This window comes from Pinus tabuliformis, chromosome 3_2, assembly GCF_031772625.1.
Source record: "Pinus tabuliformis cultivar Carrire ecotype Pingquan chromosome 3_2, CPIR1, whole genome shotgun sequence".
In the NCBI taxonomy this organism is placed as follows: Eukaryota; Viridiplantae; Streptophyta; class Pinopsida; order Pinales; family Pinaceae; genus Pinus; species Pinus tabuliformis.
In genome coordinates, this window is record NC_142302.1 from 28,576,861 (window position 1) to 28,648,949 (window position 72,089).

Genomic DNA, 72,089 nt, shown 5'->3' on the forward strand with positions numbered 1-72,089 from the left:
TGGCTCGGATGGATTCAATGTGGACTCCTTCAAGGCATGCTGGAAAACAGTCAAACAGGACATCCCTAACGTAGTGGAAGACTCCAGAAAATCCAGAATGGTTATGAAGGTGCTCAATGCCTCTTTCATAGATTTGATTCCAAAGCAGGATAAAGCTATGACACTGGACAGATTCAGACCCATAGCTTTATGTAATGTGGTGTACAAGATTATTTCCAAAGTGATCGCTAACAGACTCAAGCCACTTCTTCCAGATCTTGTCTCAGAGGAGCAAATGGGTTATGTGGAGGGTAGACAGATTCTCAATAACATCATATAAACTCATGAGATGGTACACTCTCTTAAAAGCAACAAGCAAGCTCGTATGATTATACAACTTGATTTAGCGAAAGATTATGACAAGCTAAGCTAGTCTTACATCAGGGCAATTCTAAGAGCTTTTAGTTTCAACCACAACTAGATTAGATGGGTTATGGCCCTGGTATCCATGGCTAGCTTTTCAAACTTGCTTAATGGCTCACCCTCCAGAACCTTTTCGCCTTGTAGGGGTCTCAGACAAGGAGATCCGCTTTCCCCCTTCCTCTTTGTGCTCATGATGGAAGGTCTAAGAAGAGTGATAAGAAGTGCTAATGCTGAAGGAAGAATCCAGGGACAAAAACTAACCATAGATGGATCTGCTTCAACTCACCAACAATTTCTAGATGACACTATGCTGCAGGGCATTCCCACGGTCAAGGAAGCCCAATCTTTTAAACAAATCTTGAATGACTTTGCTATGGCCGCGGGCACAGAGGTAAGCCTTGACAAATCAAAAGTTTTATTTTTAACACTAACATTTCTATTCAGAGAAACCTGACCAGAATTCTAGGGTTTCAAAGGGATCAGTTACCTTCTAAGTACCTTGGAATCCCTCTAACAGAAAAACCTCTAAGCAGGGGAGTGTGACAGCCGGTAATTAACAAACTTCGAGATAGGATCAAGAAATGGACTTGCAGATCTTTGAATTTGGCAGGGCACCTTGTGCTTACAAGGGCTATCCTGCAGGCCATACCCATTTTTATGATGTCAGCTCTTCCTGCTCCAAAAGGAGTTATGCATCAAATCAAGAAAATTCAAAGAGATTTTCTTTGGAGCAAAGGGGAAGAGAAAAAGAAATGGGCTTTGGTAGCTTAGGAAAAGATCTGCAAACCCAAGGTCCATGGTGGTCTGGGGCTTCATGACCCCGAAACCCTCAGCAAAGTTTCAGGTGTGAAACTTAGGTGGAGGTGGCTTAAGGAATCGACAACCCCTTGGGCGAAGCTTTGGAAACAAAAATATGCAAATAATTGGTAGGAGAGGGATCATATTTGAATGTCTAGGCTTATCAAGGGCTCCCACATTTGGAATCTGGCATGGGAAAATAGAGCCATTGTCCAGCAACACAACTTCTAGGAGATCCGAGCTGGAAACCTGGCAAGATTCTAGGAGGACAACTGGCAGCAGGAACCAAATTTGTTTAAGGTAGAACTAACCACTCTCAAGAATGACACTGACAGCAAAGGATTATGCATGGTAAGTGACTTCTGGGATCGGGCAAGGAACAATGGTAAATGGAGAATATGGAAGGATCTGGGCTACAATGAATACAACCCTTTGAAAGCTCAAGCAGGCTCTCTTGCTCAGGACTTGGAACAGAGGAAGATTTTGGTATCATCATCGTCTGACCAACTGATATGGGGAAGAAATACAGAAGGTAACTTTAACCTAAAAGAAAATAAACAAATAGCCCAAGGGTTTGATCATCAAAACCCTGATAAGGTATGGAAGAACCTTTGGTAGCACCAACATTGGATGAAAATAAAGTTGTTTATGTGGTTGGTTCAACAAAAGAAAATTCTAACTTGGGAAAATCTTCTAGAAAGAGCTTTTGTTGGCCCATCCAAATGCCATCTATGTGGTTCACAAGAAGAGACGATGGAACACTTACTCAACCTCTGCCCTTTTACCTCCTCCTTATGGGATTGGGTGGCCTCAATCTTCAGGCAGACTGACAGGGACAGACTCAATATTACCAACACCTTCAAGAATTGGAGAAAATACTTCTCAGGCAATGAAATCATCAACAAAGCTTGGACTCTGGTTCCAGGCCTCTTAATCTAGGATGTCTAGAAAGAATGCAATGGTAGGATATTCAAGAACAAAACCGGTTCAACCCATAACATTATTGCACAAATATTAAGACATCTCAAAGACATTGTTGGAGCCCTTTTAGGAAAACCTCCTGAGGACCCCACTCTACCCTAGGAGGCTCGTATATTGCTGTATTTGGGTCTTAATTTGTTAGTTCAATAGAGCATAAATAAGGGGGTGAGACAAATAAATGCTAGTAAAGACATCTCGCAACCTCCTGCTCATGGTTTCTTGAAATTCAATATAGATGGATCCTCTAAAGGTAACACAGGGATGGTTGGTTTTGGAGGGGTCATCAGCGATAAGCAAGAGTGAGTTAAGGTTATATTTCACAGTCATTTGGGGACTGCCACTAATAACATGGTGGAGCTCATGGCCTTAGAGCAATGGCTGGAATTATTAATCGAGTCAAATTTACATAATGCTATCATTGAGGCAGACTCTAAATTAATTATTAATGCGGTCAAGAAGATTTGTAATGGAAAAGCACCGACAAAAGTTTCATAACATAGGCGGCTTTTGCAGGTCTTTCAATGCAATCATACCCACTTAAGAACCCTGAGAATGGTCAACTTCGTTCATGTGCGAAGGAATGCCAATATGCTAGCTGATCGTCTGGCGAATGAAGGAGTGTTATGCAAAGAAAGCTACAGCAGGTATGCTTGGGACTCAACACCCTCTGGAAAATTACGTGAGGATTGTCAAACACAGGCAGCCAAAGACATGAAGAACTTCCAGACTATCAGGAATGAATAGGAAAGAAGACCAGTGGAAGCAAGAGTGAGCGAAAATGAAAGTCTTTCTTAACCATTGATCCCTCAAAATGGGTAAAACAGAGCTTCATACAGGGAAGGGGCACTTGGTAAACAACAGGCTGCTTAGCAGGTCACCAAACATAGATCTTAAGAGCCTTCGCCTTCGTCTGAATATTTGGTGGGAAAGTGATCGAAGGTTAACTAATCAAATGGACCCAAAAATTTTAGATCAGCAGTTCATAATCTTCATCGGGTCCGAAGATGGGGGTAAAGACCATGCAAGTTCTGACCCGATATCGCAAAGGACCATCACATAAACTGGGACCTAATCGTGTGGATTTCGGGTTCTAAAAGTAATCGAAGGTTAATTCTCAGATTGGACCCAAAAATTTATAAACCATTGGCTTATAATCCTTTTCGGGTCCAGGAACCGTGTAAAGGGGTGCTTGCTGCCAAGGCGATAATGTTTGTGATTGTAGGATCTTGCAGGATTTGGATCAAAGGGACATTAGGTCTCGACATGGGAGGAGGTTAAGGACAAGAACGGATCTGAAGCTTTATACTTTGACAGTTTATTTACCTATCGGATCCATAAAGAGGGTAAAGGTCGCGCATATCTCCAAAACGATTTCTTTAAAGACCATTGGATCATGGGTGGTCCTATTTAATGGCCACCGGGTTGGACAATAGGCGGAGATTTAGATGTAAGACTAAGGCATAAGGTTACTGGTTTGTATGGGGTTTTCTTTCAGGTTGTTTCAAGTTAATCTTCATCGGGTTAGCCCTTGCTGTTCTTTACACTTGTAGAGACTTGTAATATAATTGAAGGCTCCACTCTTACTTGACCAAAAAAACATTATACCATAAGATTTTCAATATTAAATATATATTTATAATTTTGTTTTAAAATTTAATTAATTATATATATATATATATATATATATATATATATATATATATATATACATTGTTAGAATACATTTGAAAATGAAAGAGATAGATAGATAAGTCAATAATACAATTCATTATTAAATGATATACATATAAATACAATGTTTTTACTTTTAGATTCATTTTTGAAGAGGTTTTTTTTACTTCTGACACCTATTTATATTCTTTTGAGCCTTTTCATATTTCTTCTCAAGTGAATATTAAAAATTACCATAACCCTTCCAGGATTAGGTTTCCAACATTCTCACACTTAACCCAGATTAGGGTATGTGAGTCCAAGAAGAGAGATAAAATCTTGAAGTGAATAGTAGTAAATGTTTGAATATGTTACGTGAATTTGGTGGTTTAAGGAAGACCACAATTCAAATGGGTAGCAAAAGTCAAAGTCTTCTACTAAATGGTGATTTAAATATGATGGCCTACTTTGGAACTTGGTTCGAAGCAATTCCCATAAAAATTATGAATCTAGCTAGAAGTTGTTGTCTTCTACAAAATGAAAGTTCCCTTTGATGGTCATTTAAAACTAACCATAAAGTCTTGTCTCACAAAATATATAAGTCGTCTACTAAATGGTAGTTTAAGGAAAACCATAAACATATGGTGGTTTTGGGATGACCACAAACCATATTCTACTCATTGAACATTGTCTCTCTGTGGCTATAGTTCTACCTCTATCTATGGTCAACTCTAGCTAAGCTTTGGTTATTGGATTTGGTTCTAGGTGTGGCTCAGGGGCATTTCATAAGACTTTTAAACTTGAAGTTGACTCTGAATTTCCCCATTTTTAGATACAAGGTGAGAAGATAAAAATCTCTTTGCTACAAGATGTTTGAATACTCAAGAATGGATCATAAAATATGACCAATATATCTTTTTGGTTGTTGATGATCGTCGCCAAGATATGATCCACCCAAGGTGAATGTTTGCTCCTGTAGGGTTCTTATGACTAGAACCTCTATCTTAAGGATAATTATGTTTTCGATAATTCTCACAATGATGAAGATTAAAATATTTATCATTCAAATGGCCAACTTGATAACAGTGTTGAAAATTGGGAATCTAATGTGGAAGTGGTGCACATAAAGATGAACTTTCTTTAAGAAACCCAACACTATAGAATTTTGATCAAGTATTTTTGGATCCTTTGAAAATTTTAAGTCGACATTTCAAGCCAGCAAGTGTGGCACATCCTCATGATAGAGATACAAAATTTGATCAAGCATTAAGAGAATAAATGAGAGATTCCAAGTCAGAAATGGAGAAGAGTAATTAGGTTAATTGACGTTAGGAGGTAAAAAATGAGACAATTGATAAAAATTAAAACGTTCACAATAATTAATGAAGGAAGTCAAAAAAAACATTAAAAATATTTTAAATGTTAATAACACTATGTAGGAAAAATAAATAAATAATTATTAAATAATAAGAAGGCTAAGAACAATATGTTTTATAGTCTTCTTAGTATTTAATAATTATTTATTTATTTTTCCTCCTTAGTCTTATTAACATTTAAAATATTTTTAATGATTTTTTTACTTCATTAATTATTGTGAATGTTTTAACCTTGTTTATCCTTTTTGCAATTGTCTCATATTTGACCTCTTGATGTTCAATTAACCTAGCATCTCTTCTCCATTCTTGACCCCTCATCTCTCACATATTTATTTCTCGATGCTTGATTAGATTTCATATCTATGTCTTGAGGATGATCCACACTTGCTAGCTCGAAATGTAGACTTCAAAATTTCAATGTGATGGATCTAGAAATACCTTATCAAAATTGCTCTACTCACATAAGCCTTAAATTTGAAACTCTAGAATTTGACTGGTTTGGATTAGTCTAGAATGTGAAAGATCACTTCTTTTTCATATCAAATACATGTTCTCCACTTGTTGTTTATGATTCCATCCCATGGTTTCATGACGGGACATAAGCATTAACTTTGAAACTCTAGAATTTGACGGGTTTGGAACAGTCTTGAATGTGAAAGATCACTTCTTTTTCATATCGAAGACATGTTCTTCACCTTCTATTTATGATTCCATCCCATGGTTTCATGATGGGCTTGGGAAGTGGAAGTGGAACTTCTTCATCTTCATTCAAATATGCTTCTAAAATGACATCATTGATATAATGGTGTGCTAGCACCTATGAGGACTATTTCCCAAAATCAGAAAGAGAATACTTATGAACAAGGAATAATTCACAAAGATGACTCTTTTATTGTAATTCATCTCATTCTTAAGTCAAATCAAGCTAGAAAAATTCAATTTTGTCTTGTAATTTTTGTAAACAAGTTTAAAAATCAATAAAAACAATTTTGTTAATTTTCATTGTATCTTCAATAATAAAATATTCATTAATGCTAATACTTCATCCATTCACACTATTTTTCAACGATTCAAGCTCAAGAAATGAATAGTATCAACTTCTACCTAAAATGCACTTATTTACCATACCAAAAAAAAAACTAAAACTAAAAAACTAAACTATTTATAAATCACAATTATTCAAAAGGTCTGAAGTTGAATTCATAGCAAGATTGAATTTAATTGCAAAATATTTATACAGTACAATTTACAGCATACAAATTTTACGAATGGTTAGCAACATGTTTTTAAAAATGCAAATACCCTTAAATGGAGTATCCAAGCAACAAAAGTAATAAAACTAACCCTTCGAAATATAGAGAATTCTTGCCTGAATGAAAATAGCCATACAAATGGAGTAATAAAACGCCATATACCTATGTCGGGCTCTTGTCTTAGAAAGTATGGTATTATCAATCGAACTAGTATACACTGTACAGATTCCAGAAATTCTCCCTTCAAAGACTAAACCTACACTATCGTTTTTAAAAGAGGCATAGTCTACAACACATTCGGCACTGGTTAAATACTTCATTCATCATTTTCTTCGAATCCTTGTGCCATGCTTTGCTCAAAGAAACGTTTCATATTTTAAAACTCGCAACTTGTGTGGGATAGCTATGTTGTAAAAATTGAAGCGAATATTGTGAAGTGAGGTTTTAAACCTTAGTAGATTCATAGTCGCATATTCCTCTCCTCGATTCTGTGGATACTCATTCATCTCTCATTGTTGCCCCAATCTTTGTTGCTTGTCTTTCAACGAGGATTAAACATGGTGAGATATCCTTGGGTTTCTTATCCATGAGAAATTTAATTTCATTGCAAACCATATATTTTTATGCTTAAATATTTTTAAAGAAAGCTTTTCTCCTGACCCTGTCAACCATCGCAAAACCAGTCAACCATTACTTCCTATTACCCACCCTCTCTGTCACGGGTAGTCACCTCTCGCATCGATCGCGGAAAAATTAGAAATCGAGGCCAGCGGCGGATATCAATGAGCACGAGCGCGTGCTGTGGGTACATTAATTTAGGTTGATCGCGTCATCCCACGTACTCATCGTTATGACACAATAATCACGCGTCGTACGGACTTCAATTGCATGTTGCAAATCTGCCACTCGTATGAAGTAAATTAACACCTTAAATCACGGGATGTCCGAGCTGAGTGAGATGCATATGACGCAAAAACTCCGTTTATTTTGGGGTTGCATGTGAGGCACACCATACTATAACCCTGCTGATTGCAACCCTGCTTATAGCAAGTTTATAATCATGTGTTTTAAGTATGGTTTGACGCAGTGGAAGTTGTGTTTTTAATTAATATATTGAAGAGTATTACGTCCAAGGACCTACTGGTTTAGGTAAATACTTTATGCGTTCTCCGACTGGAGAAATTATCTTTGGAGGGGAAATGATGCATTTTTGGGATCTCTGTGCTTCATTCATTATTCCATGTTTTGAGATCCAACAATACGAAACCTGACAAACTAGTGAATCGGGCACTAATATGGCTAAGGGGATGTAATAGTGAATGAGATTATTGGCCAATCCCCAATTTCATAGTTTAATGCCTCTTTTTAAATTGAAATGTTGTCCTCCATAAAGTTGCTGAGAAGATGAAGTGTGCCTTAGGCATGCAATAAGATGGTTTAATTGAATTTATCGTGTTCCCTAACGTTTTTCACACATGGCATCTTGATTCAAGGGTTAGTTCAAAAGGTTGCATTCATGAGGATACAATGTCCCCTCATGTCTATCCAGGCTACTAGTGCCCTGACTCAAGGGGGAATCCATTGCCATGCTCTCATATGAATTATTTAGGCATGGAATGACGTGATTCTATTGTTTGTTCCTACGTTGATGATGGCATAAGGTATTCGAGGTGGATTGCTTGCAATGAGTTGAGGCATGTTGAATTATTATGGCTTGGAATCGCTACTAGGATGCTTATTTAATAATGAAATGTATCATCTAAGGCACAAGACATCTCCATCAAAGCACATTGTTAGGTCCTTTGGGAGAGGTCTACTTTCCCCCCAGTTTCTAAAATTTTATTGTAAATTTGGGTTGGGTTTGTTTTGTGGGAACAATTGGCACTGTTTGTGCTTGCTTTTGGGTGGATCAAATTCTTTTGTCTCTAAGGACCGTCTGGGGGGTTTGAACTGTTCGAGAGGATTGTTAAGTGTTGGTCTAATGGGAATTTTCAACATGGTGGCATTCAGTGGGATATCTTTCGCTTATCTATTTTGTTCAAAAAGGTATTCATAGTCACATTTATTTCGCTCTTTTGCTTAGTATTTTGTTTCTATATTGGAAATCAAGGTTGGTTTTCTATGAAGAAAACAGAGAGTGGATTTTTTCAAGCAAACAACTTTTGGGAGGTAGAGTGTATCTCAACTTGGAGTTACACTCTTAATATCATGTTGAGTGTTTATAATGTCCCAAGAAAGGATAAAAAATAACTTTGTTTTGGTAAATTAACTGTAAATTTTATTGGATATTGGGTGTTTAATGTATAGGTTAGAATATTTTTTAATAGGCATAATCTGGTGAAAGTAGAATGGTAGAGGAAGTCTTATTTTGTCCTGCTATTGAAATTTTATATCAGATTGTCATATTTATATATCAAGTAAAATAGCTTAACCCCCACAAAGTATTTTAATATAATAGAAATTCATTGTTACTATTTATTTATTAATTTCTAAAAGAACAAATTTTATTTATTTATTAATCTTTCAATTTTTGTCTATTTTTTTTTTCCTTTTACAAATTTCTAATTAATAATCATTAAAACAAAAACATCCCCAAACTTAAGCATATTCATTTTTGACATATTCATTCTCCTTACAATTTTTACAATATAATTATTTTCTTCTTTGAAAAAACAAAAATATTTTATTTGAAAAAAAAAAATTTATTAGAAAAAAACAATTTATTAAAAAATTAAATTTGATATTTACCATATATTGATTTTCTTCCTAACAAAACAATTAAATTTGATTAGAAAATTAAATTATTTAATTTATTATTAAATAATATAATTTGAAATTATCTTTCATATGTAAAATTTAAATTAGAATGATTGACCATCAAACATTTAATCAATCTAAAGCTTCATGTTTGTTAATGTCCTTATGGTTTCGACCTTTCAAATAAATAACTAAACACTAGCTTTATAAATAAATTCCACAGTTCTACGAAAAGGAAAAAACAACTTTATAAAATTTGATAATAATAGTCTAAACTCAATTAGGAAAGCAATGATGCTTACTTATATACTTTTGCCATATATTTCTCCTTGTCTTTTTCCTTCTACCTGATTTAGTTGCCTCTCATAATTAAGATGTCAACATCTTGCGTTTCCCTCATCATTGAATCATTGTCCTTCTTAAAATGCTGATTACGATGACGCCGAGTTTCTAATGAATTATATTTCAGCTAATGAATCTGAAACCACTTTTCTAAAGCCCTGTTGCTGTTATCATCATCAACTTGTTTCAAGTTTCTATTTTTGTCTGAATTTTTCAGAAAGGGAATCGTTGTATTATATTTCGATGTACACCATTAGGTTTATTAGATAATGAAAATACAGAAGTGTCTTTCTTAATCACAATGGTGCCTGTGGAGACCCACCAGTAATATACCAGGGACATTATTTTCAACCTAAATTTATTCTCTCCAAATCAGAGAGGAGATAGTAAAGCTCCTCTTGAATCTCTGTAACCTGCCACACAGAAGGCGATTATTTAAAATTTCCCATATTCTACTTTCCATAGCAGGAATGTGTATTGACATGGAGTGATCCTTTTTCAAGGAAAATACATCTTATATTACATTATATCAAAGAGAATATACTGCAATCTACGTCAATCCCTGGAACTACAATATACATCATAAGGTCAACCCTTTGATAAACAAATTGCCCTTCCCTTTATTACCATGGGAAGAAAGTATATTCCCTTGGGCACCAACACTAATGGCTTTCTATATGCATTATTTTAAAATGGTCTGCAAACTTCATTCTAGTTTAAGCAAAAAAATTAGAGGGATATAGTTCCAGGTCATTTAGGTTTTAGATTGATTCAGAGACCTTCAAAACCTCTACAGGCATGAAGGAATTATATTACTGAAATTTCCACCCATGGAACTATGGTAGGGTGGAACTATGGTAGGCAGCCTTCCTACAAGATTTACTACTTGGAATTTTACCAAAAATGGGACAGTTTGGATAACTTCTATCTGACACTTTAACAATAGTTGAAATTGTTGGGGTTTTCCATTACAACAAAACTTGCAGGTATTGGTAAAGTTTCAAACCATTCTCATTACCTTTATGAGTGGTCCCAGGGTGGATCCCAGAGTGGCAGTTAGTCCAGTTGATTGATTCTCAATGAAGTGAGTGTGAAAATCCAACAGAAATCTGAATCCCATAATCTGATTTGAATATTTTATTTGAATATTTTCCTGAAAAAGAAAATTAAATGAAAGCATCAAGGTTATATCAGAAGATCATTGAAATACATCATCTTGAAAGTGCTTTTCTGCAAACATGTTGGCTTAGCTATTTCTTTTGTGAGATGGTGGATATCTCTATGAGAGGTGGTGATGCGGCGCAGACTCCTAATGTTGAAATTACATCTCTGACTCTTGCTATACGCGCCCAATACAAACGACTTATTTACTAAGAATTCCCTCATATTACAAAGAATAACATACCATACTTTGGTCTCATACGATTCAGCCCCTGAAATTAGTATATCATATATCCTTGGCCGAAACCCAAACTGCAAACCTTTTAGCACTTACAGGCGCATTTGCAAGCATACTTCATCTTATGTGGGGCATGTACTAATTATTGTTTATTTTCTCTCTGTCGCTCTCTTTTAGATAGTCGACGGTCAATGGGCTTTTGTGAGTGTGAGAGCTTCCATATGAGGTTGTCAACTTGGGATTCCACTGTGGATCCGACTTTAAGGCTCATATGAGGTTGTCAACTTGGGATTCCACTGTGGATCCGACTGTAAGGCTCAGATCCGTGGGCATTTTTGTTGTGTGACTATGGCCGGCCACAATAGGCACCGATCAAAGGGTCGATCTGCATCCAGAGGTCATTCTCCTACTCAATTTGATGGATAGGTGATTGCAATATGCAAGTATGTGCTTCTTGATTGTCACGATTTGGAAGGATCCCATAAAATTGTCATGTCCCTTGTGAAAAATTCACTGCAATTGACGTTCCACAACTTGGTAATGCAAAAGAATGGCTGCCACTGCCCCATCTCAATCCTTCGGGATCTGTCGTGATTTCTTCAAATCGACAACCAGAGATTGAAATTATTGATGCTCAGCTTGGCTCTATTAGAATTGATGGGAAGCTGTTGATCGAAAATGATGAGGTGCATGCTTCGAATCAACCCGTTTCTTCCATCCTAGCCTCTGCAAAGTCAAGATCGGACCTGGGTGAAGGAGATTTCAATGTTTTTTAGCCAGTAACAATGAGTATGTAGAGGGACGTCAATATCTAAAAACCCCAGGTATACACCATTTACAACCATGTGAACCGGAAGCATAATTCTAGTATAGATAATAATAAGATAGACTCCTCTAAATACCTAAATACATTCTTAAGCTTATATTACATGTCTTCAATCATAGTTATATACTCTATATATACCTATCCACACATTGCCTATGTGGCCCATTTATTGCTAGGTCGACCCTATAACATATACTTTTACATATTACATGTACATTTAATCTCATATATCTCCCATTTGTGATCATACCATATACATTTAACCCAATATATGTCCCTTTTGGCATCATAACATAATATCGTTCTTTGAAAAACTTTGTATTTGAGGGTGTTACATGTCATGAAACTGAATAATAGGGTTACGTTATATTCCTACATTTTTCTTTCCATTGATTATGATCTATCCATACAAACTCAACTATTTCTAGTCTTAAGCTTTGATGATAATTTGTTGCATAGTTTTCTTTTCTTTCGTTCCATGTATTGTTGTTGTGGCTTCTCCAATTTGTAGTAATCATTTTCCTTTGATAACATCCTATTGATTAATGATTTTGTGATGCCCTATTCTATGAATACTAGTTAGTCTTTCATCTTCTTCCTTGATAATGTTGATACAAATTTTCGTGTCTTCCTTGATAATGTCGATATTGATCTTCTTGTCTTCCTTGAAATATTTCTTGGTAATGAGGATGTCAATATGGCTTCACATTTGATGGCTTTCCTTCACTTTGCATATCCATTTCATTTGTCTTATTTTCAAAGATAATGGTGTCCTCTATCCTCTTTGTCTGATCTTTGATTACTCTAATCTTAGAGATAATACCATCATTTTTTACATGCACATCCTCTGTATGGAGTTCAACTTCTTCAAGGATTTTCAGGTGACCTTCTTGAATCTTGTTTTCTTTTCCTTTTGAAGTTGTAATGTGATCACATCTATCAAATTCTAATACTCTTATTCAATTCTAGAATGCATTTCTAATTTTATATCATCCGTGTTTAGGGATCATGCATGGCTTCTTCATTTTTCTTGCAAATTTCCTCTTCAAGTTTTTTTAGTATTCTCTTCATCTATGATCCTTGTTACTTCTTGACTTTGACAATGCTTCTTTTCTTCTTTCAATCTATTGATACCATCTAGTAGTTTTCTATTATGGTTTTATAATCTACATATTTTTTATCTTTCTTTTTCAATTCTTCCTTTGAGACATTTTTTTTCAATCCCCTTACTATCCCTTGTTTTAATTGTTTAATCTCCTTAGTTAGTGATTCATTAAGGTTTTGTATCTCAGATAGCTCATCACCCTATTCTTGATTTCTTCCTTTTCTTCTTTTAACTTGTCTTCAATTTTATGCATCGCTTCCATTTTTTAGTCCTCAATCAAATTTCTTGAGAACAAATCTTCAATTTTTTCCCATGTGATGTGTAATCTAAGTATTTTCATCGGTGCTATTCCACCACTTCCAAGCTCGCAGCCCATAAATAAATTAATACCATTAAATATGTAACTCCATATTCCTTTTAACATAATCAACAATTGCCCATGATTGATTTTATCTGTATCCTCTTCTTTGTATTTCCATTGAGTCTTTAGTGAGTTCTAACCCAAACCCTCAACTTACAACTTCAAAATGTTATCATTGATAATATCAAATGAATATTATCATTTTACCAATATAATATTATATTTATTCAATTTCCAATAGCTTTTGAAAAATCTCAATTAGATATCCCAGTCAAAAGATAGATCATTTGAAGTTAACTTACCTTTTAAAATCTTGTTTTGGAGTCTATCCTTCTAGATGACGTTTATTCTAGTGTATATTTGTAATTTTATACCTTATGAGTTTGAAATTTCACCCTCTAGTACTCTATTATGTGTTCTCTATAGTTCCACATGTCTCACCAAAAATTTATATGCCAAATGAAAGTTATGGTAACTTTTCAAAGACTCTTGAGAAGAACCCCACTGAGATCGAATGTATGTTTAGTGAGCACTTTCAAAATATTTTCTCTACTTTTCACTTAGTGGAGTAAGTTGTGGTTACTAAGGGTTCCTACTATAAATAGGCTCCTCATAAAGTTTCAATTGGAGATCAAACAAATTGGAAAGAGATTTTATGAAGGATAATATTTTTTCTACCCTCTCTTCAATGCAAAATGGGATGCCCCTAGGTATTGATGGTCTGCCCTATGAATTTTACAAGGAGATGTGGAATGTGGCGAGGGAGGATCTTTGTAGTCTTTCCACCCAAGGCCTTTTCCACAGGGTGTCTTTCCAAAACACTTATTCAAAGAGTGATTGAGCTTATTTCAAAGAATTTAGCCAAAGATTATATTGATGAGTGGGAGGAAATAACTTTATTGAGCATTTCTTATAAAATTATGGCCACGGCTTTAGCCAAGGGAGTTTGAGATGTGGCCTAGAAAATTCTTTGTTGAATGCAAAAATGATTTGTAGAGAGAGAGAGAGAGAGAGAGAGAGAGAGAGATTATTTTAGATAGAATCCTTTCATCTTGGGAGGCCATGGAGAGGGGGATAAGGAATCTAGTTAGCACATAGTCGAAGTTGAAATTTTATTTTGAGAAAAGATGTGATTGTATTAACTGGACATTTATCAATGATGTGTTGACTATCCTTGGGTCAATAATGAGTTAGTATGGTTAACACCTTGCTTGCATGTGCCTCTAATTTTTCTTTAGCGAATAATGTGTTTCCACCCGACACCCATCTCCATAAGTTTATCAGACAAGGGTGTCCCTTGGCCCTATATCTATATGCATTCGCAGTTGATGTTCTTGTTATTTTCTAGAGGTGTCTCCTCTTCAAGATTAGCCCAAAGGTATTTATCTCCCCAACTAGGAGGATATGGTTAACAACCATTTTTAAAATGACTCTCCTTTGTGAGCTTCTACTAATCAGGTGTCAATCTCAACTTCCAGGGATTGTCTTACAATATTTTCCAATGCTTCAAGGGAAATTGTTGGTGATCACAAGATGTACTACTAGTTAATAGGTCTTGAGGATTGACCCACGTGGTTGCCAACTGCTTGGAGGTTTGTCTAGCCACGTGTTGTTGTCTGATCTCTTGGTATACCATTTCGAGTGGACCTTTCATCGATTGCTATGTGATATTGTTGCTTGGAAAGATTATAGTGTAAGTTACCTTTTTGGTAGCACAAGGGTCTTGCCTTCACTACTAATTTGATAGTGGTGAACATGATTATTTTGGCTTCCCACATCTACTGTGTCTTGTTAGATTCCAAATAGGGCATAGTTTCATGATTGGAATTGATTGTGTGCTCATACTAGTTGACCAATTATGATGGGGCTTCTCGCCTTCGCATGGTCCCATGGGAAATCAATATCATATGCTAGGATGAATGGAAGCTTGGTCTAATTGATGTGGAAATTCAAGGAAACATTTTGGCCACTCAATGGCTAGTTGCATGTCTGAAAGGCTCATCCCCTTGGAAAGGGTTGATGTGGAATAGATTGATTTCAACCTAGCATGAAGGAAAAATAAGGAGTTATTTTGAATTTTGTGATATCATTTATGCTCCTCAAAGTTTCCAAAATTTAGGGTTCTTCATCTTCAAGAGTATTTGGATAGCCTCGAAGAATGTGGCATGTATGGCTCTTTGACAATGGACAAGTAATCGACTAGGTTGATATCTAGCCAAGAGTCCAATTTGTAGTTGGAAGCGAGAAGGTGTTTGCATATTTGACCTCCCTTATTTTCAAGTAGAAGGCTTACCGGAAAAAATATTGTCTTCTAGAGAGATGTTTGGGATTCCAATTGTTGTTCTTGGAAAAGTTGATATTTAGTCACTAAGGAGTTTTCATTGTCATCTATGGATCAACGTAACTTTATGGGGATTATTGGGATCATACCCCAAGAGGATATTTTTAAGATGAATATTGATACGACCAATCCCTTTTGGTGAGATTGGGAATGGAGTCTTGGATGTCACTTGACCCAATATGATCAACAACGTGACTTTGGTCCCATTCTCAATGCTAAGAGGAATTCTTTGAATACAAAGAGCTATTGGATTCAACTGTTTCATAGTGTCTAGTTGATTTGAGTTTCCTATAAGCTTTGATATGTTGCATGGTTCGTGATCACAAGGGCTTCACTGGGCTAGAAATACCATACCACATGCATTCATATTTGTGGATATATATATATATATATATAGGAAAAAATGACATAATATATTGAGCATATAATAGCGGGTAAAGCGTTTTTATATTGGCAAGTATAAAAATGGAGTTCAAAGTTAATGAAAAAATATAAAGGGGTATAAAAAATGTTAATGCAAAAATGGATACCTACAATATCTAGTGAAAGTAGGGGTTTCTAAAATTGGCAAGGTTTATTGGGTTCGTATTGGTTGGGGGTTAAATAATGTGATTTTCAGAGGTATTTTCCAATATGTATTCAAATTAAGGGTATTGTTTCGTATGTCATGAATGCATGTTGTATATCATAGGCTCATCGAGTAAATCCCCATGTTAGTGATCTACCATTGTCTCCCCTCCAAAGCCTAGCGAGCCAATACTAGTCTTTCTAATGGCCTTTTCCCCTTTTGTTTGAAATTAGAATCATTGAATCACATCTTGTGGGAATGCTCCTTTGCGAGATTTTATTGGGATTAGTTTCATTTTTAGCTCGCGAACATCCTTTAGAGACATTCTCACTAGCAGGTGGTTTTGTTTGGTGATTTTAGATCAATGATCTTGGCTGTTATTTGGCACTGTTTGAGAGTTTTTGCATTATATATGTTGTGGAAATTTCATTGCAAGTTTGTTTTTGATAATGAGGCTAGTTCTTAGACAACTTCTTGTCAATCATGGTTGTCTGCCCCCCAACCTTGTATCCTTACCCGTCCCATCTCTCTGTAGTCCTCCATTCTTACCATGAAAATGGTGTTCTAGGAGAGCACAATATAAAATTTGTGCTGCTAGGCCAAGTGGTGTAGTCTCTCAAGGGTCTGTTATAGAGAAAGCTTTCAAAATTATCGCATTAATCCCCTTATCCTTGGCCTTTGTGTTGCTTCAGATATTGGGGAAAATTTTCTTAACGCTTTCAAGATTCACAACCCATTATTAACCAAGTTTAAGGGAAATACACTATGAATAGTCAGATCAGGCATGTATGCAATTCTTAGCAAAAGGAGCATTGATGATTACAGACGCCAAATTATTAGATTTCGCCACTTATTTTGATTTCATAATTGTTATGGAAGAGGGAAGAGGATACAATGTACCTTCTGGTTTTTTTCATTTGTTTCCAGCTGCAGATGTAAATATCTTTCTGTTTGTATAAGAAGTATTTTTTTTAAAAATTTAAAAGAAAGTTTTGTTTCTTTTAAAATTCTAACTACCCAAGCCAACATGGTTTTGTCTTGGTCTCCAACAATTAAGACAGGAAGTAAAAGGCTATTGATACCATGAATGCTTACACTCCTCAACATCAGTGCTAAAAATATTGGATTAGTGTTCCCATAAAGTATAAGATAGGGCAAGAACATTTAATCCCCTAATCCCCATGTTAACCCAGCATTGTTCATGTTTCTACAAAAAAATGTTTATTAGTATCAAGTACCACTAAGTATTTCTAAAAATATGGTAGATAATGTAACCGTACAGAAAAACCTTAAAAATATGGAACTCAGTTGATTTATCCTGGCACCAGTGAGTAGTTTCATTATGCTATTAGTCCTCATAGAATATCTGGATGCTTGTGCAAGTTAATTATTTTAGTTAGTGATAATATAACTTCAAATTTCTAGAATATCCTTACAGAACTGAACAAATCAATTACATTATGGACAGCTGATGACAAATGAGGGCTTGCACTCAATTTTTTTGAATGACAAAGTCCTTGGTGGCACGTCAAGCCAGCAAGTGTGGCACATCCTCATGATAGAGATAAAAAATTTGATCAAGCATTGAGAGAATAGATGAGAGATTCCAAGTCAGAAATGGAGAAGAGTAATTAGGTTAATTGAAGTTAGGAGGTAAAAAATGAGACAATTGAAAAAATTAAAACGTTCACAATAATTAATGAAGGAAGTCAAAAAACATTAAAAATATTTTAAATGTTAATAACACTATGGAGGAAAAATAAATAAATAATTATTAAATAATAAGAAGACTAAGAACAATGTGTTTTATAGTCTTCTTAGTATTTAATAATTATTTACTTATTTTTCCTCCTTAGTCTTATTAACATTTAAAATCTTTTTAATGATTTTTTTACTTCCTTCATTAATTATTGTGAATGTTTTAACCTTGTTTATCCTTTTTGCAATTGTCTCATATTTGACATCTTGATGTTCAATTAACCTAGTGTCTCTTCTCCATTCTTGACCCCTCATCTCTCACATATTTACCTCTCGATGCTTGATTAGATTTCATATCTATGTCTTGAGGATGATCCACACTTGCTAGCTCGAAATGTAGACTTCAAAATTTCAATGTGATGGATCTGGAAATACCTTATCAAAATTGCTCTACTCACATAAGCCTTAACTTTGAAACTCTAGAATTTGATTGGTTTGGAGTAGTCTAGAATGTGAAAGATCACTTCTTTTTCATATCAAATACATGTTCTCCACTTGTTGTTTATGATTCCATCCCATGGCGGGACATAAGCATTAACTTTGGAACTCTAGAATTTGATGGGTTTGGAACAGTGTTGAATGTGAAAGATCACTTCTTTTTCATATCGAAGACATGTTCTTCACTTTCTATTTATGATTCCATCCCATGGTTTCATGATGAGCTTGGGAAGTGGAAGTGGAACTTCTTCATCTTCATTCAAATATGCTTCTAAAATGACATCATTGATATAATGGTGCGTTGGCACCTACAAGGACTATTTCTCAAAATCAGAAAGAGAATACTTATGAACAAGGAATAATTCACAAAGATGACTCTTTTATTGTAATTCATCTCATTGTTAAGTCGAATCAAGCTAGAAAAATTCAATTTTGTCTTGTAATTTTTGTAAACAAGTTTAAAAATCAATAAAAACAATTTTGTTAATTTTCATTGTATCTTCAATAATAAAATATTCATTAATGCTAATACTTCATCCATTCAAACTATTTTTCAACAATTCAAGCTCAAAAAATGAATAGTATCAACTTCTACCTAAAATGCACTTATTTACCATACCAAAAAAAAAAAACAAAAAAACCAAAAAACTAAACTAAACTATTTATAAATCACAATTATTCGAAAGGTCTGAAGTTGAATTCATACCAAGATTGAATTTAATTGACGGTATTATCACTCGAACTAGTATACACAGTGTACAGATTCCAGAAATTCTCCGTTCAAAGACTAAACCTACACTATCGTTTTTAAAAGAGGCATAGTCTACAACACATTCGGCACTGGTTAAATACTGCATTCATCAATTTCTTCGAATCTATGTGCCATGCTTTGCTCAAAGAAACGTTTCATATTTTAAAACTCGCAACTTGTGTGGGATAGCTATGTGCGGAAGTCATGTTGAAAAATTGAAGCGAATATTGTGAAGTGAGGTTTTAAACCTTAGTAGATTCATAGTCGCATATTCCTCTCCTCGATTCTGTGGATACTCATTCATCTCTCATTGTTGCCCCAATCTTTGTTGCTTGTCTTTCAACGAGGATTAAACATGGTGAGATATCCTTGGGTTTCCTTATCATTGCATGAGAAATTTAATTTCATTGCATTCAACCATATATTTTTATGCATTGCAAACCATATATTTTATGCTTAAATATTTTTAAAGAAAGCTTTTCTCCTGACCCTGTCAACCATCGCAAAACCAGTCAACCATTACTTCCTATTACCCACCCTCTCTGTCACGGGTAGTCACCTCTCGCATCGATCGCGGAAAAATTAGAAATCGAGGCCAGCGGCGGATATCAATGAGCACGAGCGCGTGCTGTGGGTACATTAATTTAGGTTGATCGCGTCATCCCACGTACTCATCGTTATGACACAATAATCACGCGTCGTACGGACTTCAATTGCATGTTGCAAATCTGCCGAATGGTCACTCGTATGAAGTAAATTAACACCTTAAATCACGGGATGTCGGAGCTGAGTGAGATGCATATGACGCAAAAGCTCCGTTTATTTTGGGGTTGCATGTGAGGCACACCATACTATAACCCTGCTGATTGCAACCCTGCTTATAGCAAGTTTATAATCATGTGTTTTAAGTATGGTTTGACGCAGTGGAAGTTGTGTTTTTAATTAATATATTGAAGAGTATTACGTCCAAGGACCTACTGGTTTAGTTAAATACCTTATTCGTCCAAGGACCTACTGGTTTAGGTAAATACCTTATGCGTTTTTCGACTGGAGAAATTATCTTTGGAGGGGAAATGATGCATTTTTGGGATCTCTGTGCTTCATTCATTATTCCATGTTTTGAGATCCAACAATACGAAACCTGACAAACTAGTGAATCGGGCACAAATATGGCTAAGGGGAATGTAATAGTGAATGAGATTATTGGCCAATCCCCAATTTCATAGTTTAATGCCTCTTTTTAAATTGAAATGTTGTCCTCCATAAAATCGGGCACAAATATGGCTAAGGGGAATGTAATAGTGAATGAGATTATTGGCCAATCCCCAATTTCATAGTTTAATGCCTCTTTTTAAATTGAAATGTTGTCCTCCATAAAGTCGCTGAGAAGATGAAGTGTGCCTTAGGCATGCAATAAGATGGTTTAATTGAATCTATCGTGCTCCCTAATGTTTTTCACACATGGCATCTTGATTCAAGGGTTAGTTCAAAAGGTTGCATTCATGAGGATACAATGTCCCCTCATGTCTATGCAGGCTACTAGTGCCCTGACTTAAGGGGGAATCCATTGCCATGCTCTCATACGAATTATTTAGGCATGGAATGACGTGATTCTATTGTTTGTTCCTACGTTGATGATGGCATAAGGTATTCGAGGTGGATTGCTTGCAATGAGTTGAGGCATGTTGAATTATTATGACTTGGAATCGCTACTAGGATGCTTATTTAATAATGAAATGTATCATCTAAGGCACAGGACATCCCCATCAAAGCACATTGTTAGGTCCTTTGGGAGAGGTCTACTTTCCCCCCAGTTTCTAAAATTTTATTGTAAATTTGGGTTGGGTTTGCTTTGTGGGAACAATTGGCACTGTTTGTGCTTGCTTTTGGGTGGATCAAATTCTTTTGTCTCTAACAACCGTCTGGGGGGTTTGAACTGTTTGAGAGGATTGTTAAGTGTTGGTCTAATGGGAATTTTCAACATGGTGGCATTCAGTGGGATATCTTTGGCTTATCTATTTTGTTCAAAAAGGTATTCATAGTCACATTTATTTCGCTCTTTTGCTTAGTATTTTGTTTCTATATTGGAAATCAAGGTTGGTTTTCTATGAAGAAAACAGAGAGTGGATTTTTTCAAGCAAACAACTTTTGGGAGGTAGAGTGTATCTCAACTTGGAGTTACACTCTTAATATCATGTTGAGTGTTTATAATGTCCCAAGAAAGGATAACAAATAGCTTTGTTTTGGTAAATTAACTATAAATTTTATTGGATATTGGTTGTTTAATGTATAGGTTAGAATATTTTTTAATAGGCATAATCTAGGTGAAAGTAGAATGGTAGAGGAAGTCTTATTTTGTCCTGCTATTGAAATTTTATATCAGATTGTCATATTTATATATCAAGTAAAATAGCTTGACCCCCACAAAGTATTTTAATACAATAGAAATTCATTGTTACTATTTATTTATTAATTTCTAAAAACCAAATTTTATTTATTTATTAGTCTTTCAATTTTTTTCTAATTTCTTTTTTCTTTTTACAAATTTCTAATTAATAATCATTAAAACAAAAACATCCCAAACTTAAGCATGTTCATTTTTGACATATTCATTCTCTTACAATTTTTACAATATAATTATTTTCTTCTCTTAAAAAAACAAAAATATTTTATTTGAAAAAAAAATTATTTTATTAGAAAAAAAAACAATTTATTAAAAAATTAAATTTGATATTTACCATATATTGATTTTCTTCCTAACAAAACAATTAAATTTGATTAGAAAATTAAATTATTTAATTTATTATTAAATAATATAATTTGAAACTATCTTTCATATGTAAAATTTAAATTAGAATGATTGACCATCAAACATTTAATCAATCTAAAGCTTCATGTTTGTTAATGTCCTTATGGTTTCGACCTTTCAAATAAATAACTAAACACTAGCTTTATAAATAAATTCCACAGTTCCACGAAAAGGAAAAAACAACTTTATAAAATTTGATAATAATAGTCTAAACTCAATTAGAAAAGCAATGATGCTTACTTATATATTCTCTTTTGCCATATATTTCTCCTTGTCTTTTTCCTTCTACCTGATTTAGTTGCCTCTCATAATTAAGATGTCAACATCTTGCGTTTCCCTCATCATTGAATCATTGTCCTTCTTAAAATGCTGATTACGATGACGTTGAGTTCCTAATGAATTATATTTCAGCTAATGAATCTGAAACCACTTTTCTAAAGCCCTGTTGCCGTTATCATCATTAACTTGTTTCAAGTTTCTATTTTTGTCTGAATTTTTCAGAAAGGGAATCGTTGTATTATATTTCGATGTACACCATTAGGTTTATTAGATAATGAAAATACAGAAGTGTCTTTCTTAGTCACAATGGTGCCTGTGGAAACCCACCAGTAATATACCAGGGACATTATTTTCAACCTAAATTTATTCTCTCCAAATCAGAGAGGAGATAGTAAAGCTCCTCTTGAATCTCTGTAACCTGCCACACAGAAGGCGATTATTTAAGATTTCCCATATTCTACTTTCCATAGCAGGAATGTGTATTGACATGGAGTGATCCTTTTTCAAGGAAAATACATCTTATATTACATTATATCAAAGAGAATATATCCTGCAATCTACGTCAATCCCTGGAACTACAATATACATCATAAGGTCAACCCTTTGATAAACAAATTGCCCTTCCCTTTATTACCATGGGAAGAAAGTATATTCCCTTGGGCACCAACACTAATGGCTTTCTATATGCATTATTTTAAAATTGTCTGCAAACTTCATTCTAGTTGAAGCAAAAAAAATTAGAGGGATATAGTTCCAGGTCATTTAGGTTTTAGATTGATTCAGAGACCTTCAAAACCTCTACGGGCATGAAGGAATTATATTACTGAAATTTCCACCCATGGAACTATGGTAGGGTGGAACTATGGTAGGCAGCCTTCCTACAAGATTTACTGCCTGGAATTTTACCAAAAATGGGACAGTTTTGGATAACTTCTATCTGACACTTTAACAATAGTTGAAATTGTTGAGGTTTTCTATTACACCAAAACTTGCAAGTATTGGTAAAGTTTCAAACCATTCTCATTACCTTTATGAGTGGTCCCAGGGTGGATCCCAGAGTGGCAGTTAGTTCACTTGATTGATTCTCAATGAAGTGAGTGTGAAAATCCAACAGAAATCTAAATCCCCTAATCTGATTTGAATATTTTCCTGAAACAGAAACTTAAATGAAAGCATCAAGGTTATATCAGAAGATCATTGAAATACATCATCTTGAAAGTGCTTTTCTGCAAACATGTTGGCTTAGCTATTTCTTTTCTGAGATGGTGGATGTCTCTATGAGAGGTGGTGATGCGACGCAGACTCCCCATGTTGAAATTACATCTCTGACTCTTGCTATACACGCCCAATACAAACAACTTATTTACTAAGAATTCCCTCATATTACAAAGAATAACATACCATACTTTGGTCTCATACGATTCAGCCCCTGAAATTAGCATATCATCTATCCTTGGCCGAAACCCAAACTGCAAAACTTTTAGCACTTACAGGCGCATTTGCAAGCATACTTCATCTTATGTGGGGCATGTACTAATTATTGTTTATTTTCTCTCTGTCGCTCTCTTTCAGATAGTCGACGGTCAATGGCTTTTGTGAGTGTGAGAGCTTCCATATGAGGTTGTCAACTTGGCATTCCACTGTGGATCCGACTGTAAGGCTCAGATCCGTGGGCATTTTTGTTGTGTGACTATGGCCTGCCACAACAGGCACCGATCAAAGGGTCGATCTGCATCCAGAGGTCATTCTCCTACTCAATTTGATGGATAGGTGATTGCAAGATGCAAGTATGCGCTTCTTGATTGTCACGATTTGGAAGGATGCCATAAAATTGTCACGTCTCTTAGTGAAAAATTCACTGCAATTGACATTCCACAACTTGGTAATGCAAAAGAATGGCTGCCACTGCCCCATCTCAATCCTTAGGGATCTGTCGTGATTTCTTCATATCGACAACCAGAGATTGAAATTATTGATGCTCAGCTTGGCTCTATTAGAATTGATGGGAAGTTGTTGATCGAAAGTGATGAGGCGCATGCTTCGAATCAACCCGTTTCTTCCATCCTAGCCTCTGCAAAGTCAAGATCGGACCTGGGTGAAGGAGATTTCAATGTTTTTTAGCCAGTAACAATGAGTATGTAGAGGGACGTCAAGATCTAAAAACCCCAGGTATACACCATTTACAATCATGTGAGCGGGAAGCATAATTCTAATATAGATAATAATAAGATAGACTCCTTTAAATATCTAAATACATTCTTAACCTCATATCACAGGTCTTCAATGATAATTATATACTCTATATATACCTATCCACACATTGCCTATGTAGCCCATTTATTACTAGGTCCATTCTATAACATATACTTTTACATATTACATGTCTATTTAATCTCATATATTTCCCATTTGGGATCATACCATATACATTTAACCCAATATATGTCCCCCTTGGCATCATAACATAATATCTTTCTTTGAAAAACTTTGTAGTTGAGGGTGTTACATGTGATGAAACCGAATAATAGGGTTACCTTATATTCCTACATTCTTCTTTCCGTTGATTATGATCTATCCATACAAACTCAACTATTTCTAGTCTTAAGCCTTGATGATAATTTGTTGCTTAGTTTTCTTTCCTTTCATTCCATGTATTGTAAGCCTTGATGATAATTTGTTGCTTAGTTTTCTTTCCTTTCATTCCATGTATTGTAAGCCTTGATGATAATTTGTTGCTTAGTTTTCTTTCCTTTCATTCCATGTATTGTTGTTGTGGCTTCTCCAATTTGTAGTGATCATTTTCCTTTGATAACATCCTAATGATTAATGATTTGGTGATGCCCTATTTTATGAATACTAGTTAGTCTTTCATCTTCTTCCTTGATAATGCTGATACAAATTTTCGTGTCTTCCTTGATAATGTTGATATTGATCTTCTTGTCTTCCTTGAAATATTTCTTGGTAATGAGGATGTCGATATGGCTTCACATTTGATGGCTTTCCTTCACTTTGCATATCCATTTCATTTGTCTTATTTTCAAAGATAATGGTGTCCTCTATCCTCTTTGTCTGCTCTTTGATTACTCTAATCTTAGAGATAATACCATCATTTTTTACATGCATGTCCTCTAGATGGAGTTCAACTTCTTCAAGGATTTTCTAGTGACCTTCTTGAATCTTGTTTTATTTTTCCTTTTCAAGTTGTAATTGGATCACATCTATCAAATTCTAATACTCTTATTCAATTCTAGAATGCATTTCTAATTTTATATCATCTGTGTTTAGGGCTCCTGCATGGCTTCTTCATTTTTCTTGCAAATTTCCTCTTCATGTTTTTTTAATATTCTCTTCATCTATGATCCTTGTTACTTCTTGACTTTGACAATGCTTCTTTTCTTCTTTCAATCTATTGATACCATCTAGTAGTTTTTTATTATGGTTTTATAATCTACATATTTTTTATCTTTCTTTTTCAATTCTTCCTTTGAGACATCTTTTTTCAATTCCCCTTACTATCCCTTATTTTAATTGTTTAATCTCCTTAGTTAGTGATTCATTAAGGTTTTGTATCTGAGATAGCTCATCACCCAATTCTTGATTTCTTCCTTTTCTTCTTTTAACTTGTCTTCAATTTTATGCATCGCTTCCATTTTTTAGTCCTCAATCAAATTTTTTGAGAACAAATCTTCAATTTTTTCCCATGCGATGTGCAATCTAAGTATTTTCGTCAGTGCTATTCCACCACTTCCAAGCTCACCCCCATAAATAAATTAATACCATTAAATATGTAACTCCATATTCCTTTTAACATAATCAACCATTGCCCATGATTGATTTTATCTATATCCTCATCTTTGTATTGCCATTGAGTCTTTAGTGAGCTTTAACCCAAACCCTCAACTTACAACTTCAATATGTTATCATTGATAATATCAAATGAATATTATCATTTTACAAATAAAATATTATATTTATTCACTTTCCAATAGCTTTTGAAAAATCTCAATCAGATATCCCAGTCAAAAGATAGATCATTTGAAGTTAACTTACCTTTTAAAATCTTGTTTTGGAGTCTATCATTCTAGATGACGTTTATTCTAGTGTATATTTGTAATTTTATACCTTATGAGTTTTAAATTTCATCCTCTAGTACTCTAATATGTCTTCTCTACAATTCGACATGTCTCACCAAAAATTTATATGCCAAATGAAAATTATGGTAACTTTCCAAAGACTCTTCAGAAGAACCCCACTGAGATCGAATGTATGTTTAGTGAGCACTTTCAAAATATTTTCTCTACTTTTCACTTAATGGCGTAAGTTGTGGTTACTAAGGGTTCCTATTATAAATAGGCTCCTCATAAATTTTCAATTGGCGATCAAACAGATTGGAAGGAGATTTTATGAAGGATAATATTTTTTCTACCCTCTCTTCAATGCAAAATGGGATGCCCCTGGGTATTGATGGTCGACCCTATGAATTTTACAAGGAGATGTGGAACGTGGCGAGGGAGGATCTTTGTAGTCTTTCCACCCAAGGTCTTTTCCACAGGGTGTCTTTCCAAAACACTTATTCAAAGAGCGATCGAGCTTATTTCAAAGAATTTAGCCAAAGATTATATTGATGGGTGGGAGGAAATAACTTTATTAAGCATTGCTTATAAAATTATGGCCACAGCTTTAGCCAAGGGAGTTTGAGATGTGGCCTAGAAAATTCTTTGTTAATGCAAACATGCTTTGTAGAGAGAGAGAGAGAGAGAGTTATTTTAGATAGAATCCTTTCATCTTGGGAGGCCATGGAGTGGGGGATAAGGAATCTAGTTAGCACGTAATCTAAGTTGAAATTTTATTTTGAGAAAATATATGATTGTATTAACTGGACATTTATCAATGATGTGTTGACTATCCTTGGGTCAATAATGAGTTAATATGGTTAACACCTTGCTTGCATGTGCCTCTAATTTTTCTTTAGCGAATAATGTGTTTCCACCCGACACCCATCTCCATAAGTTTATCAGACAAGGGTGTCCCTTGGCCTTATATCTATATGCGTTCACAGTTGATGTTCTTCGTTATTTTCTAGAGGTGTCTCCTCTTCAAGATTAGCCCAAAGGTATTTATCTCCCCAACTAGGAGGATATGGTTAACAACCACTTTTAAAATGACTCTCTTTTGTGAACTTCTACTAATCAGGTGTCAATCTCAACTTCCAGGGATTGTCTTACAATATTTTCTAATGCTTCAAGGAAAATTGTTAGTGATCACAAGATGTACCACTAGTTAATAGGTCTTGAGGATTGACCCACATGGTTGCCAACTGCTTGGAGGTTTGTCTAGCCACGTGTTGTTGTCCGATCTCTCCGTATACCATTTCGAGTGGACGTTTCATTGATTGCTATGTGATATTGTTGCTTGGAAAGATTATAGTGTAAGTTACCTTTTTGGTAGCACAAGGGTCTTCCCTTCACTACTAATTTGATAGTGGTGAACATGATTATTTTGGCTTCCCACATCTACTGTGTCTTGTTAGATTCCCAATAGGGCATAGTTTCATGATTGGAATTGATTGTGTGCTCATACTAGTTGACCAATTATGATGGGGCTTCTCGCCTTCACATGGTCCCATGGGAAATCAATATCATATGCTAAGATGAATGGAAGCTTGGTCTAATTGATGTGGAAATTCAAGGAAACATTTTGGCCACTCAATGGATAGTTAGATGTCTGAAAGGCTCATCCCCTTGGAAAGGGTTGATGTGGAATAGATTGATTTCAACCTAGCATGAAGGAAAAATAACGAGTTATTTTGAATTTTGTGGTATCATTTATGCTCCTCAAAGTTTCCAAAATTTAGGGTTCTTCATCTTCAAGAGTATTTGGATAGCCTCGAAGAATGTGGCATGTCTGGCTCTTTGACAATGGACAAGTAATCGATTAGGTTGATATCTAGCTAAGAGTCCAGTTTGTAGTTGGAAGCGAGAAGGTGCTTGCATATTTGACCTCCCTTATTTTCAAGTAGAAGGCTTAGCAGAAAAAATATTGTCTTCTAGAGAGATGTTTGGGATTCCAATTATTGTTCTTGAAAAAGTTGATATTTAGTCACTGAGGAGTTTTCATTGTCATCTATGGATCAACGTAACTTTATGCAGATTATTGGGATCATACCCCAAGAGGATCTTTTTAAGATGAATATTGATATGACCAATCCATTTTGGTGAGATTGGGAATGGGGTCTTGGATGTCCCTTGACCCAATATGATCAATAACGTGACTTTGGTCCCATTCTCAATGCCAAGAGGAATTCTTTGAATACAGAGAGCTATTGGATTCAACCGTTTCATAGTGTCTAGTTGATTTGAGTTTCCGATAAGCTTTGATATTTTGCATGGTTTGTGATCATGAGGGCTTCACTGGGGGAGAAATACCATACCATGTGTATTCATATTTGTGGATATATATATATATAGAGGAAAAAATAACATAATATATTGAGCATATAATAGGGGGTAAAGTGTTTTTATATTGGCAAGTATAAAAAATGGAGTTCAAAGTTAATGAAAAAATATAAAGGGGTATAAAAAATGTTAATGCAAAAATGGATACCTACAATATCTAGTGAAAGTAGGGGTTTCTAAAATTGGCAAGGTTTATTGGGTTCGTATTGGTAGGGGGTTAAGTAATGTGATTTTCAGAGGTATTTTCCAATATGTAGTCAAATTAAGGGTATTGTTTCATATGTCACGAACGCATGTTGTATATCATAGGTTCATTGAGTAAATCCCCTATTAGTGATCTACCATGTCTCCCCTCCAATGCCTAGCAAGCCAATAGTAGTCTTTCTAATGGCCTTTTCCCCTTTTGTTTGAAATTAGAATCAATGAAGCACATCTTGTGGGAATGCTCCTTTGCAAGATTTTATTGGGATTAGTTTCATTTTTAGCTCGCAAACATCCTTTAGAGACATTCTCACTAGCAGGTGGTTTTGTTTGGTGATTCTAGATCAGTGATCTAAGATTCCTTGGCTAGTATTTGGCATTGTTTGAGAGTTTTTGCATTATATATGTTGTGGAAATTTCATGGCAAGTTTGTTTTTGATAATGAGGCTAGTTCTTAGACAACTTCTTGTCAATAATGGTTGTTTGCCCCCCGACCTTGTACCCTTACCCGTCCCATCTCTTTGTAGTCCTCCATTCTTACCATGAAAATGGTGTTCTAGGAGAGCAAAATATAAACTTTGTGCTGCTAGGCCAAGTGGTGGAGTCTCTCAAGGGTCTGATATAGAGAAAGCTCTCAAAATTATCGCATTAATCCCCTTATCCTTGGCCTTTGTGTTGCTTCAGATATTGGGGAAAATTTTCTTAACGTTTTCAAGATTCACAACTCATTATTAACCAACTTTAAGGGAAATACACTATGAATAGTCAATGAGGCATGTATGCAATTCTTAGCAAAAGGGCAATTGATGATTCGAGATGCCAAATTGTTAGAGTTGGCCACTTATTTTGATTTCATAACTGTTGTGAAAGAGGATACAATGTACCTTCTGGTTTTTTTCATTTGTTTCCAGCTGCAGATGTAAACATCTTTCTGTGTGTATAAGAAGTATTTTTTTTTTTTTAAATTTAAAAGAAACTAATGTTTCTTTTAAAATTCTAACTACCAAAGCCAACATGGTTTTGTCTTGGTCTCCAACAATTAAGACAAGAAGTAAAAGGCTATTGATACCATGAATGCTTACACTCATCAACATCAGTGCTAAAAATATTGGGTTAGTGTTCCCATAAAGTATAGGATAGGACAAGAACGTCTAATCCCCTAATCCCCTTGTTAACCCAGCATTATTCATGTTGCTACAAAAAAAATATTTATTAGTATCAAGTACCACTAAGTCTTTCTGAAAATATGGTAGATAATGTAACCGTACAGAAAAACCTTCCTTAAAAATATGGAACTCAGTTGATTTATCCTGGCACCGGTGAGTAGTTTCATTATGATGCTTGTGCAAGTTAATTATTTTAGTTAGTGATAATATAACTTCAAATTTCTAGAAAATCCTTACAGAACTGAACAGATCAATTACATTGTGGACAGCTCATGACAAATGAGGGCTTGCACTCAATTTTTTTTGAATGACAAAGTCCTTGGTTTCATAATGCCTCATCAAGCACCTTTCTCTTGCAATGGTTATTAATATGAAATTATTCACAACATATACCCAACAAATATATAAATAAGAGTAAATATGTTAATATTAATATGAAATTATTGAGAACATACACCCAACAAATATATAAAAAATAAGAGTAAATATGTTAATGTGGAACATCTCAGAGAACAGATATACAATTGCAATTATTGACATCACTTAAGACAATAGACGCTGGATTCGATCAGTTATACCTGTCACCCCACTAATATAGGGTGAGCTGACCATTCCAACAACTTCAATCTGACCACATACATGTATCATAAAGCAAACCCAGGAGGCTGCATCATATACTATCACATAACTGGCACTTAAAAACTTAATTTGTTTAGAGATTTAAGAACATTCTGTAAACCTGAGATCAGTAAAAACTCTGATGTTGATGCTTTGTGTGTTTAATTATGATCTATAGTATTGCCATATGCTGGAAAATCAGCAAAGACAAATTGCAAAGAAGGCTGGAGGCAAACACCTTAAGTCACATAACATTAATAATACAGTCATAATAATGCAGGCAGCAGTTACAACTAGGCATCAGCCATCAAGAGAACCGTTGGTTCGCAGGCCTACAGCGTTAGATCCCACTGGGAGTTTACCATCTCGGCACCAGGTTTCATTTTCAGTCACTCTATATCGTGATACCTGAGAATCACCCAATGTGACTTAGAGTCTTACCCTATGAGGATAATTACCCTGTGGGGAGTTCCTGTTTTAAAAGAAAATTTAACCCAAAAAACTAAACAATCAAGAGCATCCTTCAACTGTATTAATTCTAATGAAAATAGTCTCGCTTGATTCTATTTAAAATTTGTAAGGCCACTGAACGAATAAGTGTGGAACTGCATTTAAATAAGGAGTTTTGCTAGCTCAAAATCAATCAAATTATCCAGTTTAAATCAATCAAATTTTCAGTTCTGAAATAATGAACTTAAAAAGGCAAAAGATGGGTGAACTGCAAGAAATGGGTGTGTGTTCCATTTGTAGGCAAAAATCAGAGGCCCAATCAGTAAACAACTCAAACTGCAATAGGAAGGTCATTTCACAAAAATGTCACACAGGATATCAGTAATCATGTGATAATTTCCTTATAAAAATTGCTTCAAGAAAATGTTACAAAAGAATGGGCAACATGACACAGGCATCTGACTATATGCATGTGCAAGTTCCGTGTCATGACAATGTAGCAATCAGCGTTCCCAAAAATTATTTTTCGATAAATTATTCTTTGATAAAACATTTCTTTGAAGATGAGAGAGAGGTCTATGCTGAAAATAGAAGAGAAAACGAACTTTGGCTACCTTGAAGCGGCCGCCAGATTCGATCCGTGTTCTCTTTGCCCATTTCTCTGAATCTGTGTTTATACATATAGGAACTAGTCTGTAGTTACAGTGAGACTGAAAAGTCTGCTCTTAATGAGCCTCTCTACGAAAGGACTGATGAAGCATCCGCAAAGAGATTCGAACCGGGGTCTAACATTCTGAGTTCCTCATTCATTTCTCTTTCAATCTCGTCTGAAAGCAAAGGAGACCTACAGAGAGGACAAGTCCTCTGGTTATGATCAAGCCATTTGTCCAAACAAGCTCTGTGAAAGATATGCCTGCAATTCGTCAGCCTTCGGATCTCTTCAAATTTTTCCATGTTGTTTAAGCAGACCGCGCACATAACATCCCCATCCTCTGCTCCTTCTGCCAAAACACCGAACTCTACAACAGGCAACAGCTCACGAATCTTCTGTGCAGAAACTGAAGAGTTCGCCTCGAACCATGGATTGGCTTGATCTTCCCAGTAGGAGGTCTCAGTTTCAAGAAACTCTCCAAGACCCACAAGATGAAGAAGCCAGCAGACGGTGCTTCTGATAAAGCCCAACAGATATGCTACATTAAGGACCAGCCTCGGGACGAGAAGTTCTGAATATCCAACAGGAAATCCCATGGTGGAAAGAAAAGCAAGGCAAGGCCTCAATCAGTGAAACAAAATGTTGAAATTAGTGAATTTTTGCCTAGAAATTCAAAGGGGGCACCACAACCGTGGCTGTCCCAACCAAAGCCAGCTATTTATAGTTCTGGAAGGACGAATAGAGCAGAGGCAAGGAGACCCAGTTGCAGAAAATTATATGATTTTTTGTGGACAAGGCATGCAAGTTGAAGTCACATAATTGCGATGCAATCCAACAAGGGATCAGAATTCTGGCGCTCAGATTAAACAAACTAGTAAACCCTCCTCTATTTAAACGTAACAAATGTCATATTTCTGATACACCAAAGTGGGCCCACAGGGAATCCTAATGCAGGGGCTCGCAAGAGTGCAAAGGTGGCAATGTATTCGTAGTGGGTAGCGGGACATTCGAGGTACCCAATACCTAAAAAATAACAATGTCAGCTAAATGGAGCACAACGTACACCACAAACCGGGACCGGCACTGGAACTTTTTCTAAATGTTAGCAGGGGAGGATAAGTTTCACATGACAAACTGGGCAGGGTCGGCTCAGGTCGTTTGCAGATCTCAGCGGGTTGTAACGAATTCGATCTTGTTGGGACAAAAGTGGGACCTGTTAAAAGCGGTGTGAAACTGCTAAAAATATAAAAGAGTTGTGTTGTCTGCCATGCCCTGACTGGCATGGCATGTTCACTTTGCTTTACATTGACTTTAATCGGGTGGTTATGAACGAATGCAAGGTTTCGAAGGAAGGCACCTTGTGATTGAATGAATGCACGCTAAGAATAAAAATTAGGTCAAGTTGCAATGGACTCCCACCAACTTACGGTTGAACAACAAATGCCAAGAATGAAATCTATGTTAATTGCGATTGATCACTAAGCACTTGCTAGACAACAAATGTTAAGACGCTAACTCATGTTAAATGTGATTGACTCCCACCACAAACCCACTGGGCATACAACAAACCATGAGAATAAAGCATTAGAGCTTTAGACAACCTATCAAGTACTTGGAGGTCGAGCTACGCATCACCACAGGGAAGACACATTATTGAGAATAAATCGCAAATGCATAAAGTAAATATTTGTTTTTGTATTTTTTTAAGACGGGAAAGAAATTAGTAATTGGTGGAATTCTTCGAAGAGGCTCTTAATAAGTTGAGATTATGTGTCAAAGTTCAAGTTTAATCTACTTGCTATCGTTATATTGTATAATGCTAATAATCCACTAACCAACCAAAAAAAACAAAATTATGAAATGAATGAATTCATTGGATTATTTAACGTATTGATATATAAAAGTATTAAGTTATTTATTAAATGAAATTTATAAATATTTTTTAAACTCAATTGAATGTGCATTTTACACACTTCATAATTTATAAGTGAATATCTTTCCTCTCTAACTTTATTCTTATTGAAGATGCAATTGAAAGGAGAAAGTGCGAATTTAAACTTCATAAATGCACACTTCTTCTTCTCAACCTCACTTTTATAGAGTATAGAGTTGGGGTAAGTTTTCATTTTAATTACGGGTAAGGTATTTTTCGAAATTTAATGACTCAATGCTTCATGTGTTAAAAATAATCTTTCATCAATTTACTATTGTACTTTTAGAGTTGTTTCTAGTTATTGTGATTGCATAGGGTCTACATCAATGTCTTAATGAGCAATTCCACATGGATAATAAAGTAGTGTTGATGGGGGCTTCAATAAGTACCGATAAAGTAGTGGCGTTGAGGACTTGAATACATAAGGTCTCAATGTAGTGATATATACATTGTAACAATCGTATGATTTTGTCAAAAAATGATTCTATATAATCTACACCAATGTCTTAATGAACAATTCTACATTGACCAATAAAGTAGTGGTGGTGGGGACTTGAATACATAATGTCTAAAAATAAATATAAAATAATATATATATATATATATATATATATATATATCGTATGATTTTGTAAGGAAAGGATTTTATATGGAAACAAGCATGTGATTAATGGATTAGAACTACAAGATATGAATAATTTCTTTTACATATAAGTTCAAATTTTATGTCATATATTTGTGTTGATAATGTGAAGGTTTTGTTTAACAAGTATTTAGAGAGTAGGGGAAGCATGAGTGAGAGGCATCTCTAACAATTCCTCATCAAATTTCAAGGGTAGATTGATGTCATTGAGAGAGACATTGAGCATCTCATAGAAGAATTGTGACATCATAGGCATGTGAATGAAATCCAACATTGTGGCCAAAATCTTTGCTAGATTCTTCCATTTTCTATGTAGTAATGGCCTCAATTAACACATAAATTCTAAGATACCTTCATCAATTTTAATTCAAACATTATTGTGGTTAAGAATTTGTCAAAAACGTCGCTTCAGGGCCCCGTTTTATTTATCCAGACATCAAGCACCAAGTCTACTTCCTCTACAACTCCAATAAGGGAGTTGATTGTTGAACAATGCTCAAACATTATTGTGGTCATTTTCTAAAAATTGCTTGCTGCAATCTAATTACTATATAGCAATATCTTCATTGTCTTGTTGGATTTTCAAGAGAGGAAAGTAATGCAACAATCTAAATGGTACATGCTTTCATGTAGCCAATACAACATTATATTATTTCATTAATCACATTTTGAAATTTGAAATGATGAAATTTTCATTAATGTGACATGGTACACACACACAAAAATTAATTTCAAGTCCTATAAATATTGGTTAGTTCAAACTGGTTAATGACATTTCATTGGAAACCATGGTTAGCACCACATTCAACTATGCTTAGATATACAATTACAATTATCCTCTACAATTTTCAAACATCTAGATATGTACTTTAACACCTATAATTACCTTAATGAGTGTACTAACACATCTCAAACAAATTCCAACTTCAATTGATCTTTATTATTCTATTTTCAAAGTATGTACTAGTTTTAAATCACTATATTACTCTTTGTATATCATGTAATAACTAACAATGATTACCAATGTATAAGATTTAAATAATAAAATTTATTAATATAATTACTAAACATTTTAGATTTATACTTGTGATGACTCCTAATCCAACAGTTGTCGGTGACTGGAGGAGGATGTCGTTGATGTGCCTCTTCTACAACTGGCTAAACGTTGTTGTTGAGCCATATGGATCATTAACCTACAAACCAACCTCACAAAGAGCCTTTAGGATTGCATACTAAAAAGGTTTGGTTGAACGACAAGGTGAGACCAATAGACTAAGCTCCAGTTTTCCTCACTCAAATTCACTGGGAGCTTTGAACACATTGGTGGAAACACGAAACTAACATCATCCATAAATCCACAAACATAGATATTTAAACCTGAACGAACACAACAATAACTGAGTTTCAACACAACAAACAATTGAGTTCCTTGTGATTCCCAATTTGACCTCCAGGAGGATTGATTGCAAACAATGTTAGAACCATATAGAAAAGGAACCACTATACCTGACTCTAGCAACCAAATAGGGTAGTTAAAGGATATGCCGAGGGTTCAAGAGATTGTAAATCAATAGAAGGGAGAATCATGACCGACTCAAACGAAGGCCCAGATGATGAGTTGTGCAAAAAACACACAAAGAACATTTGTTTCCTTCACTTGACCCCACAACACTTCCTATAAGACTTCTTGTGTGAGACTCACAAAAGAGCCTAAGCCACAGACAAAACCACCCACCCATAACAATACCCAATAACAAGACTTGAGATAGTCTGAACCTACAAAAAGTGAGAACGAGGAAAAACAATATACCTTCAATTGTTCTAGACCGACAACATAAACACCCAGATGACCACTGAGCAAAAAGATGCTTGATACTAGTTGAACATTGAACAATGTCGAACGTGCACCAGTACTTAAATGAAAACTAACCAGGACCACATGTGTTGGGGCTATAAAGCACCAAAGCATGTAACCTAGTAGAATTACTAAGGTTGTCCTGAAAAGCTTAGTTACGATGGCAGAAAAGAAAGTCCAGAACATACTGTGAGAGAAATGAAGCTGGAAGGCACCACCCGTGTGTACTATCAAAATTTTCCACCCCAGTGCATCAAAGAAGATGATATATAATGTTGCAGCCAAAAATCACCATTTCCCAGTCCCTGAACAAGACCAAAGCCATAATTATAACAGGCGCCAAGTGTAAGACCTTCCCATGGGTTCAGTTTCCCCAAGACCTTGCATGATATGGTGATCATTAATGGAACACGATCGTCTGTCAGAACAAATCATCCCAACATCCAATCCCCCATATACCTGCGTCTCCATGTCTGTGTCGGAACAAGATAATAATTGTAGTATGAAATAAATGAACCAATCTCCACTGTTATCAACCCTCATGAAATAAATGCAATAAACCTTCGACCATACAGTCAAATCCCTTAGCACAACCCCTAGCCACATGTCTGAGGTAATGAGCCAAGTAGAGGATATGGCACACTCCCCAAAGGCCACCTCCAGATTGGCCAAAGAATTTCTTTGCATGTCACTCATTGCCATAAGATTACCCAAATACAAAAAAAATTACTAACAAAATTTCCGGAATAAATATTTCTCAAAAAATCACCCCATAAAAAAATCATTAATACATTGTTAAACCATTAATATAAATACACCATTAAAAAAAAAATATTCACCACAAATTATTTGCATAACAAAAACAACACATTATCATTTTCCCACCCATAACAAAATATAATATTTTTTTTTTTAACATATTCAATGTCGATCTCTTATTTCTTTTCCACCAATTAAAATCTACACCACAAGGAATCGATGATGAGTTTTTTTTTACATATTCAATGTCCATCCCTTATTTCACTTTCACTAAAAGTGAATTCCATCATCCATTTCATTTAAAAAAAAATATATTAATTCTATCCCTACATCAAAGGAAATTGATGACTTTGACTTACGAAAGAAGAAAATATGAGGCATATTGCTACTTTCCAAAATTGAGTAGTAAGTAATCAATGTTCCAACTGCTCCAGAATGTAATTAATGTTCGAACTGGTCATGGAAAGTTCCCGGACCTAGATGTTGAAAATAGCTGCCCTTTAACAAGTAGGTTCAACCAGCTGAAAAAAGTGATCCACCCGGACGCTCAGCTAGGCGTTGAAAACGACTCCTCACTAATATGATGTAAGAAGGGTAAACCACTTGGAAAAAGTGATTGACCCGGAAGCTACGCTAGGTGTTGAAAACGACTACCTTACCCTAATATGTAAAAGTGTTTAAAAGTGTTTATACAATTTTAAATTTGTATAATTCCAGATTTATGGTGTTTTAGAGTTATCGTGTTGAGAAAATAAAATTTCCCCGGATACCATTTTTTATATTATTAATCTAAAATTATTAAATGTAATAATATTGATATTATAATATATTAATAATAATATAAATACTAATATAAATATTAGATTTAACGATATTTTTTCATAGCATGATAACAAAATTTATAATAATACGACATCAAATTAATATTTTCAAATATTACAATCTTAATATGGAAATATTTATATTTTTAAAATTTAACATATTATATGATATAGTTTTTCTTTTTAAAAAATTATTTTACAAATATGTAATTAAAAAAGATTTTGGAGCAAGAATTTTTATTCTTTATTGTAGTTTTTAATTTATATGGTTATTTTCATATTTGATTTGAGTCTGTGGAAGGCAACGGCAGAGCGAACTAGAAGCATGGTAGGTTAGGATTTCGGGGAGCCTTGACCCGGCCCTGACAAACTTGCAACAACAGAATGAAACGAATGCCTGCACCCTGACAAAGGCGACAGTTGAGAAAGGGATGAGCAACATGACGGGTGGGGGGGGGGGGGAGATCCCCTCCTACATGAATGTTGCAGCAGGTGAATCAAGTCAGTACGATGCAACAGGTAGGAATGGGTAAAAGGTCAAGGGATCCTGGTTTTGGGCGCCAAATGGCAAGCAGGACTAGGTGGGAATGGGGGAAAAGGTCAAGGGATCCTGGTTCTGGGCGCCAAATGGCAGGCAGGACTGGGTGGGAGATGTCTGCCAAGAGCTGCAAAAAAACCCAGATTCGTCATCCCGAATAATAAATTGGAAGAATACAAAAGGTACATGAAGGACCATGCTCTCATCTGCAAATTTATAGGGGCATGACCGATAGAGAAAGAATTGATAAAATGGATCCAACACTAATGGCAGCCAAAAGAGCACAGAGATCTCACGCTGGGAGCGAAAGGATTCTTTACAGTGATCTTCTCAAACTTGGAAGACAAAGAGAGGATATTTGCAGACGGACTGTACTTCTTTAACAATGCCAGCCTCTTCATCAGGCACTGGGAAGAATGCTACAACCCTGACCAGGAGAAACTCCTGGCAGCCCCAATATGGGTTCGGCTTTTCGGTTTCCCAATGGACTTCTAGGATCCAGAGATACTAGAAGGCATTGGAAACTCCATCGGCACTTTTGTAAAGGTTGCAGACTGGACAAGAAAGGGCTGATACACCTCCTACGCTAGAATCTGTGTCTAAATGAATATTACGGAACCACTTCCAAACTACATAGAGCTAGAGTACCACAATGAGGTATGGCCACAACTGATCGACTATGAGCACATCCCGTTCCGGTGCCGCAGATGCCATGAATATGGCCATCTATTCCAAGCTTGTCCCCTAAACCAAACAGGTAACCACTCGATGGAGGAAAAGGATGGAGACCATATGGCGAAAGCGGAAGGAGATGGGTATAAAGAAGTGCAAAGGAGGAAAAGAACCCCGAGACAGGCCGGAAATCACAAATCACGCCAAGCAGAGAAGGAGCAAAGGCTACAGAACAATTTTTCGGTCCTACAAGAAGAAGATCTAGGGGCAAAGATGGAGGACAACTCTTAGGCAAAAGAAAATCAGGAAGACAAAGGAATAGAAGGGGAAAAAAAGAAGGAAATGATGACCGAGGTAGAGCAAAGACCTGAAGATAACATGAAAATGGTGGAAACCCTAATGGAGATTGACAACCAGAAAGATGACCTAAGTGTAGAAGAACAAGTCATGAAGAGGCTACTGCAGGAATGGAGACACTTGGATGAAAGATTCATCCCGGAAGATGAGAAACAACTCTACAAAGAAGCCTTCCAACGATATAGAGACAAGAAGGACTCAACGATCATAAGCCAACCTAAACAGCTAGGGGCCCAAGCAAATCAAGGATAAGAGACAGGAACACAAGGAAAAGGGGGGAAAAAAGAGGTAGGAAAATGATGAATGAATCCATACAAATGGTGGGGGAATTACTGGTGAACTCAGGAAGAGTAGTGCCATTGTCAGAGGTTTTTCATCAGCCGATAAAACTGTTAAAATGATCATTACAACTTGGAACATTAGAGGCCTCAATAGTAGAGGAAAATAGAGGTATCTTAAGGAGAGACTAAAAAAGGATAAGCCAAGCATTATGATAATATAGGAGACTAAAATTAGTGAAAAAAAGCTAAAATACATAATGGAAAACTTCAAGCCGGAATACCAAGTCATGGCCCAGGATGCAAATGGGAGTGCAGGTGGATTGGCGATCCTATGGAATCCGGCAGAAGTGCAGTTCGAAGAATGGGTAAGTATACCACGAATTCTCATAGGAAAATTTCAGAATCTAGGCTCCAGTGAATGGGCTCTGTTGTCAGGGGTGTATGGTCCACATCTCCCAGGCGAAAGAGGAGCCTTCCTTAACAGTTTGAGTGACCTGAGGAATATATACCTAGACGAGTTATGGATAGTATGGGGTGACTTTAATATGATCACAACCCTAGGGGAAAAATGGGAGGAATGAGAAGAGAAGATCCTGATATGGAAGGCTTAAGTGAAACCATTACTAATCTACAACTAGTGGATATAGATACAATCAATGGGATTCATACCTAGAACAATAGAAGGGAAGGGGTACACCAAATAGCAAGTTGCTTGGACAAGTTCTTAATCTCAGAACAACTGATGAGTAAAGATATATTCATAGAGGCACTGATACTCTCATGTATGGGGTCGGATCACTGGCTGGTCCGCCTGGAAGTGGGTCTAAAAGATCAACCTAAGAATAGGTCGTTTAGGCTTGAATCCTTTTGGCTTAGGAACCCTGATATCCTAAAAAAGATGGAGGAATGGTGGACACAAAGTGCCCAACAGGGCCGCAATAGGATGCATACCTGAAGCTGAAAGAACTAAAAAGGAGGCTCAAAAAGTGGAATAAGGGGGGGTTTGGTCACATCCTCAAAGACCAAATCGAACTTAGCCAGCGTATGGCAGACATCCAACAAAAAATGATAAAAGATGGAATAATGGAAGACCTGGTGTGGGAAGAAGGATTATTGATCAATCAGATAGAGGAAAGAAGACAACAGGAGGAAATCATGTGGAAGCAAAAATCACGGGTTCAGTGGCTGAGGGAAAGAGAACATAGCACAAGATTCTTCCATAAATCTATAGTGAATCACCAACATCACAACCGCATTTTCTCTCTTAGAGATGTAGAAGGTCAACGTAAAACACAACATGAAGAGATGGAAGGACTACTAGTCAACCATTTCAAAGACCTGCTTATGGAGAACGTGGAAAACGAGTCGGAAGCCATCTAGAGAATCACGCAGCAAATTCCCAAGATGATAATGAATGACCAAAATATGGCACTGATGCGCACAGTTACCAAAGAAGAAGTAGATGAAATAGTGAAAGGAATGCCAAAGAACAAAGCCCTAGGTCCAGATGGATTCACCGTTGAATTCTACCAAGTTACTTGGCCATTCATGGGGCAAGACATCTTGGAGGTTGTGGAGGAATCAAGATGTAATCAAAAGGTATGTCCTAGCCTGAACTCTACTTTCATTGCTTTAATTCGTAAGTTAGCTAAATCTGACGATCCCCAAGGATTTCAGCCAATTTCCTTGTGCAATGTCATTTACAAGATTATCGCCACTCTAATTGTCAAACACTTAAAACCCCTTCTCCCCAGTCTCATTTCCCTAGAAAAAACAGGCTTTGTGGAAGGGCGCCAAGTCCTCGATGGCTTTATCTCGTCCCAGGAGGTAGTCCACTCCCTCAAATCCCAGAAGCTCTCGGGCATGATGATAAAACTGGATCTTTCCAAAGCTTACGACAGACTGAGTTGGGGCTACCTTATGAGCATTCTCAAAGCCTATGGCTTTGCCCAAAGATGGATCAACTGGATCCTAGCTATGATATCTCTCTGGTCTTCTCCATCCTGCTTAATGGAACCCCCACGATGACCTTCAACCCATCCCGAGGCGTGAGACAAGGGGACCCAATTCACCCTTCCTTTTCATCCTAGCAGCGGATGGACTGGGCCAGTATATAAAGCAGCACGTCCACACCTCCAAGCTCCAAGGGCTAAGAATTTTGGGTAATGACGTGCCTATCACCCACCAACAATTTGTGGATGACATTATGCTCTTCTGCCAAGCCAGCCTGAGGGAAGCCCAGAGCATAAGAAATATCCTTAGTACCTTTATGGAAGCCTCAGGAACCATGATCAATAATGACAAATCCTGCATTTTCTTTTTCAACACCCAAGGAAATGTTAAGACCTACCTTGCTAGAATCCTTGGGTTTAGCTCTGGCATCCTGCCCTCCAAATACCTGGGTATGCCTCTCTCCGATAATCCTCTAAGAAATAACTGCTGGAAAAACATTCTCCAAAAATTACAGGGAAAACTCAAATGCTGGACCTTTCGATCCCTAAATATTGCAGGAAGAACAGTTCTTCTCAAAGCAGTTCTTCAGTCGATTCCCATATACCAACTATCTAGAATGGCAGCCCCAAAAGAAGCATGTGCCAAGATGGTCGACATTTAATTTTTTTTTCTATGGGGAGGTTCCCAACAGATCAGGAAATGGGCATTGGTGTCATGGTAGGGCCTCATCAAGAAAAAAGAGGAAGGAGGATTAAGACATAGAGACCCATACCTCTTGAACCAAACCATGGGAGCCATACTATGTTGGCGATGGATGAATGGGAGAAACGATCTATGGAAACAAATATGGACTTGCAAGTATAACATGCCCGCGAGAATTGAGTATATCCTCAGATATCAAGGCCCTCCCAAGGGCTCTGTGATTTGGAATTTAGTGGCCAACAATAGACACCTCATCCAACAACATGCCTTCTAGGAGGTCCACAATGGAAAATCAACCTGCTTTTGGATGGAATCTTGGCAGCAAAGGGAGAAACTGGGAGAGAAACAGGAGAACAAGGAAATATATCAACAGACTCGGAATTGAAAGACACAGGTAGTGAAATAGTACTAGAAGGAGGAGCTGGGAGAGGAAAGTTGGTGGATATGGAAGACTAGAGAAGACTGGGAACAAGTGTCACACACAGATCAATGGGGCAACTTAGATAAAGAATTAAGGACAAGGCAGATAACGATTTGTCAAGACCCAGACATTTTGAGATGGGGCCACACCACCAAGGGAACCTTCTCCATAAGCGAAGCTTATGATATCCAAATCCGACAGGAACAAGAAGGGTAGGATATAATATGGAAAAAGATCTGGAATGGGGGGTGGTGGCCAAAGGTAACATACTTCCTCTGGATGGTCAGCAAAGGATGCATCTTGACCTGGGATTAGTTACATAAAGGAGGATTGTAGGGACCTCCTTCTGCGGGTTATGCTGCCAAAACGAGGAAGACATGGAACATATCCTCAACAACTGTCCATTTGTGGAGAAGAAATGGAGACAAATGCGAGGAGTTTTTGAAATGATGGACATAGACCAAAACAATATCAAAGGAACAATCCTATTATGGCGAACCCACATCTATTCCAGCCTGGTAGTAAATAGGACTTGGAACCTCAGCCTTGGATTCACCCTATGGGCCATATGGAAGGAGAGAAATCACAGAATTTTCAATCACAAAACAACGTCGCATGAAAAAGTATGGGAAGGTATTGTTCAGAACATAAGGGAAACAATCTTGGCAGAACCATGGCATGAAGAGGACTAGCAAATGTCACCCCAAGAAGGTCGAATACTACAAAAACTAAATTTAGCACCAAGGATGATCGACAACAAAGCATGGAAGACAAGCAACGTGGCCATGAGCTCTATGTCCCACTTTACCCCTCTGGCAGAAGGATTCATAAAACTCAACTTCGATGGGGCCTCCAAAGGCAACCCAGGAGAGGCATGCCTTGGGGGCCTCTTTCGAGACTCCCAGGCCAACACTCGTCTCATCTATGTAGAAAGTTGTGGGATTGCCAACAACAATGAGGCAAAGTTTGCTGCAGTTAGACATGGCCACTTAATAGCTGTTAGAATGGGGTACAAAAAACTGGAAGTGGAATGGGGTTCAAGCTTTGTAATTAATACAGTGGCAAAATTAAACAATAGCACTAAGTGGGACAAACTTAGCCAGAGTTGGACAACTGCAAGACTAATCCAGGAGATAGGAGAAATCATCCCCAAATTTGACTACATTTAGGTCAAACACGTATGGAGAGAGGGAAACAAGGGGGCTGATTTCCTGGCCAACTAGGGATGCAACCACCAGCAAGACCAGATGGAAAAACAATGGCCAGTTTGACCAAGGGACATAACCCTTGAAGCCTTGGAGGCAATCTTGGAACAAGATCTCAGGTAGAGCCAGGAGAGACTGAGCCAGACAATCCAAGCTCCCTATCAGGATGAGAGCGGGTGTCTAAAGTGACAAGCCCTGAGGTGACATGGTTAGTACAACCGTGATTATTACAACCACCCCCCACATGCTCAAGGTAGGGAGTGTTGTGTCCTTAGCCTTGAATGCATGGGAGGTGGGTTGGCAAGGTGGTAGAGGGAGGAATAAGGAAGGGTGGCGGAGATGGGAAGGTTATTCGACATGCTGGGCAAGTGAATTGTGCAGTGGAGATGGAAGGCAGTGGAGAGTGGAAGAGAGTTGGAGAAACTACGTCTGCGGGCTAGTGACGAATATTTGGTATGTAGTCTGGTCTTGCCTTCATTTAATTCATATGTTCTGGTCGGGTTCTTGTGGTAATTCCATGCGCTGGTGGGGGTTCCGCTGGGGGGAAGGGAGAGGCAAGAGGCCACCCTAATGGGGCTTAGCTTAGCCAGGGAGAAACCAGGGGAGGTAAGGGGGGGCCATGTCTCGGCTCTATGTCATATTTATATTGCTTTCAAGTAAACGTTTTTGCACTGGCATGAACAATACTGGGTTGAGCCGAGATATAGGACCCTACCTTTATGCTCAGACTGGGGGTATTGGGGCAAAAGGGCAAGTCACACCGGGGGGGCCGAGTGTAGCTAAGCGAGTCAAGGAAGAGCTGTAGGCAGGGCGATGGGACATTAACAATGTGGGAATTTGACGAGCGAACCCTGGCATTTGGATATGCATGGTAATGAGATTGTAGTTAGGGACCTCGAGTGGCATGAGTGGCAGAGGGGTGAGTAGAACCTGGGCAGGATATTGCTAGTAGAGGGAGGGGCATGCGAGTATGACAACACTTGCTACGCTTGGCTTCAGATGGGTCTGACGGCCTGGATACGGCCGCAAGGGGATGACCAAAAACTGCACCTTAGTAAGGGGGAGAGGCATGGTGAAAAGCTGGGTGAACCTCACTTGGAACCTAATGCCCCTGCCCACTTGTGGGCACAGGGATACCTTAACTCGTCGCATGCCAGGCAAGGCATGGGAAGTTGGTCGGGATGAGGTGAATGGAATGATGAAGCTAATGATGTTGGAATGTCTACAGTGCACAAAGGCATAGAGCATGGCTCCAACAAAATGTGGATGTGGCAGTGAGGGCCCGGACCCCAGGGCAGCTAAAAGACCAAGCAAGACGAAATGCCACAAGGGCCACAAGCCTGCTGAGCACTTCATAGTAGAGGCAGCTGCAACATATAAGGATGAAACAGATGAAGGTATCTATAAGCTGATTGATGACTAGGAAGATCAGATAAAACATGAAATGGAACCAGATGATGAGATAGAAGTCTGGAGGACGATGGTTCCTGACCCGGGGAATACACGAGGTAGAATTACGCAATTCAAACACACCCTGTATCTGTATTTCCTGATGAAAAGTCTGCTTGGTAAAGCAATGGAGCAAATTTCTATGGGGATGGCAGTTACAATGCAAGGCCTACCCAATTACAAAAAAGACACGGAGAAAATCCTATTTCAGTTGCACAAACAGGACATTAGGATGGACCGTATTGACCGTCACATCCCTTGCATCGTGGAGCTATATGGAATGCCAGAGGCAACTTCTAAAGATCCTACCCCTATAGCCTCAGAATCTCAGGAGTAGAATGTCAAGAAAGACTAGTTTCCATATGCTTAGTTTTTGTTTATGCGGATAACATTTAAATTTCTAGTTGTTTATGCTAGTTGTCATAGTTATAGAGTATTTGGAAATGATACTGAAACTTACCTAGCCTTGCTAGAAACACTGAAGCAATTTTTTTTTGGATGACATATAATGCTGACCAATGGCCAACAGCCTTGGTTTCCCCTCGGGGTGAGTTGAGGCCACCTAGTAAAACTTTGTGGTGTAAATTTGCCTTAGACTATAATAGAAAATAAATGGTCCTGCCAAGCATTACAAAAATAAAATAAAATTGTATCCACATTAATTTATTTTATTTTTATTATTATTTTATTAGAGACGTGACATATTTACAAATGGCCTTATGGCGAGTTGCAAAATATGTCTTTTTACATCGTAATAATTTTTTTTATTTAAAATTCATGTAGCACCCAACACATTGATTTAGATTTAGAGATTGTGATATTCTTGGGATGGGAATAAGGTAAATTTATGATGCGTAATTATCTATATAGTTTGTACGTTTGCTTTTCTTTTGAGTTCATGTGTGAACAAGGGAGGCTGCGAGGCAGCAAGTTCCTGCATTAAGTTCAGAACATAAATATGAACAGAAAGAGAACAAGTGGCAGCGCAGCCAGCAAACTATGGCATATATAAAAAATAAAAGAGCAGAGCAGAGAGTTCTTTCAGCATTTTAGCGCATGATCTGTTGTAGTCTGATAGAACAAAAAAGCAGCGATATGAATTGCCCTGTGAAAATTAGAAATATATTCGTACTTGATAATGTGTTTAACTTGTAAGTCTGTAGCGAATTTTGATTAAGGATAAAACCATAGAAATCAAGACATTGCTTTTCTAGTTAATTAATTTTCATTTGCAAATTCAGCAACGTCAAGTGAGACATTAAGCTAAGACACTAATTATTATTATTTATTAAAAATTTATAAAACAATTATTTTCTTCATAATATATAGAACGCAAAAGAGATGCTCCGCAGCTTAATATGGCAATATAGCAATGAGTAAAAAAAATATCTAATGCGTTATACAATATAATATCATAACAAAACTTCGAGGGAGAGATACAACATTACTTCGAATGTTGGAATAAAATTCTGTTAGTATTGGACAACTTATGAGGACTAGCCACTTTCTCTCTCCCTTACCACGTGCATTGCATGCAAGCCATGCACTTGTACTTATTTTGCAAGTACTAATGAAAAACTTACATATTATCGTATTATTCTTATTGTAGGACCTTTAAATTAGCTATTCTATTGAATCAATTCAGCAGAAATTTTGAATCCCCATACAATGCTAATATTTTTACTTTCTTTTAAAAAAATACTCATGACACACGATATAGCAAAGAGGTGAAAATGTAAGAGTAAGCTTGTTCTCCAGATGACATTTTCGACATTTATGAAGAAGTGCCATGTTAAAGCCTAATAGAACAAACGAGGTCAGCCAGAGCGAGAAATAGTCGATTCGACATTTATGAAGAAGTGCCATGTTAAAGCCGAATAGAAAAAACGAGGTCAGCAAGAGCGAGAAATAGTCGATTGCCCTTCTATGTCAGTTGCAAGAGCGAGAAAACGACATTTGGTATGCCACGTTTCCGTGCGTACAACATACGTGTTAATAGCCAGAGGACTCAATTATAGGAACCTGACACTTATGCTTTCAGATGGTCATCCACAACGAGTATCACCGGAAGCACAGAAACTGCGATCGATACTGAGGTAGTTGCAAGAGTGAGAAAACGACATTTGGTATGCCACGTTTCCATGCGTACAACATACGTGTTAATAGCCAGAGGACTCAATTACAGGAACCTGACACATATGCTTTCAGATGGTCATCCATAACGAGTATCGCCAGAAGCACAAAAACTGCGATCGATACTGAGGTTTGTGAGATATACATCTGAGATTTATGGCTCGCTAAGGTCGAAATTATCTAGGGATTGGTAGACAATGAGAGATACAATTCTGTTTTGGAGTTGGATTTGTAAGGCTAATAAGAAAGAGTGAAGTAGGAAAAAAATGAACCTGGAGCAACAAATTAGGAAATCGGCTTCTGATGGTGAAGAGCTAGAGATGCTTACATATGGTAATGTATTTGGTGTTTGTGGAGAGGTAGCAAAGCATCCCATAACTCCCAGGGATGCTGCTCTCATGCAGAGTGCAGAGGCACTCGCCGAACCACGTCATAGCGAAACCTGAGACAACAGATCAATGCTTTGAGGTAGCAGGGAGGTGAGCCGCTTCTCAGACAATAGGGGTACACTCAGGTGGTTCCAGGGCTTAAACGAGTGTCCTAAATTTCAACCCGGCGGTGACTGCGAGGCAGTGGAACTATGGAGTAGAGATACAGTGGGCTGCACCGTTGGAGCCTTCTTGTAAAAGTCAGGCAGATTGTGACCAAAACTCTGCTTGCTCGCCCATTCTCAGTTTCACAAATTCTCTTAACATGAATGAACTTGAGGATGTCGAGTTTTCTAGCTTCAATGTCTAAGACTAAGGTCAGAATGGAGACTGAAGCTACTCGTCCTGGATAAATGTGTGCTTCAACAAGCTTTGCTTCTAGATCTTTCTCACGAAGGTATGGGTCTTTATCTCTAAATTCAGAATCCCAATAAAAAGCATGAGGGAAAAATGTAAATATATAGGTTTAAAAAACTGAACCATGAAGAGATAAATTCGCCTAATCAGCTAAAGCAGCTTGCAGATGTATATGGTCTTGATTTCACCTAATTAAACCACAGCTGCCAGAATATTTTAAATTTTACTTATCTAATTTGATATTGACTTTACTGATTTTTTTTTTTTTTAATTTTACTGAAACTATTTAATTTGATTATAATTTCCTTTCCAATAAAAACTGTGCTCTCTAATTTCTAATAAATATGCATTCTCTGAGTTAATTAAATGGTTTTGTAAATCATATATATAGAAAAAATGATGTGAAAATTTGGTATTCAATTTACTACATTACAGTAGTCTGAAAACAGACTCTAAACATAATTGTGTATGATTGAACTAGCTATTCATGATGCCAACGAAGGAATCTGCTGGTGGAATCCTGAAATTTCAGTGCTGTCTCTGAAGGAAAATGATTCGGACGACATGATGCTCTTCGAACTTCTCAACGAAGCTGCTAATCATGGATGGTCTGCATCTCATCGACAGCAGGAGACGGCGATATCTGGAGCGTTTGCAGCAATCAGGGCACAAAGTGAAATTTTTCTGTAAATTAGATATATGAACACAATAAAAACAAAGTGGACTAAAATTGTTAACTCCTTATCCTACTTAATAGGTTTCTGAGACAAATAGATAGTTCTTTCAATTCAGATATATAAACAACAAGCGAAAGGGAAAGAATAGTTAGGCCTCTATTGTAGAGTTTGTTACTGCTATGAATAACCAGAGAAAAAGGATATAGGAAAAATGATGTGAAAATTTGGTATTCAATTTACTACATTACAGTAACGCTAATCATGGATGATCTGCATCCCATCGACAGCAGGAGACGGTGATATCTGGAGCGTCCGGATCCACGGCCAGCACGCCTGTGATCTGCAACACAAAAGAAATCAGGGCACAAGGTGAAATTGCAGAAAAGTCGACTACAAAGCATTGCAATTTTTAGCAGAGATAGTGCCTTTTATAAGCCATACTTCCTATTTCTATTACAGTATTCATGGCACCACCATGCAACGTGTAGTTGTAGTGTTTGTGTCACCGTCTTGAAAGGTGTAGGTGGCCGTTACAAGGCAGTGGCAGTGGAAACCAGGATGAACGTGTACAGAAAACTTTGGTTAAATTTCTTGTTGGGTATACATACGCCTCAGATCTCGTCCTTTAATGCTAGCATTAATCTCCACTTCTCCACTTCCCAAATAATGAAAACAACGCAAGTCGAAAATAGAATATGCTTTTGGCCTCTTCTCCTCAGGAAGAGGCCAAATAAGATGATGAAATAAGCTACCATATAGTTAACATACGCAACTGGTTGCATAAGCCGCACACTCAGTGTATAAACCGCGTGAATTAATGCTAAATATTGTCAATCCGATTACTATAGTCCCTGGCCATTGCTAGATGGCAAGGACTAATAATAAAGATGAATGTTGTTCTTCACACTTAAATGAATAAACGTTCATTTTTATTATTTCTTGCGATTACATTTTAAGTCTTGTTAACTTTACCGTATTTATTCAATAAGAAGTTACAGAAATCAACATAGTCCTAGGTACGATACTATGAAGATAATTGAGAAATCAATTTCCCTTTTGCAAGGGCTCCTCACACTTCATTTAAAAATACATCGTCTACAATCTTGTAATTCAATAATTTTTTTAATTTTTGTCCCTTTGTCTTTAGTATATGTGGGCCACAAATAATTGGCTCTGTTCTCTATTAAATTCCTTTAATTGTGGTACTGAAGTATGTGTAATACAAATTACCTTGTAATCCCTGCTATTGTCCTTGAGTTTCATTTTTTCATAGGTGCAAGCAAATGGTGTGTTGTGAAACTCAAGTTTGAAATTAGTGTACTTTTAACCCATTCATTTTAATGAGAACATCATAACAATAATAAAATGTTCAAATGAGAACATCATAAGAATAATAAAATGATCAAGTTTGCATTTAAGAAGAGTCCATTTATTTTTAATGGAAAACTCATCAATTTAATAACTTTCCTTTTATTTTGAGTGGCTAGTTAAATAAATCTAAGAAATGATTTTTGCCATTCATAAATGACTACACTAGCCTCTTTTGTTTTCTAAACTATTTTGATTTTGTTATTTTGATTAGGAAATTCTCGATATTGTGTACTTACTAAAGCTATGTTGTTAATGGAATACAATGAGCTAATTGAGCGAAGTCCTAGTAGGGGTACCTTGATTGGTAAAGTTGAAAATTAATCCCAGACAGTAGGTTGTACGTGCATCTTTAGTATCCTTTTTTGCAACCACAACATTAGAGTGGCTTTGTTGGTCCACTAGTTAGGGTGTAGTTACTCAATGTAAAAAGTTCATCTTTATTAGGAAAGGGGCACTAGCTGATTAGTACTCATTAATAATGGGGCCACAAGTAGTTAGGGTTTTGCTAGTGAAAAACTATTTATAGAGTTGTCTCCTTGTGGGATGACGGGGTCATTATTTCACTGGGATGTTATCCCCTCTACCCACTTTCAAATCTCATTGGGGGACACCATGGCCCATCATGGTAAGGTTGGAAGGATAGGTGTCTTATTGGTCTAGGATCTCAACTCCAGTTTATGGTGGTCTCCGAACGTCTCAGTTCTAGGATGAGCTATGAGTTTTTGGTATATATGGCTTGCAGGCTATTGGATATACACTTGGTGTTATAGTGGCTACTACGAGGTTTGATCCTGGGCCTTTCCCAGATTACTCCAATGAATTATCGATTCGCCATGGTTAAAAAGGAAGAAAAATTATTTATAGAGTTAGCAGGTTATGTAATGTACTCAATTGGACGTTTCCCTATCGAAGAGACCCATGAACATTGCTCTTTTTCTAGAATTATCTATACAATGGATTTTATTTTGCAGTTTCAATATCATTCTCTCCTATTTTACTTTATATAGATTATATTTCTTCAAATATTGTTAATAGTCAAATTTTGTTAATGTTGATTAAGTATACTAGAAGTGGTATCAAATACTTTTCCTATGACAACACAAATCCAAAATTTAGAAGTTTTTTCTTAGGATGGATATGAGTTCTAATGTCTTTAAAACAAGATATCTATTATTTAGCAAGTAAAACAACAATTCTGAAGCACGTATGCAAGGAACACAAGTGGAGTCCCCTGGTTGGACACCCTTGTACATTTATGTTGGTACCCAATGAATAATATTTCATTTGATATAATCTATATATATATTTAGTCTTCTATGTGCCATTAAGTATATTGAAAGCTCCCTAGGTTCACCTAAAAAATGCTTACATAAACCTCTTATGCACTTCACTTCTATAGTACATTGAAAATAACACTTGAGAAGCTCAATCTAATAAGGCGTTGGATAGCATTTTAAGTGTATGACCTATTATTCTTAGTTAGAATTGTGAAAATTTGGTTGAGTGAAGAGACATAGAACTTGCCACTCCTTTGCGCTTAGAACCCTACAAACCTTAGACTCTATAGACTGGGTCATACAAGAAAACAATCTCTATGAATATAAAAAAATTGAGAATTTTGTCAATGTAGTAAAACTCAAACAAGACTAATACATTGGTAGAAATAAACATAAATAAAAAATTATGGTTATCTTGGATAAATGTGGGAGACCTATCTCAAAATACTCCTTGCATAGTGCTCATTTGATTGATATACCTCTCTAATAACCCTTCTAGTGACCCCACCCATATTATTTTTGGGATACCTATCTCAACAAAATTCTTGGGAGATGCTAATCACATTTTTTTAATTCTCTAGAGACCATCCATACCAAAGTGCCCCATGACTTTCACTCAAAACACAAACATGGAGAACAACCAGGAAATTAGTTTAATATTATCATAACATAATCTATAATATTTCTTTATGGCTAAATATGAACACTAAGTTGCTAATATTGACTCTAAAAATTCTTGGTTTCATTGATCACCCACCATGCAACAATAGATTTCTCAACTTCTAGTTATCATCCTACCCAAAGTGGTCAGTTGGTAAGAGTTTAGGTGGAGCCAAGTGTTGGTGAATCATTCATAGGAGAAGGATATCAAAATGGGCTGGGCCACTCTTTTACGGTAATATGTGGAACATATTTCCCAAAGTAGACCTGAACAAGTTTGATGGTTCTAACCCAACAAGATGGGTTATCCAAATGGAACACTATTTCTCCTTCAATGGTATGATTGATGACCTAATGAAACTTTAAATGGGTGTGTTATACTTTGATCAAAGTGTTTTCCATGTTGGAAATGGCATAATAAGTCCTAATATTGGGTACATTACTAGGAGTCAATTTGTGAAGGCCATTTATGCTCACTTTGAAATAGATGTTAATTTGTTGGGGTAGTTGACCAAGTTGCACCCAATAGGTTCTATTGCAAACTTTGAGTAATTGGAATTCCACATAAAGGACAAGATGATCTAGGTGATATTGGTGGCCACCTACCTATTCCACCTAGATCCCCCAAGTCAATATCATATGTTTCCTTGTTCATTTAAGCATTTACTATTTTTAGCAGTTTTTCGAGTCTTGAACTTCCAGAGTGATTTTGACCCCCTAAATGTCATTTTTTGGGGTCTGCGGTAGGCTCATAGTCATAAGAAAGGGCATGTAGCGAAACTTGTAGTACTCGGTGAAACCTTCCCAACAAGGTATCGTATGCGCCAAACAGAGATAATATGACCAAGTTACGACCCCGAGAAGTTGGCTGCCCAACTGACCCCAACAGGGCCCACAAATGCTTGGTGTTACATCTCCCGGGGTTAGGGTTTTGGTTGTTTAGGGTTTTCTTATGATTTCCAATAATAAATAGGCCCTTAAGCCTCATTGTAACATAGTTGAGAGGCATGTAGCCGCCACATCTCTTCTCAAAGATAAGCTACCATCGCCCGAGCTATCGTATTTCCATTATGGTTGTAAGCATAGTTCATTATTTTTCTATTAATGAAATGAAGTATTTTTCTATTGCATATCTATGTTTATGATTATATCTATAAGTTGTTGCATTCCTTTTTAAGTTCGGATCACAAGACTAATTATTTTTTCAAATAATGCTTACTTAATGGTATGAAGGAATGGATTAGATCATAATTCATGATGACTTACCTAGCTACTTAGTTGGAAGCATATCACTGATATGGAGAAGAATGAGTAGTAGTGTTACAGGTCTATTTGGGCACATCACTCCTGATGATCAGATCAGTACAAATAGGGCTCATCAAACCCTAATTCAGTTGCTACATGCCCTAGACAAGTCATCATCTTGAATGTTTTCATCCATGAAAATTTCCTAGCTTGAAACCCTGTTGAAATGCCTCTTTGGGATACCAGCACAACCTTGGTCATGGGAAACTACTCTGCATAGTAGGTAGGCCCATTCAGACCTGTGCTGCGGTGCACTTAGGCCCACTTTAACTTGCGCTGGGCGAGGATGAGTGAAATTGACATAGAATTCTGGGAATATTCCTTGATTCTAGAGCATTTTAGAAGGATGCCTAGCTCTTATCTCATCCTATGAGCTTGTTTTTGGATAGGCTATGGATCATTCAACCCTCTATCCTCTCATCCCTTTCTCCATGGAAACTAACTCCAATTATGGAAAACCATTCAATGCCCAATTTATGATAAAACCACTTGCATTTCCCTATAAATTGACCACTCGTCATAGTGATCAAGAGGCTAGAACTTGGATATTATAGAGAAATACTGTTTCTTTGAGACTTGAAATCATTGTCAAGTAATGTTATGCTTTTGGATTGATGTGCTATTGGTTTGATGAGGGTTTGGACTAAGCTGGATGAGTTACACGGGATCGAACCATATTGGGTGTAACTTCTCATTCTATCAATCAATAAAGTTGTTTGTTCCTTTTCCCATACTTTTGTCTATATATATGATGAATGAATGTTCAAATGTTGTCGATTCCATTTGTTTATAGTAGATAGATCATATGCTTTGATTTTTGTCAGCTTCTGTTTATGTTCAAAGGTACCAATTGACCAAATTCAGTTTGAACAGGAGTGACGGGAGCAATTAAAAGGAGATCAAAGGAAGTGAAATATCACAAGTAGGTTACTTCATCTTATCTATCTATTGTAGGAAAAGGTTAAACCTCATTACTTCTGTTGTTCTAAGTGTAACTACCCACTTAGGGAAGATGTACTTATCCATAGGTATAAATTCCATATAACAAATTGGCGACCATACTGGGGAACGACTGTCATTCCTGGTAGTTTACCCTTATCATATTACATCCTAGTAGACTTTACTTGACTTCATTGATCTCTTTTCAGTCATCTTGAAGCTTTTTTTTTGGTCAAAAGGTGTGCTTAAATGTCTCATGATTGGGCTCTCTGGCATCAGCGTAGTGTTGGTCTTGACACAGTGCATTGCATAGCAGCCTTAGCCTAGAGATAGTTCTCTACAACGCACTGTCCCCCACTCAAGGTTGCGTCAATCCCTATCAAGCCAAAAACCCATATTTTTCTTGTTTTTTTCCAAATTTTCTTCTAATGTTGTTTGCTAAAAGATCAATGTTTTCTATGGTTCTGAAATCAATTTGCATTTCTTCTCCTAACCCTACATTGACCTTGATTGTTTAGTGTTTCTTAAAATATTTCTGTATCATTATCAATTCATTGTCAAAGTTAGCTTACATTGATTAATCTTTTTTGAAAAAGAATGGTCGTAAAGTCTTCATTTATTTGAAAAAGAAACTGTCGTAAAGTCTTCGTTTCTTGTGAAAAGCACTGATTGATCATTTGTGCATTTAGTTTCTTTATGTTCATATAAGCATTAAAGGAATGAAATTAAAAACATGCATAATGCATTTAGAAGTTGGTGTTGTGCTTGTAGGAATGGTATAGGGAAAGTTTCATTAGATGTGCTTTATGCTCTTTGTTTAAAGACTCTGATTGCTCTATCCCTTTTAGTTACAGTTTTCATTGTTTAAATCAAATGAAAATAATGTTTCTCATCTTAGTTGCATTCTAGGAGTTTCAGAAACATCACACGGTGAACCTGAAAGGAAAAGTTTTAAACAAGATCAACTAAAATTTATCTCAATTAACCTAATGGAGCATTATAACTTAACACATAACATTTAGAGGTCTAGGTTAGAGATGTGTTTTAACATCGTTAAACATAGCAGATGTCGCTAATGGTCTGGGATACATTCCGAGTGCGATACCTCATTCCACGTACGTAAGTATATCATAGCTCGTCCACATACTTTCAGGTAGTGGTGTTATAGTATGAAAAGTATAAAGGAATGCTCTCACTATGCAGTTTCGCATTAGACAATGCTAACACAGATTTGGCCTCCACGTACTTTCAGTATATATGGGAGGAATACATTAGGTTTCTATTCATCCATAGGTAACTGAGTCGGCCACCTTGTATACTGTGATACACCGAAAACAACATTCGGGGAGATTGCCTACACGTATGTTAAGTCCTTGGTTTATTGAGGCAGTGTATTATAGTTCACAGTTTCTAGATAATCCTTTTGCCTAGATCGCCCTCTTTTTGTTTATTTATTTTTGTAATAAAATCAATCAACAATCGTGGAGGAAAATCAACCTTTACCCCATCATTCACAGAGGACAGTGAGTAAACCACCTTTACCGCCTGAAGCTACACCTAGTCGGCAAAAGCGGTCTCGTTTAACTGAGTCCAGTACATCACAAACTTTTGGTTCTTCATCTGATTTACTATAGTGACCTATACCAATAAGTACTATGATCCCAGTTACTCCTACTATTACTGGTTTATTTGCTATTGAAGTGGAAACTTTACAGTTACCCGAGGACACTAAAAGTGAACTTAGTGAAATGGTAACTTAAGTTTTCTAACAAGAAGTTGATCCTCAACCTAAAGTTGTTCAACAAGAAATTACTTTTGAACTTGAATTTGTTCAACCGGAAGTTGATACTAAACCTATCACAGTTCAACCAAAAGTTACTTCTGAACCAGAAGTTGTTCAATAAATTCATCCTGAACCCATTGTTCTTTTACCAGAACACTTGGATCTCGAATTTGAAGATAAATTTGTTGTTGTCCAAACCCATCATAGGCTTGTTGACCAGACCTGGGTAAGCTTGATGTCTACCAAACCCAACATAGGCTTGTTGACCAAGTCCAGGATAAGTTTGGTACGGTTGGAATTGTTGTTGTTGATATTGTGGCTGCCACGGTTGTTAATGTAATGGTTGTTGCCCACTAATGTAAGTTTTACCAGGTTGTGAATAAATTAGACCAATATAAATCCGAATCATCCCAATTAATGGTAAACTGGGCTGAGGTTGTTGGATTCCAGACATAAACGGTTGTTGTAAAATGGCCTGAGAAGACTAAGTCTGTAGACCTGAAACTTGAGGGTAATAGGTTGAAGGACCAACTTGAAAATGTTGAGATTCAATCAACTAAGCTTGCGACTGTGTTAAAGTCATAATGGCAGGCATAGTAGGTATGGATGAAACAGGTTGCATTGGTTGTGATGGATACACAAGCCTTGGTTGAACGGGAATTGTAGGCTGCCATTGACAAACAGTCATTCCAGAATAAGTTGGACCTAAAGATGATGGTATACTGCCATATGATGGCCCCCTAGAAAATGGAGGATAAGAAGATTGGGCATATTGTTCTCCATATGGAGGTAATCCAGTGTAAAGTGGATACATTGGATGGTAACCAGATGGACTAGCTTGATATTGACTTGATGGATCAAACTGTTCAGTATCCATAAGTGAAGAACCAGGTAAAATTCCTATGGACGACATGGGTGAAGACCATGGACTAGAAGAAACACCAGAGTGAGTTCCAGATAATGATTGGTAACTCGGTGGGATGGACGAACCACCATACAGGTGTGACTCAGGTGTTGTGGTAAACATCGAAGAAGTAGCGACAATAGATTCTGTTGCAGCTGTAACAGATGATACAGTTTGGGATGTTGTTTTAGCCATAGTCAAATGACCCAATAAATGTCCTAATGAATCTACGAGAGTTTGAAAGTAAAAAAGATCAAGAGAAGAAGATAACTTTTGAGACTTCTCCTTTATGAAGACTCGGGCTTTATCATTATCCTTCATATCCTCAGTTAACTTCTCCTCTTGATCTTTTTACTTTCAAACTCTCGTAGATTCATTAGGACATTTATTGGGTCATTTGACTATGGCTAAAACAACATCCCAGACTGTATCATCTATTACAGCTGCAACAGAATCTATTGTCGCTACTTCTTCGATGTTTACCACAACACCTAAGTCACACCTGTATGGTGGTTCATCCATCCCATCGAGTTACCAATCATTATCTGGGACTCACTCTGGTGTTTCTTCTAGTCCATGGTCTTCACCCATGTCGTACATAGGAATTTTACTTGGTTCTTCACTTATGGATACTGAACAGTTTGATCCATCAAGTCAATATCAAGCTGGTCCATCTGGTTACCATCCAATGTATCCAATTTACACTAGATTACCTCCATATGGAGAACAATATGCCCAATTTTCTTATCCTTCATTTTCTAGGGGGCCATCATATGGCAGTATACCATCCTCTTTAGGTCCAACTTATTCTGGAATGACTGTTTGTCAATGGCAGCCTACAATTCCCATTCAACCAAGTCTTGTGTATCCATCACAACCAATGCAACCTGTTTCATCCATATCTACTATGCCTGCCATTATGACTTTAACACAGTCGCAAGCTCAGTTGATTGAATCTCAACATTTTCAAGTTGGTCCTTCAACCTATTACCCTCAAGTTTCAGGTCTACAGACTTAGTCTTCTCAGGCCATTTTACAACAACCGTTTATGTCTGGAATCCAACAACCTCAGCCCAGTTTACCATTAACTAGGATGATTCAGACTTATATTGGTCTAATTTATTCACAACCTGGTCAAACTTACATTAGTGGGCAACAACCATTACATTAACAACCGTGGCAGCCACAATATCAACAACAACAATTCCAACTGTACCAAACTTATCCTGGACTTGGTCAACAAGCCTATGTTGGGTTTGGTAGACATCAAGCTTACCTAGGTCCTGGTCAACAAGCCTATGATGGGTTTGGACAACAACAAATTTATCTTGGTGCCCAACAACCACTGTATACTGGATATTCTCAACAAACCTACCCCTATAAAGGTTACTAGCAGCAGATTCCTTATGCTAGTATGCAAAGGCCTCTTGCCTAGGCAATTCCATCTTACCCTGGTTACACTTAACCTGACCTAAACTGACAATTGCCTTTTGTCGCAACACTTGAATTACTAGATTTATATCTGCTTGCCAATGATCCCATTCTTTATGCACCTTGGTGGCCGGTGATTCTACAAAATTACCTTCTGATATTCCTAAGTTCAATGGAAACCCTGGAGAAGATCCGACCAATCATGTTATGAATTTTCATTTATGGTGTTCATCCAAATTCCTAAATGATGATTCAGTAAGACTACGTCTTTTCCAGCGAACATTTACTGGTCTGGCTACAAAGTCGTATATTGAATTACCACGATCTTCATATGACAACTTCACATCCTTAGCCACTACATTCTTAGCCCACTTCTAGTTACCCATCGGATATGAAACTGCAATGGAACTGTTGACCAACTTTAAACAGACCACTGCTACTCACATTTTTTATCATACTCATGAGTGGCGTCGTCATCATCGAATGGTCAAAACGTTTGTTCTTGATGAGATTTTAGCTGAGTCGTTTATTAAATCCTTGTTGCCATCTATCACTGAGGATGTGGCTAAAGGAGAAATTGTTACTGAAGAGCAAGTAATTGCTCGTGCCCAATACTTAGACTTGATTTACACCCAGTCTGTCATGCTCTATGATAAGATTTCAAATGCACCTAGACTAGTCTTTACTATTCCACCACCTCCATCAAGTAAGGACTCTCATGCCGGTGATGGTGTGATAGGTTCTTCGAGCACTCAAACAACAAGTAGACCATCTAGTCACACACTTGATATTTCAAGTAAATCTTCTAAAGCACCTAATAATACACTTTATTCCGAAATAAATATCGTGTCATCTGAAAAAGGTAAAAATGAAAAGTAACCTGGAAGAAAGAAAAAGGGGAAAACCAAAAGGAAATAAAATTCTCCCCCTCAAGATAAATCATCTGATTCCTCTTCTCTGGCTAGGAAACCTCATTACCCATGTTTAATTTGTAATGATGAGAAATTTATGCGAGACTTTCCTCATCGCTCTGAAGTCTCAAAACTTCTTAAGACTTCTAGTACATCCGCTGTGTTGACGAACCCTTTTCTAAACCCAGAGACTCATTTGGTTGCTATAGATCATGCTTCCACTTCACAAGTGCTTATGCTATCCACCACCAAGCCTAAGACTGATGTTTTGGTGACTTCATGAAGTAAATATTACGACAATCCACCATCATTGTCAAATAACTGGGCTACAGATCAACCCAATACTTCGACTTCGAATTCATCTGATTCTATTCCACCACCCATTGCACCAGAGTTAACAATAAAACCACCTAAGGGAGTTGCTTGTAAATATACATTCAACCCTCGAGCTCGAGTAGTGCAAAATTATAACATAGTAGAAGATTTGGCTCAGTCACCTTCTGCTATGTTTATGTTTGAGGTGCTTCAAAATTGTTCCTCCTAAAAGCAAGATTTATTGTCAGCAATTGGTGGAATTGATCCAATGGATTCCAATATCGTGGTTTTTAACCATGCGGGTTATACGCCACAATTACTAGCACAGTTAGCATTCTTGATCCAAGTAAATGTTTTGAATAAAATTATTCACCCAACCATTGTTAACAAAGGAGCATCTACTTGTATCATGTCAATGAATTGCTGGAAAACACTTGGATCACCACCTTTCAGATGTTAAAAGATTTTGACAGTCGCACTTATACACCTTGTGGATTTTTAAGTAACCTACAGATAGAAATAGGGGGAAAAACTGTAACTGTTGAAGTTGAGGTCGTTGACAGACCCCTTGACTACAATATTTTACTAGGAACACCATGGGTTTACGCTATGGTTGTTGTGGTTTCGACATACTTTCGTATGATCACTTTCCCTCATGAAGGCATAGTCATAGTAATTGATCAACTCACCTTCTTTACCTCTAGTTCACAAGAAACTGGAAGCGTTTCGTTAGTTCACGGACTCCCGCTATCTCTTCAGAACGTTGGAGTAGGTCTCTTCAAATATTCTTCCTTAATGGGAACCTTTTCGCTACTGTCACCATCACAAATGGCAGAAGTTGCAAAATTTGAGACCCATAACATGATATCTTCCACTTCATCTGACTCATGGAATATTTCCAATAATTTTGAAGTTGATATGCGTAATGAAACCATGCCGCTAAGCCCAATTATGTTCGCATAGCAATCAATCTTGTTGTCTTGCGTGGAAAAACCAAATCCATCATCACCAATTGTATGGGCTGATCGTTCGTTAGAATATGGTACTTCCTTTGATCCTTTTTCACGTACATTTTCTATTGATGAAGGAATCATCCAATCAATGATGACAGAAGAAGAACCATGGGAAAATTATCATCATCGATCCCATCTTCCATATCACATAGAAGATATTCTAAATGAACTAAATCACCCTTCAATCGTTGATTTCCTTGCGAATTCTATATTTATAGACACAACAGATTCTGAATGAAGCTTATCAAATATCGAAGAAACCATTTCTATTGATATTTCGACTAAACCTAGAATTTTAGAAAACATCCATGTTGGAAAATCTTTTTCTCCATCAGAACTTGAAACTTACCATACTTTTTTTCGTGAATTCCGCAATATATTTGCTTGGTCATATGAGGAAATGCCAGGTATTGATTCTATTATAGTTGAACATGAAATTAAAATGTCTCCTGATGTCAAACCGGTATGATATTGCCTTCGGCCTATTCATCCGAAGAAGGTTGCTGCCATAAAAGAAGAAATTGAAAAACTTTTGCATGCTGGTTTCATATACACCATTCCTCTTACCGATTGGGTTTCCAATCTTGTTCCTATCATGAAGAAACAAGGAACAATATGAGTGTGTGTTGATTATAGGGATGTTAATCATGCTTGTCCAAAAGACAATTATCCCACTCCCTTTATCGACCAGATAATTGATGGCTGTGCCAGATGTGAAATATTTTCATTTATAGATGGCTTTTCTGGCTATAATCAAATCAATATCTGCCCAGAAGACCAATATAAAACTACCTTTATTTTTCCCTGGGGTACATTTGCATATAGGAAACTCCCTTTTGGTTTGAGGAACGCTGGGGCAACTTTTCAGAGGGAAATGAATTATTCCTTCGATGACATCAAACACATCATTCAACCCTACCTAGATGATTTACCTGCTCATTCATGGAAATAGGCTGATCACCTGCAACATTTTAGAGCCATCTTTTTAGGGTGCCAACACTACAAAATTTGATTCAATCCACATAAATGTGTGTTTTGTGTTGGTTCTGGTCGTTTTCTTGGTTTCGTAGTGTCCAAAGAAGGAATTCAACTCGACCCTTTGAAGGTTAAGGAAATTTTTGATCTACCTCCACCTTCCAATTTACTTCAGTTACAGAGACTCCAAGGGAAGGCTAACGTTTTAAGGAGATTCATTCCCAACTATGCCGAAATGGCTAAAGGATTCACTCGTATTTTGAAAAATGGAATTCCCTTCCATTGGGACCAAGTTGTGCAAGCTTCCTTTGATTCTCTCAAAGATACCCTGATCCGAGCATCATTAATGTATGCCCCTAATTATCAAAATTACTATTTCCTGTATCTCGCTACTGTAGATACAACCATTGCTATGGTTTTAGTCCAAGAAGAAGATGGGATTGAACATCCGATCTATTATTTGAGTCGTAATCTCAATGATACAGAAGTTAAGTATTCTTATGTTGAGAAGCTAGGTTTGGCTACTGTTCAAGCTGTATAGAGATTTCACAATTATATCCTACTCCGAAAGACCACTGTCATTTCGGATTGCAACCCTATGACATACATCTTGTCGGGTCAATTGCTGGGGGGAAAATATTTAAAATGGACTGTCATTTTGCAGGAATTTGATTTGGAATTCATCAAATCCAAGTCAAAGAAATCTCTAGTCTTTTCTGAGCTTCTTTGCGACCTTCCCTCTACTGCCATCGACTCAACAACATAACCATCAATTCTGGATGAGTCTCTGTTTTTGATCTCATCATCTGACCCTTGGTATGGAGATATACTGATCTATCTCCAAACCCAAACTTTCAGGCGCGATACCTCTCGCTCGCAACAACAACGTATTCGATATCAAGCTAAATATTATCTGATAATTGGCGACACCCTTTATCGTCGCGGTATTGATATGATTTTACAGAGGTGCCTGACACATGAGGAAGCTGAGAAAGTTCTAAACGATTGGAAATCTAGTGCTTGTGGTGGACATTTATCTGGTTATGCTACTGCATAGAAGATTCTCCATGTTCGTTACTTTTGGCCAACCATACTTAACGATTGCATTACTGTTGTAAGAAGTTGTCATGCATGCCAGATTTTTGACCATAAAACTCGATTACCACCTACACCATTGCATCCTGTAGTCATTGTTCGACCATTTGCAAAATGGGGCATTGATTTCATGACATGTAACCCTCCCTCAGCTGGGGGGCATGGGTATATTATTTTCGCCATTGACTATTTTACAGAATGGGTGACTATTTTACGAAATGGGCTGAGGCGATGCCTACATTAAGCAATAGTGGTGACACAATTGCACTATTTTTCTTCAATCATGTGGTTCCACAGTTTGGTGTACCACAAGCCATAGTTACAGATCATGGTTCGCATTTTTGCAGTCACATGATGAATGAATTAATTGCCAAGTTAGGACTTTCACATGATAGTTCTAATCCTTATTATCCACAGGCTAATGGACAAGTTGAAGCCATCAACAAAATCCTTAAGCGAATGCTTCAACGAATGATAAGAGTTCACAAATGAAACTGGAATTTGATCATGTACTCATATTTGTGGGCTTACCGAACCTTGGTAAGAATGCAACTGGATTCACACCTTTCCAAGTGGTGTATGGTCTGGAGGCAATCTTGCCAATATAATGTGAGATTTCATCACTAGAACTTGCAATTGACTTGTTATTTGACACTTCTGATGAGGAAGCACGTTTCTTAGAACTCATCCATCTAGATGAAACACATTGTGAAGCCACATTGGCCAATGAAGCATATAAGAAACGAATTAAGGTGCAATATTACTATAATGTCAAGCCTCGCATATTCTTAGAAGGAGACATGGTCTTGCTTTATGATCAGGAAGACGATAAATTAGGAGCAGGAAAATTTGAACCACTATGGATGGGCCCCTATATTTTCAAGCATGTTTTGGCAAAAGGCACTTACGAGTTGGTTGATTATGATGGAATTCCATTGTCGCAGCCCCGAAACGGGTTGTATCTTAACCGTTACTATGCTTGATTATGCGTAGTAAAAACACTGTATATATGCTTTGATTACGTTTGTGTCACAGTGTGACTTTTAGAGTTTTTATGTGGTTAAGTAATCTGCTTTGCATTTGTTGTAGATGTTAGAATCTTTGGAACCATTTGTTGGTCATGCCAATGGTGCTAGTCGTATTACACAGAACCTATCTTCTGCAGCATGGACCATATTTACTCCAAGTGGTGAGTTAGTGAGTTTTCAAGGGATTTCTATCGGTTGTTCTAAGAACAATATTGCTGAGTATAGTGCATTGATCGAACTCTTCTCTGATGCCATTTCACTTGGAATTCGCCGAATCATCATTAGGCTAGATTCACAACTTGTCATACTACTTACAAATGTTTATACCATCTGAAATACAACTATTTATCGCATGTTCCTTAGAGTTCGTCTCTTGGAAAGACATTTTGATTACATTCAATATCAACACATTTCTAGAAACTTTAACACATTGACTGATTCTTTAGAAAAATATGTGTTAAACAAAGATTTACGACATATGTAAAAAGTAAATTTTTCAATTCACATCGACGGTTGAGTAGGATTACACATAACCATATAAAAACACTGAAAGTAAAATGGATAGATGTTCAAAGTTTTTACAAAAATTTGTGTCCAAGAAATGTTGGTCATATGACCTCAAAACCTAAAAATGTATACAGTGAATCATCCTAAGTGGATCTAATGATGCTCATGATAACAGGTCACTGCATGAGCTATCAAGCACAATAGCCTCATCCAACGACTAGGTACACCAACAGTATGATGTTGTAGTCTCATAGGTAACTCCTCGATTTGGACATCTGGTATACCAATGGTTAACCCCTCTGTAATGGTTAACCCCTCTGTATGATCGTGCAACTCCGTCAGTGTCTCAGTCAGATCCAAATCCTAGAGAACTTCTGCTCACTAGCTCACCCACCTCCTGTTGATGACCCATTGGTCGAATAGTGCCAACATCTGTATGCAAGAGAACATTTTTAGTTTAGTTTTGGAAAGATCAAAAAACACAAAAACATGTAAAAACTCAAAAAATCAAATACATGGTCAAAAAAGTTTACCTATAGCACCCCATTGAGCACCCACTAGTAATCTTAAATTTGGATCTACACGAAAATCCATCCCTACAAATGGATTCTCCTTGATGACAATATGTTGTCGATGGATCCATTTGAAGAATGTGGTAGAAAATGAGATTGATGACTGACCAACATGTCTAGCCATCAACTCGACCCGTCTCTGCATCCATGGATCTCTAGGACCAGTTCAACTCAGTGACACATGTTGAGGTTGTATCAACATAATTCTCTCCAAAGTAAAAGAAATCAAGATCGAACCATAGCCAAAAATTTTCATCTTGCTGCTCTCTACTTTAGTCAGCTGCTCTTTCATCGCAGAAAGTACTGCCTCACACTAGTTGAATATAGTTAGCTCAAGACACTTAAGAGCATACTACATGTATGATATATTCGCCAGATGAAGTGTCGCACTACCCACCAACTTTGCGATAGTAAAGAGGATTGTTCACAATGTCAAATCACGAACATCTTGATGTTTATCTTCCCATCTTTGCTAGGTTGTGTACCTGGCTGGCAGAATTATCTAATGTAGTCCCTCACTGATTCACCCCCATGAGCAAAACCTGAAAGAGAAATGGGGGCACCACGTCTCGACAATCTTGTGAGAATGTAAATATCATCGATCAATATAGGGAGCACTTTGTCCCCTATGTGAAAAGCCTATTCCACTGGATCCTATGAATGAACCAATAACTACAAGAGTTCTAACTATTGCCTCATCCCGGATAACCTGAAATATTTGAGTAACCCACAATCTATGAGGGCCTCAACAACACTAGGATCATTTAGGGTAACCATATCCTGTTCTTCATATTCTCTTTGATGCCAAGTGATAGCCATTCTGATCCTATCAAAGTCTGAAATCACACCATAGGCTTAGTTAGGATCCATTTCATGCAAAAAACTGAAGAGATTTTGGGTAAGGATGATGAAACAAATTTCCAAACTGTGCCCAACGTAGCCCTAGTCTTGATACAATGTACTGTAGAGCAGTTACCCTTCTACTTGACTGCACCGCAGTGTAGTTTTTGATGCATTGGGGTGTGCTGATCCCTGGGGACCCCAAAACCCTAAAATATCTGCATGAAATTGAAAAATAATGACCTTAAATGAAAGAGAAGAGGTAGATCTACTACCTGGTCCTGATGACACAAAGAATGATCCATAGAATCTCCCACAATTAGCTATTGAAGTTCAAGGTAAAAACTGGTTCAGAGTACAAAAATTGAATGTAAAAGTCAAATGGTAAAAGTGACTTGGTAAATTCTTGTTTTATGGTTATTTCATGTTCATTAAATGAATAAACTATAGTTTTACCTATTTTTACCAATGAAATAGGTATGTTTAATCCATTTGGTGGTTCTTTAAGCAGGTTTATAGCTGACATAGTGAATTTAACGTGCATGATCGTAAATTGTACTTTTGACCAGAGAGCATACTTTTATCTCTTTTTTGAGCTCTTTTAAATATCGAAAAAGGAACCCCCTGGAGTCCTCTTTAAGCTCTTTTCAGACTCGAAATATGAAAAGATTGTCGAGTGCTTGTCCTTTTCAACTTTTAAACGGATTGGAAATGACATCTACTCAGTATAAGTTTAATTCTTTTCCTGATTGAGATAGATTACTTATGAAAAAGGAATACACTGATCAAACACGGTCAATAGGTTCTCTCTTGTATTATTTTATGCTTTTTCAGACTTGAGAGACAAATTTATGAAAATAACTTGTGGAGTTTTCTTTTTGTCCCTTTTCAAACTCTATAAACATGAAAATGACTGAGTTCTCATTGTCGTTAAACTCGTTAAAACATCAAATAATGACAAACTTGTCCATCATGACAAGACTGAGTTTCCCCTTTGTTCTACTCGTTAAAACATCACATATCAATGTATTCAACTGAAGGGTTGAATTATAATACAAGAATATGTTATCCTCTTCAAGCTTGTTTAAAAAAATAAAGAGTTATTAGTCAGCAATGACTGGGGAAAATGGGAAAAGGGATAAATCAATTTATGGTAGCAAGTTTCTCTTGAACATTACACTTTCACTTCATCTCTATGACTATTTGGGTTGGGTTATCTGCTTGATGGTTATCATACTTATGGTCTATCACACCATCCATCACTTTGGTTTTGGGTCAACGCTTCCAATTCATTCAATGTCGCCGACATGTTCAAGAGAAGTCACTCAGTAAACTTCATCCTTTGCAATACTCATAAACCTTCATTTTCATGACCGCCATTCCTGAACATTGTGTCGTCAGTCATATTCTGTCTTCAAAATCATTACACTCGTTTCGTGTCATTGATGAGGGATACATCAAGGCCCTCTTGTGACAAGTCGCTTCTTGTTGACATCAACACATTATCCAGGGAGTTGACTTAGAAAAACCCTTCTAGTACGTTGAGGCTTGCATACATCAATGGCAAGTTTCTTGCTTCTGGCAACAGGTTGACATCATAGGACTTCAACTGAAAGACTTTGTATGTTGTTCGACATCAAGACATCTATTAAAGCCATGCAGAATTTACTGTAGTACCTTGAGAATCATTATCATTATCAACGATTTCTCTCGTGTTTGTTAAAAACTTACATCATATGCTGGTAAGTAGAGGGTGTCTTCCCATGTTTGATTTCAAATCACATTTTCACATGGTTAGACTCGTAATTAAGTGAATCATTAGACAATATAGAAGACCCCGGATCTAGTTTCATCCATCCAGGCTACGATTTTAGGAGAGTATTAAATCATTTGTACGATGGCTTTACACAGATGGTCATCCTATCAGGGGTCTATATCTGTAGACGACTATCTAATTTATGTACATGTAATGAAAAGTTTATACGCTGAGTATGGGTATACATTTCCTCAGCAATTCAGGAAAAATTCAAAGATATCGTGATATTATGTATTTTAATTGATGTAGGTCACCATTCGCTTCAGATCCTCCTCATCACATCATAAAGCATATCACTCAACATTATCATCTTTGAATTCATGCTTCAGGGGGAAGCTGTTACAGTTCTATTTGGGTACATCACTACCAATGGTTAGATCAATACAAATAGGTCTCATCAAACCCTAATTTAGTTGCTACATGCCCTAGACAAGTCATCATGTTGAATGTTTTCATCCATGAAAGTTTCCTAGCTTGAAACCCTGCTGAAATGCCTCTTTGGGATATCAGTGCAGCCTTGGTTAGGGAAATTTCTTTGCATAGTAGGTAGGTCCATTTAGACCTGCACTGCAGTGCACTTAGGCCCACTTTAACCTATGTTGGGCGAGGATGAGCGAAATTAACATAGGATTTTGGGAATATTCCTTGATTCTAGATCATTCTAGAAGGATTCCGAACTCTTATCTCATCCTATGATCTCATTTTTGGATAGGCTATGGATCATTCAACCCTCTATCCTCTCATCACTTTCTCCATGGAAACTAACTTCAATTATGGAAAACCATTCAATGCCCAAGTTATGACAAAACCACTTGCATTTCCCTATAAATGACCACTCATCATAGTGACCATGAGGCTAGAACTTGGATATTATAGAGAAATACTATTGGTTTGAGACTTGAAATCATTGTCAAGTAATGTTATGTTTCTGGATTGATTTTCTATTAGTGTGATGAGGGTTTGGACTACGACGGATGAGTGACAAGGGATCAAACCATATTAGGTGTAACTTCTCCTTCTATCAATCAATAATGTTGTTTTCTCCTTTTCCCATACTTTTTTCTATATCTATGATGAATGAATGTTCAAATGTTATCGATTCCATTTTTTTATAGTAGATAGAACATATGCTTTGATTGTTGTCATGTTCTGTTTATGTTGGCAGGTACCAATTGAGCGAATTCAGTTTAAACGGGAGAGACGAGAGAAAAGATCAAGGGAAGCATAAGATCACAAGTAGGTTCCTTCATCTTATCTATCTATTATAGGAAAAGGTTAAACCTCTTTACTTTTGTTGTTCTAAGTGTAAATACCCACTTAAAGGGAAGAGGTACTTATCTGTAGGTATAAATTTCATATAACAAGTAGTAATTATGTAGTTCAAATGAGCCACATGCACTTTCTATTATTACAAACACTCCCTCAAATTACTAACCCTTGAGGTTTCATAATTTATCCCCAACAGAAGCAATCAAACATGAACATCATAAAATTTGTTATAATTGTTATGTGCACTGGGTCAAGGGGTGGATATTTAAGCGACATAAATTATTTGTCATTGATATTTCCAACTTCTTAAGGGACAATTTTTCTTACAGTAGTAGGCTGCTTTAATCCCAAGAAGCTTTACCTAAAGATTTCCTAGACATGTGTGTGAATGAAGAAGTGGAACAAAGTAAATCTAACAATCCCAAACACTTCAAATTACAAGAAATATGGTACATAAAATACCTCTAAACGTTGGATCCTTCATGCTATTTGACAATGCCAATCCTAGGAAAATCTCCCTAAGATCTCTTGGATCTCCTAGATAACCTACACATAGAGAAAGAAACCAATTCGATCTTCCTGCAAAAGAATATTAATGCAAAGAATAATATATCAATCACATAAAATATAATAGATCATGAAAGATAAATAATGGGGAGAATATTTATTATTTTAGTCCTTGAATAGAATTGTGGTACATCAGTCAGTTCTCCAAGCCTCTGCCCTTGATCTTCTTCCAAACCTTTATTCTCATTGGTGTGTCTACACAAGTTTATCATGATCACATCTCTGGCAGCATTATGGCATAAGTTCCTTTCTTCTCATTGTAACTAGTGAAGATCTATGTTTATATATATTTCCTGATGATTGGTCTTCATTCCACATAGACATGTTCTTGATCGTATCAAGATGATGATTAAGGTAGACCAAATAAGTTATTATTTTAATCAAAAATTATTATTTTAACCTGTTATTAAATTGGACCAAATCTAAACTTATCTAGTCAAAATTTCGCGCTGTTTTGGAGCTCTCCTTCTATTTCAGTCCCCACGACTAGGTAGGAGCATTGATCCCTCAAAAAACTTGTTTTATGATGCTTCACCAATCATAAATTTATCATTTTGCTTAACAAAGTATGTGCTTATTTTCTTAACCCTAGGGGGTGTATTTTTGAGTTATAATAGATGCCCCTAATGTATGAGGTTAGAAGAGAATATGATGGATGAAATACATTACAATAAGTAAACCTGTGAGAGAGGAAGGAAGAGATCATGAATAAGATACCAGTAGAAATCCAAAAGTATAGTTAGATACATGAAGAAGCACATCCTTGAGGTAGGCATGCCCATACTCAATACTAAGAGAATAGAGCATAGATGCCCACAAAACATATTGTGGACTGATGTCATAAAGGAATAGTCATGATACAATGTAGATCTATGGCACAATAGATATCAATAGGGTTGGACACTGATGTGAGTGCCCCCGATGATGACACTCAAAGTACATAAGATATCCTCCAATTTTATCTTGGGTTAGGAAATGATCATGAGTGAAGTGGTCTCAATGCCTCACGGTCTTTAACACTTCCCGATGGTACAACTCTACTACAAGAGAATGAATGAGATGATGGTGAACATATAATTGGTCAACATGGGTCAATAAGGAAAACCCAATGCAAACCATGAGGAAACTTTCCACTCATGACTACAAGCTCCAAGGTACTAGACTGTGTCTATATCTACACCCCAGATAAGGTATTGAAGTTGATGGGAAGAGATCCATCAAAGGAGGGCCTTAATGTATCCCCCATCATCGACATGAAACTGATAGTAAGAAAAGGTATTTGGTAATAGAAAATGAAGAAGTGATGTACAATCTACATAGGGATGGCCGAGACAAAAGGTATAGCGATACTTGGAGATGGAAAAATCTTGACTGAGACTTTGTATTAACATATAATGGCATGACACAATAGTGAACTTGGTAGCATAGACTGCAGAATACCAACATACATGATGTTGACACAAGAGGCATCACCAAAGCCTAAAGATTGGAAAGGTAACCGATTGGGTGAGATATTGACTCAAGCAACAAAGTGACTTGACTCAAGACAAATGTGTAGTTCAAACATCTAGAAAAAACCACCATGTTCAAGGGCGACATACAACTGCCAAGACAAGGATGCAATAGTGAAAAAGTTCCCCCCACCCCTTTTTGTATAGTGTATCTCTTTCATAAACTAATGAGCGTGAAAGAGAAGACAAATGAGATCAATAGGTTCATTTTTTGTGAGTTTATACCAAGGCTGAAAAAGAGATAATAGTACACTCATGACCTTCTCAGGGTTGAACGAGCTTGAGAATGGACAAGCGATTTCTTGCCAACATTCAATTTACTTAACGAGCAGGAAAAAATGGAAAGAACTCGATGCTTTCATATAGGTTTTGCGAGCATGAAAATATGGTAACCAAAGGAGATCCATATTTTCATAAGTTTAACAAGTCATGAAAAGAAGACCAAAAAGAGCGATTAATTTCATAACTTGACGAGTTGGGCCCTAAGGAAATATGGAACAATGATGGAAAAGGCTAATAATGTAGTGACAAGATTGACGAGTCCTAGTCATATATGCTAGTTTCAGTGATATATCTCAGTGAAAAAGGTTTATTTTTTGTTTCTATGATATATATATATATATATATATATATATATATATATATATATATATATATATATATATAGGCAAAACATGAACGAATCTAATAGGTTATACAATGTAGTTCCCACTACTGGGCACATACCAAGGATTCCAATGTATGAACTCATGTACGGTTGTTGGCAACATATGGCATACCACTGTGGGGTCATGTGATCTAGACTTATACAAGAACACAAAAAATATATAGATACAAACATAAACAAAAATATGCAACAAAAATAAAACTTCATTTCTTTCATATCAAAGAACTGAAATATTCTTACATACATAACGGAAACAAACTGGCTCAGGAAATGGTAGCTTATCTCTAAGAAGAGATGTGGAATCACATGCCAATGAGATATGTTACAATGAGGCTCAAGAAACTTTTTATTATTGAATAACAAGGGAAAACCCTAAACAACCAAAACGTTCCCCATGAGATGGAACGACAAGA

At 36.8% G+C, this 72,089-nt stretch overlaps 1 pseudogene; it reads right to left on the bottom strand.

Moving 5' to 3' along the window:
- Positions 1–31,466: 31,466 nt before the first annotated feature.
- On the bottom strand, positions 31,467–32,603 carry LOC149179651 (brassinosteroid-responsive RING protein 1 pseudogene; annotated as a pseudogene).
- Between the last annotated feature and the right edge of the window lie 39,486 nt (positions 32,604–72,089).